This window comes from Plecotus auritus, assembly GCF_963455305.1.
Source record: "Plecotus auritus genome assembly, chromosome: 1".
In the NCBI taxonomy this organism is placed as follows: domain Eukaryota; kingdom Metazoa; phylum Chordata; class Mammalia; order Chiroptera; family Vespertilionidae; genus Plecotus; species Plecotus auritus.
Window position 1 is genome coordinate 37,845,458 of NC_137770.1, and position 72,089 is coordinate 37,917,546.

The window sequence follows — 72,089 nt, forward strand, 5'->3', positions numbered from 1 at the left end:
AATTAATCTACAAACAGACTTTTTAACTGGAACAGAAATTTCATGAAAATTTCAGTATGAGCTATTAAGCAGTAACAAGGGAAAAAGAGAAAGATGGGTACCCCAGTATTAGTTTCTCAGTGCAGTAAGTAATCAAGTAGGGGGAAAAAAACAGAAATGTTTTACTAAAAACAAACAAACCTAGCTTCAACTTTCAAATGAAAACTAAAACAAAAGGATACACCTTGGCAAGTGAACAGATATTAGCTACATATAGCCAAGTAAATACGTATTTGCCTCCATCTTACTTACTTTTAAAGACTTTGGTTAGGAGGCCTCATTATTGTGCTTTCATTAAAAATTTTACAACAAACAAAATAAGTTCTTGCAGTCACCGAAGTTCACTTACATCACCAATTCAACTTACTCTAAAGTCCCTCTAATTTAATTGTATAAGCCTCTAAGTCACACTTTTAGACAAAAAACACAGGTAATACAACCACTTAAACATAATCAGCAGAGGAAGCAAGCATTCTAAAACACACACACACACACACACACACACACACACACACACACACGCGCGCGCGCGCGCACCCACACACACATTACATGTCTACTATGAAGCGGGCTGCAATCCAAGTCAGAGATTACACCAGGGATACTATATGGGGAAGTTCTACTCCTAATTCCCAATCTCAACTCTTCAAAGGAATAAGAAATATATATATCATCTATAAGAAGACAACGGGAATGATCTTGCCAAAGGAAGTACCTTTGGCTTCTTTATTTCTGGAATGTGTTCATTGAAAATAATCATCAATCCAAACTTACTGGCTTTCAGTATTCTTCCTTAAATCAAGAAGAAATAGGTGCAGTTCAAACAGTGACTATCAGATCCATTGTTTTATAGCAAATTAACCAATTTCAATTTTTTAAAAGTATTTATTTTATTGACTTTTTACAGAGAGGAAGGGAGAGGGATAGAGAGTTAGAAACATCGATGAGAGAGAAGCATCGATCAGCTGCCTCCTGCACACCCCCCACTGGGGATGTGCCTGCAACCAAGGTACATGCCCTTGACTGGAATCGAACCTCGGACCCTTCAGTCCCCAGGCCGATGCTCTATCCAGTGAGCCAAACCGGCTAAGGCACCAATTTCAATTTTAAAAAAATTTCTTAACGTCTCCTAATAACTAACTAAAAAATGTCCAGCCCTAGCCGGTTTGGCTCAGTAGATAAGAGTGTTGGCCTGCAGACTACAGGGTCCCAGGTTTGATTCTGGTCAAGGACACATGCCTGGGTTGCAGGCTCGTTCTCCAGTGGGGGACATGCAGGAAGCAGCCAATCAGTGATTCTCTCTCATCATTGATGTTTCCGTCTCTCTCTCCCTCTACCTTCCTCTCTGAAATCAATAAAAATATATATGTAAAGGAAGTCCAGGTTTCTTTTCTAGCCAGAACAAAAATGCTGCTTTCAATATCAATCATAAATACACACACATTGTGCAACTGCCTGTTTACTTAGTGGCACCAGTTTTGCAAACTAGAGATTATTTCTACTTTTCATCTCACATATAATTTGCAACCATTCAAAGGCTGAATGAAATTTATCCAACGGACTTAAAAACAAAAAGTATTTGAAAACAAAAAGTTACCCCTTACTTAGGGCTAACCAGCAAAGACCGTGGTTCTTAAAGTTAGAACTGAATTCACTTCTTTCCCTTGGAACAGGATATGGTACATAATACAAAATATACATTTATGGAATTTCATTAAAAGTTTGGATCACATAAACTGCAAAGAGTTGATGAGTTACTGTAGAGAATTTTGTTATACACTGTGTTTAGGAAAAATATTTCTGCAGTTGTATTAGTTTTTTTACATACAGATTTTAAAAATCTATATATTATACAACATGCTTTTAATATGTATATGGTCTCTCCACTCATAACATTTATACAAATTAAGAGAAATCATTTCAAGAGTGAAACTAAGCAGAAAAGGACATATTACTACAAACAAGTTATTTTCCTTCCGGTATGCTGCTGACTTAGTTAGGGCTAACTGGCTAAGACCGTAGTCGGCAAACTGCGGCTCTTTGGCCCCTTGATTGTGGCTCTTCCACAAAATGCCACGGCCTGGGAGAGTCTATTTTGAAGAAGTGGCGTTAGAATAAGTTTAAGTTTAAAAAATTTGTCTCTCAAAAGAAATTTCAATCATTGTACTGTTGATATTTGGCTCTGTTGACTAAGAGTTTGCCGACCACTGAGCTAAGACAATGAGTAGTTTTTGTTTCAAAAGCCCCACAAATGGGAAGTAAATAAGCTGTAACTAAACATCCAATTTTGGCAACAAATGGAACAGCTAATGAATTTTTTCATGGTAGTTATATTTTAGTAGAAATCTCATTAATCCTGTATATTGGTGGCTGCATGTTAACATTCTGTACCAGTAAATATTTAATTCTTTGGAATCTGAAGTGAATTAAACATTTAATGAACTCTAACACCAGGAAGCTCAAAATCTGAGTGAGATCTGACTTAGTTAAATATGTTTGTGAAAATATTGCATCTGCACCATGAAGGTCAGAAACATCCCAGAAACACTCAATTTCTGTTTTAACGCTTTCCTGTTGACTTTCAAAAGTGGCAAAATCAGAGAATGTTATCCTCTGAAATTATCCTCATACTAGTTTTTCACCTTTAATAAATCTCCATTTCCTCAAAACACAACCTTTAAAAAGCATGTTTTAATTCCAGCCTAGGCCCACATCTACCTCCTCTATTTTTCAAAAAGTGAAACAATTCCTCAAGAGTCAAATTATTTTGATGCCCTTGAAATATTTCTTATGGCTTTGTAGGAAAAGAGCTGATGCCCTATTGTGCTATTGTATGGGATCTTAAGCAGGGGTCCCTAAACCACGCAATATTGTATACTTTGTGGAGTTATGTAAGGAAGTCCCTAGGATTCACCAGTCTCAAAGGGCCTATAACCCTTAAGAACAATTGTTATAGTGAATTTATGCTTATACCTAAACATAATCATTACCCAATCTCCTACAAAAATCTAACTTTAGATAGTACCATACAAATGCAAATGTTATTAAATGTCTTTTACTGGGTCAGGAGTACTCTGTAAAAAGAAAGGAAGAACTTTTCTAAACGTTTAGTTCAATGGCAAAGCTATTAGTAAAAAACTGGGTTTGGAGCAATGAAAAGAACTTAAGGTTGGGTTTTGTGGTGAAGAAACATTGCATTCATTTTTTCTCAGTAGTTTTTAATGTTGAAGGAGCAGTTTTTATTATTTCCCTTGGTGGAAAAATCATATTATCTGAAGAAGCAAAGTTGGTTCTTGCAGGTTTACTTAATGCAACAGTTTTTAATATATAGCTGGGTCCAAGGAAGACCTTCCTATGACTTTAAAAATAATTGAGTAACCCTCCTCTTTTATCCTCACTGGCATATCCCCACTCCTCCATCTCCCAAGTTTTCTTATTTTTGGCCATTTTACATACTATTAGTTGGCCTTGGTGAGGTAATACATTAAGTTTTCTTGCTCAAAAAAAGGAATTGGCCAGTTTCTATCTGAAAAAAGAGAGAAAACACCAAGAGGCTAGTACAGGAAATGAAGCAATATTTCATGCAGAATAAGTGAAAAAAAAAAAAAAAAAGTCACTTTGTTATTATATCAATTTAAACACCACCCCCCCACCACCATCTATTAAAAGTATAAGTTTCCAACTACAACTTCAATACAGTTGAGTTTTTCTAATTGGCACACTCCTACCTGCTGGTAATATAATTAGAAAAAGATGAGATCAGAAGCCACGAGTTTAATATATAAAGCAGATAAAAGAGAAATAATCTGTGTTGTGGTGAATAAAAGTGGAAATGTTCATTTGACAATGAAGTGGAGCCTAATGCTTCTCATCATTTCTGCATACAGCATTCTATCAGTAATAACTAACACTTAACTGACACATTATTCTGATTAACAAAACAATAAAGTATTAAAATCATAACATTTAGAAAATGTATTCTTAAAAATTTCAAGCATATTCTGAAGTAATGTTTAATTTAAAACAAATACAATCCAAAACTCATGGCACATTATTGAAAGAAATAAAGTAAAATTAGGCTTCTAAAATTTTAAGCTATAAAGAAGTCTTCCTAAATCCTAAAAACAAATAAACCCACAAGAAAACCCTTACTAATGAAAAGACTAGATAACTCTATTAAAAAATGGTCACCTCACCAGCAGGATCTGCAAGCAAAAGTATATGAAACTCTTTAAAGTTCCTTAAACCTCAAATGAGTGACATTTATATCCTGAAATATTTACATAATATTTTCTAATACCAAATCCTAACATAAAACTGTACAAATAGCAACCAAAACATTAAAAGGCTTAAACCTATCACTCAAATTTTATGAATTAAAAGCATATACATCATGAAATTCAAAATTAAAACAACAAAAGAGAAAACCCTTAACCAATTTAATCATTTCAGAAGTCACAAACTGAATTCCCATATGAATTTGTCCAATAAAAATAGGCAGTGAAATTATTTTTAAAAATTAAAACACATAGTAATCATTTAGCTAAAATTAGATATTAGCACTGGCAGTATGTTTTCAAGTAAAGAACAGTTTTACATAAATAAGATATATTTAGCTAAATATATATATTTTAGCTAAAATTTCAAAATCAACCAAAATTTCCAGGGTTGCAGAATGCTATGAAATCCATTACCCTTTTCCCTGACTTGCTGCTCTCAGCAGGAGAGTAAAGGCTATCTGTTCAAGGCAGTCAAGCATACTGAATAGACTTGAGCTTCATCAGTCCAACCTTATTCCTATGCTTAGCAAAAATTTCTTTTGAATGAGATTTTTAACTTTGTGGAGAAAATAAACAGATTTTTAAGTGATAAAGGAAGTACAAATCAGCTGTTTAGGGTAGAGACCTGTGTGTTCAGGAAATTATCTGGCCGACAGTAGGAGGACAATAACTATTTTTTTGGATGAGTGACCCAGTTTTATTAACATATCTAGTCAAATGTAAACTCCTTGAGGGCAAGGACCTATTTATTCATTTCTTTATAGTACAAGATGTTTTGCCTAGCACAGTATTTTGCAGATAACTACTCAAAACATTTTGTGGAAAAGCTGAGTTATTAATTGGTCAATGGATGATCACTAAAAGTACTGCTATAATTCAGAACATCTGAATTACATAATTTATTCTTTGACCCAAATTGGTTATTAAGTTAGTTTTTTAAAAAAACTAAGTGGCGGAAGCAGTACACTGATTGCATAGTACTCTAGAAGCAAGTTAATGCTTTATAAAAAAAATTTGTTTCAAATAGTTCTAAAGCTGAGTAAGAAAAATACCTCTAGGATTTTCAAAAGTTAACACTAATATTAAGAACTGCTTTTGTTATCTGTAAAAGTATAGTCCCTAAGAAAGTAGAAATTAACAGTTTTCCTTGCTAAAACATAAGAGATCAGTGAAATTCTTTAATGTTAGGGTAACAAGAGTCTGCTATACAAAATGGATCTCCCACAAAAAGCAGCAAAGTGGGTTCATAAACATTTAAGCAAAAGCACATGTTGAATAGTATATTATCATCACACATGAACTTTTTCCCTCCAAAGAAAATAACATACAGCACATCAAACAAATTTTGAGGCATTGCCCTGAGATGCTAATTAGCACACAAAAGGGGGTGGGAGGTCAAGAATTTAAGTGGTACAAAAATGAAGTGCACAACAGAGGTGCAAAAGTGCCTTTTAAAAGTGTGGTTGGTTCCCTACCACCACCATTACCCCCAGGAATGAAGAACACAGTTTGCTGTTATAATGTATATTTTCTTCCTGTATTTTTATAATGAAAAACTATACCTAATATGGCAATGCTGACTCATGTAGAAAAGATTTAGTTTTCTCAGATCACACTTCATACAGTTTTCTCTCACTTCCAAGCCTAATTTCAGTACTAATAACTTTAACAGAGGAATATTTAACTTTTTTATTTAAAGATCTTCAAATTTAAAAAGGCTCTACATATGCTGTTATGGTTTAAAATATAGCTTTCTATCATATATCTTACTTGTGATTTAAGATTTTTCATTTCAAAAACTAACTGAAGTTTCCAGAACTAAAAACTGAGTCTACTTAAAAAAATTAAGGACCTGGCTTCTTGCAATAGGGATTTAGTTTTCAGTACCAGTATGTCTGGTAATCAATCTATACTACAAGCACTGCTATTCATAAAATGCACATTTAGATGCTTGCAAAGCCATAACTTAAAACATTATCATACTTCGCACTTTACCACAGATTTTAGACATTAAGCATTTATTGTAAGTTAAGTATGAAATTGGTTCTGTAATTCCAACTGTTATGAATTTCTAAATATAAATAGTACTTGTTTTTCTTCATTCATGCTAGATTAAAATATAAATTAAATACAATTAAGTTACATTTAATCACCTCATGAATAGGAGGGATAATGAAAAGATTTTGTTGGTATGTAACGACTTAAATCTGAGACATTTCACATCACTTTTCCCACTATTCCCCTACCTTTAGATTAGTTTTAAGGCTATATATACAAATATGTATATTTTCAAATTATGGAAAAAACAAAAGAAAACTGGTTATATTACCTTTTATACACAAAGTTTTGATCTTGTATTCAAATGTATTTTAATATTTTTATAGTGGGGAATCTGCCTACTGAATGATTAAATTACATGGCGATAAATACAATATTCAACCTAAAGAGACAAAAAATACAGAAGGGCACAAAACAGTAGTCTTTTCAGTGTGACAGATTTAAAAACTTACTTTCACATGCTTAATCAGAGGAATTTAAGCCTAGATTAAATTAGTTATTTTTATATCTACAGTTCTTTAAACTTTGAGTTATTTTTAAAGGCCAACAGCTAAATATTATCAACATGCTATATTTCAAATCACAAATACATCTTAACTACTTGGATTCTAAAGACATGGGCCAATTAAAAATCATAGGCAAACACACTCACAAACACACACACCTACCACAGAAAGTTAAGATTGTCAAGCTCTGACAATTATTTTAATTAAACAGTAGGCAAATTCGAGCTGATACATATCTTAATGAAAAATAAGCAGCCAGAAAGAAACCCATTTAAAAAATAGATTAAGGGACAACAGAGACTAAAATCTTTTAGTCTTGCCAATGGAAAAGAAACAGTTCCATCTATGCCTTGAGTAACAGGATGTTCCAATTAAGAGACTAACATCTTTCCCCCTGAAAAACTTCTCATTTACAATGGCATGGTGTTTTAAAAGGGCAAGGTAAAGGAGGAATTACACATACATGATTAAATTTCTTGTTTGTTAAATCAAGCTTTATTGATAAAATGGAATTCAGAATATCTTACTAGGAACAGCAGCAGGCCCAGCCAATCATGATAGCAAAATGTGGCAGTCTCCTACTATCTGTAGGAAGCTGCTGCTTATCAATTAATAATTAAAGGTAAGGACTTGTAAAAGAGGTGCAAAGAATCAAGGCATTTTAGCCCCAAGACTGATATTCTTATGAATATACTGTATAATCTGCAATACTCATGACAACAAGTAGAGAACAACCTAAAAGACAATTATGTGAAGGGACCAGCTTTATCAACAATGCCAATCCCACTGCCAAGAACATTAAGATAGTTTCCAATTAACTCCCTGGATGCTCGGCTTTATAAGATTTTGGAATTTTTCTCCATAATCATGTGCACAGTTGAGCGTCTAGCTGACATGGCTGCTGCTCTCTTTGTCCCAACCCCAAGTCCAAACACAACATGACTTGAAAGGTCTATATATCTGTTGCGTCACACAACAAGCCAAACATTTCTTATAACTTTGATAATGATTTAAAGCAGTTCATAATTAAATATGAGCATTTTGTACAAGGACAGTTACACTTTACAAAAAACAAAATCATACAACAAAAATTGCTGGAGTCTGATTTACAACATGAATTATGGTTTAAAATCACGTTTACATAAGTCTCAAATTTACAAAAAAAAAAAAAAAATCAGTTCTGGGCTAGCTGTTGTACTGCTGAAGTTCTCTGGTGTGTAATCACTCTCACCCATGTCATATGCTCTTCTTTAAAGTTGAGGATGAATGTTAAAAGGTTTAATGAAGTTGAGCTGTACTCTCCTTTGGAGGTGAAGATAAACTCCATGGCTAGATGAGCAGTTTTACCACATATCATCAGTCGATGTAGAGTCCTTTAAAAAAGAAACAAAACAAGGAACTAAATTAAAGCACAGAGGTGCCATAATACATTACTTTCTGGATAATGAAGAAGTTAGGTTTTGTAAAGTTGACTTTCAGAATATGTTTCTTAAAGCTTATGTGTATATGTGTATATGAAATATCAATATTTAATCTTTAAAAAAATTGTTAACCCTTTGTTTTGTTTTGGAATACAATACTACTTGAAATATGATTTTACCATGAGTTTGACCAAAAGTATTTCTAAGCCAATAAAACCACTAAAATTTTTTTCTTCAATAAAACTCAATTTTTTAGAACATTACTTTTATAAACTTTTTTATTGCATAAAGATTAAGACCTCAAGTAATATGAGATTTGAGGAGGCTTCATATGCAATATGTAAAATATTTCAGAACTTGCCCAAATGATTTGAAGTTACCACTCTTCTACACTAACCATACTATAACACAACTGTAATAGGAAACTTAATTGAAGAATGGCATTCCAATGTCTATTTACATAAACAGAATTCTTTACTTTAATATTTAAATGAAGTATTAGTACTTCAGATTTTTGGCAAAAGTATTCCCAACCATAAAAAAACTACTTAGTGGAGATGGGCATTCTGAAGTTCTGTTGTAGCTGCTTACAAACTCAGAATAATTCAAGATTCTGAGTAGATATATTATTCCCAACTTCAAAAAAATGTTTAGTGGAGGCAAACCTGCTGAAATTGACTGCTTGTAGAGGCTTTTAAAACCCACAATAATTCAAAGGGACTTTCTTCTTTTTTGAGAGAGGTGGCCACTCACCATGATTATGTCCTCAATCACTAGAACTGTGATGCAGGCAGAGTTCAGAGCAATCAATCAGGGGTGTGTGTAAAAGAATGGGTGCAGTGAACAACTCTGCAAAAACAGGTAGGAAGGATATGCATTTAGAGTGGAGGGGAAGGAAAAGCAGAGGGAACTAAAATGCTACTTACAGTGTCATCATTTTTGTAAGGATTCAGTCTATTGTAAACGGCTTCAATTATATTCCGCCTAAATTTTAAAAAATGCAGAAAGTTAATTTTTCTTCAGAGCGTAAAGTTGTTTAATAACTCACAGCCAGGTGTTCATTAAAATGTCAAAGATAATTTTATACTTGTAAATTATTTTAGTTCTATTTCTAGCTGTCAATAAGTGAGCCTCACTTTAAGATACATGAGGCCCAAAGTTACAGTAGAGGTAAATTTACTCTAAAATGTAATATTCCACCAACCTAATTAACAGAAGACTAAAAGTAATGAAAAAAAAAAATCAGCCACTATGGTCCATTCCTATTTGAATTGTTTAAGTGATTGTAAGTTGGCAATGATGGTGCAGTTCTTATGACATACTAATATATTCGGGTTAAAAGTTGAATGTTTTGAACTGGAAGTTAATTTCAACCTCTGTGATAGTAAAATAATTTACATATATTTTACATTTCAGTTTGTGCTTTTTGTAATGCCCCTTTTAAAACAGCTTTATTAAAACTTAATTGTTCCTGGCCGGTGTGGCTCAGTGGTTGAGTGACAACTCATGAACCACAGTTTGATTCCCTACCAGGGCACATGCCCGGACTATGGGCTCGATCCCCAGTGGGGGGGACATGCATGAGGCAGCTGATTGAGGATTCTCTCTAACATCAATGTTTGTATCTCTCTTAAAAAAAAAAAAATCAATAAATACATATCTTTGGGTGAGGATTAAAAAAAACAAACTGAAATGTAAAATATGGCATTTCCCTGACAAGTCTAGGATTTCGTTTTTGAATAATATTTCGTAAAAAAAAAATCTGTAGTGGTATTTATAAGTTATAGCTTCCCTACTTCCAAAATCAATTTGAAAATTTTATAGACATTCATTTCACAGGTCATATTGGAAAAAAGTGTTTCATAAAAACAAAAACTTCAAACATGAAGTTTTATAATGACTAAATGTGAAAAGATGATAAAAAAAAAATATGGTTACACTTATGGAATACAGTGGAGAATCAATGAAATTAGTCAATATATCCTTATAGGTCAATTATATAGATATCTGAGGTAATAATGTTTTAAGCCTTAAATTATAAAATGCCTTAAAATCTTCACTTTAGTTTCTAAAGATGTAAGCTTAATACTTAACATAGTAAGTCCATCTCTGTGAGATAAAGTGCAAAGAGAAAAAGGCAAGAAATGAAACCTTACACCAAAACCCAACCTACCAGCAATCAACAATTAAAAACACTGGGAAAAGTCAGATGTAAAAAAATGGATCCAATGGAGGAGAAAAAAGATGCTAATCTCTGGGGTAAATTATCCAGGGCTTGACATGATCAAATATAATAGTAGAAATAATAATGACACTTAGAATTTGGCAGTGCTATGGAATTTAATTTAAAAAATTCTTTCACTATATTATCTCACTTATACTATATAAGGAAATCCAAACCTCCACTAAGGACAGCTTTCAGTGTAATTAGTTAAAAACAGTAACATTCTAATACCTATTCTAAACAAGCATCATATATCGTTAATACTGGAAAACACTGAACCACAAATAAAATGTTCTGAAGATACAGATAATTTCATCACTTTAGAAATTATGTACTAGTAAATATACATTTAATCAGCAAACACCTAACATTTTCATGTACTAAGATAAATCATAAGAGTATGCAGAATGTAACTTACTTGCTTGCCAATTCACCTCCTGGTGGGAGGCTGGGGATGTTCTCACTTGCTAATGTGCGCATCACATGGACTAAGTCAGGGACGCCTTCCCCCTGCTTCTTTATGATTTCTGGGAATCAGAAGTACTTTTTTTGTAAGTGTTATCCAAATTTAATTAAAAAAAACTGAAACAAAGATAACTTAGGTTTTTAAAGATGGCATTTACCATATCTGAGATTTTCTAAACTGGTGTAGGGGAAAAAAATCAAGTTGACCTTAGAACATTTGTGACAAAGGGATGTACAAAATGACACAAAAGGTATTTTCAATAATTAATTGCAAAGTGAAAATAAACAAGACAAAGATGTGAAAACACAATTTCATGTTAAAATTAATGTGTTATATAATCAGATATACATGTGTACAAATGAGATTATTCTTCTTAAGATGCCAACTAGTTACTTCTGAAATCAACTCCTCTCTTTAGACTAGAAATATATTCCTTGAACTTTGCCCTGAAAATACACTACACAGATTTAAAAAAAAAAAACACAATTTCAAGATTTGAAAAAAAAATTAACGTTTAAGTACAGAGGAATTTATTGATTATATATTAATGCAAATTATTTTTACATATAATTTTATATTCCCCAAAATGACTCCTAAGTAGCATGTGCAGATTAGGTTATGTACTAACATATCATTCTGTTTAATTTTTGTCTAAAGTACCTTTAAGCAATACAGAGATACATAATACCTTTTCCTTAGTTGATTATTTGAACAAAGCCTATAGAATGTAAAAGCCTAATTTCATGACCAAATTTTTAAAAAGAAAAAAATTGATAAATCATACAACTGTATTTGAAATCAATAATTCAGTTATTAAATGAGTATGGTGATATGATCTGCAGTGTTGCCATGCAGATGCATTCATACCACAGAATACCAACAATTATGTACAAGCAATTTAAAGAACTCTCAAACTATTCACTTTAAGTGTAAGTCTTTACTTGAAGTTTTAGCATATTTAATTCTAAATGCAAGATCATGCCAAAGGTATTTGTGTAAGTTATGTGTTCAAGTTTGTTCAATTTTTTGTTTTGTAATGTTTGTTATACTAAGATATTTTCTTTGTCACCATTGGGGCAAGAAAATTATCATTCTAGTTCTCAATTTGTAAATACCTTTGAAAATAACAATGTATATAAAGATCTTTCATTCTTTGATTGAATCTCAAAATATTAATTCATCTTTAAAGCCACCTATTAAAAGACAGACAATACTACCCATGTTTCTTTATATGGCTCAAACTATCCTTTTAGAATTAAGGCCAAATTTTACCATCTATTATATTTTGCCTTTAAAAATGAACAGTCTTAAATCTGAACAAAAAGCAAGGATCTCAGATTTGGTTTGCCAAGTTCCTTTATTGTGTAATCTTTAACATCTAGTATATTTATTCTACATGGTTCTAATGCTGCAAATCTGCTATACAAAAATAAAGGGATTTGATGTTTACCTAAACTGCACAATTTCACAATCTAAAGCTTTTATTACACTTAACATACAGTCTCTGCTAAGCCAATACAATTATTGGGTAGATAACTAGACATAATAGAAATGAACACTGATGATAAATTCAATCAATGATGGTTTCAGGTCTAAAAAAATCATTACCTTGAGTCATCTATGCTTGATGTATCTTACATCTCCTTTGTTAAAATATAAATTAGGATATTTTAATTGTGAAGAAAATTACAGGAAGACAAATTCTTAAAAAAATAATGTAAGACTTTAAAAACTGTTAATATCTCCTATTCCACAGGGGATAATACATGTAAATTATCTGACCATTAATACTACACTAGCCTTGTTTCTTTCTGCTTTTAAAAAAATGAAAAGAAAGAACTTTAATAAATATTCCTTAATTGTTCTTGGACTATACATTTTAATTAGAATTGTAAAAAGACTAAATGCCTTTTATTGAACAACATTTATATATAGAAGATCGATGTTTCACGTACTCACATAAAAACACATTCTGCTCTTCCATCCACTAAGTCTGAGAGATTCTAGCAGTTATCTCCAAATTAGCAACTTTAAAGCTTGGGCACCCAGTAGCAAAGATTTAAAAAATATGTACATACAAGTATAATCTTAAACTGGCTTAGTAGAACCACAATCTTAGGTGATATGGTTTAAATTATGAGCTCAATCTTTTCACACCCCAAGAGAGTCAAGTTTTAGATGGGCACAGATAACAGCAGGAGAGTTGAAAAGTCTCTGTTCTTTTCTGTGATGTGGACAGAGAAGTCAAAAGTATTCAAAACAAATAAAACGAAGTTTAGTAAGTCACAGCAATTTACTGAAGGCATGTATTTAAAGAAATAAAGAAAAAGGTATTCGATGTCTGTTTTAGAAGCTAAATGCAGTATTTTTCACTTTTTAAGATATAATTTTTATAATAGTTATATCCTTTCTGTTTTTTAAATATAGTAGTTTTAATTAATGTAATATTTATTCTCTAGTTGCAGTCTCATCAAATCTCAGTAAAGAATATCGTATTTAGTTTATGACATAATAATCTCCAACTGAATGGCATAAGTGTAATAACACTACAACATATCAAAAACATTGAGTATTAATGTAAACTGTTCAGGTGGCAATTCTTGTTCAATAATAAGCATTATAAAACTCAATAGTGTACCACAAAATTATATATCTAAAGCAATTATTTAGAATAGCATCAAAATTAAGAGTGCACATTAAAAAATAGCAGTTTATTTCTAAAATTTGATCCCATTTCATAGTAAATGAAACTTACTGTTTCTTTAAATAGATAAGAAAACATCTATGCCCAAATTACTTTAAAGTGCCAATAAATTAAATATCAACTTATCCCAATACACATTTTTCTTATGGCTTCATACTTTTTCACTAACCAGCAGTTTAAACCAATGTGATATGATTTGATATCACTCTAAATATTTTATTTTACTGTATTGTACTAAATATATCACTATCAAGTGGAGAACTATATAAACAGCAGCTATAGATAGTACTGCAAATCAAAACCAATCATGATTCTAATATCAGACAGATTATAACTGATATCAAACAGTAAAAGGGAGAAAACAAATTAAAGTGCAGAATAATTTTAATAATGCAGGCACAGCAGGATATAATAGTGTGTAGGTCAATGCTTACATGCTATTAGAGGTCTTTAACGTGCAAATTAATGACATTAGGAGCCCAAAATGCATTTTAATGCTATTATAAGCATGCCAAGTTTTTCTGCTTAAAGAAACTGCATAATTTACATGCTTATGGCATATATGCAGTAAACTGGAATTCTCTGAGATTTAATATTTATATCAAATATTAACTGCATTAAAGATCATTTAAATTTTTTCAAGGATTTAAAGGCATTACATTTGAGAGTTACAAACATCTTTCTAATGATCTCAAAATAATTTGCAGAATTCTGACAAATACATTCCTAGAATTCCAAACTTATTTCTTGGTTTTATTCAGCATTTATATTTCTGCCAGGTAGAGACCTAGTGTGTTCTCTCTTCAGGTCTATGTTGTCCAGGTGTGGCAGTTTATGACTTTGGCAAGGAAGTCTTAAAGGAGTTTAAAACAAAAATTTTAAAGTGGTGGCACATGGAAGTTGTTAACAACCATGCTGTGCTCTTCAAGTTATTAAAAAACAAAAATAAAAAACAAAACCCCTAAAGATCTAAACTTCATATACACAGCTTTACAAAGATGGTAATCAAATTATCACCATCATCAATAATCTGTTTATAAATAAATGAACCACAAATTACTTTCCTGGCATCAAATCACTCATACCAGTGAATTCATCAAGAATTTTAAAGCATACAAACACTTGAGCCTTTTAAAACAAAAGTATCCTGAACAGAATGTATAGGACCACACTGGTTGTTATTTCTGGTGATAACTGTGATAAAAACAATCACAAACATCTAAACAGCTACTACAGAAATGCTCTTTCCCTCTTTTGTACACTAAACACTAGATGTCAAAGGCATGTAAAGATATAAAAGCTAAAATGTTAAAGTTTGATTGTGTTGAGGTTTTCTTTAATAAAGAAACTTATTTTTTGTTAAATGATCCACCTTCTACTCTGCTTTCCAGGTACTTGTCCAACTCTGCCTCCTTCTTCACTGCTTCTGGCAATACTTTGGGTGCATTTGGGAAACAGATCAATATCACACTCATGTTGTCTCGACTTCCCTGGGAAGAAAAAAGTTTGAGAAAATATTTTGGTTTTCTTTTTGCTCTTGGAAGCCTTGAGAACCTTTACAGCCATGCCAATTATAAATATACTTGTTTTAGTGAAAATATATATTGTTTTTAAGGAGGAAAAAAATTTATGAATATGTGGAAGGTACACCCATCCTAATACATATTGTATATATATAGTATACAATATAACCAACACTATAAAAGCAGGACTGAAACACTACAAGTTAAATTCCACTGCAATAATAATTTTTTAAAATTCTATAAAACAAAAATATTTCTGAACATTTGTTGGTGGCCTACTTAACTTGAAGTAATATGATACCTAAAGACAAGTACACATATACACATTCATTTAATTCAAGAAAATAGAAAATTCCAGTGGTGTTTTTAACTATATGACCTGTAGTTACATATATACTTGACAAACTTACATTTAGGAAATTATAATAAATTGTGGGGCTAATTTACTTAAGTAGATATACATCAAGTTTATAAACCAGCTTTTAACTTTCAAAATTCAAAAAAATTGACTTTTTGAAAGCACATTCATTTTTAAAGACACCTAGATATTCAAAATACTGTAATTAAAATACTTGAATCAATGTGGAGTGCCCATACTTTCCCTTCCTATTAGTAATTGGAGTTAACTTTTTACATTTTATTTAATCTCACTGTATGGGAAAACCAACTTATATCATTAGTTTAAGCAAACAATAAATACTAAGATTTAATAATAAAAAATCTTGGGGAATTGTATAAAATGTGGCAAATGATAAGGTATTGAATAATTTTTTATGAGAATAGCTTATTTTTAGAGAGAGAGGAAGGGTGAAGAGAGAAACATCAACGTGAGAGCACAACATCAATCAGCTGCTCCTGTATGCCCCCTATCGGGGATTAAGCCCACAACCTGAGCATGTGCTCTGACCAGGAATCAAACCAGCAACCCCGGTGCATGAGATGATGCCCACGCAACTGAGCTACAACGGCCAGGGCTGAATAATTTTTAAAACAGAGTAGCATGCAGAAGAGAAAAAGTGGAATCTGAACCATATTTACTAATATCGGAATCTGACAATTCTCTTAAGAAAACAGCTTTTAATTTAGCTATCAAGCATTTAATTCTCAAGTGCAATAGAAAAAAAACCCCAACAAATAGATGCTATTTTTATGCATACTAAAAGGGACAAAGAACATATGCATCACTGTTTGATTCTCCTCAAATTCAAAAATTAATAGTGTACACTATTAAGTTGTGGCTCTATTGAATTTTTAACTTAAGTGCTGAATGTTACATAAACTTGATTCGTGTTAGATGATACAAAAAAACTGATCTCTAAGTACGATCAGATTTTAATTAAGTTTAAGTAGAGCTGGCAGTGTGCATATAAAACTAGAGTACTGTCCTGGCACATGTGTTCCGTGGTTAGAGTGGTGGCTTGCATACCAAAGGGTCATGGGTTTGATTCCTAGTCAAGGGCATGTACCTCAGCTTTGGATTCAATCCCCATCCCTGACCAGGGTGCATGCAGGAGGCAACCAGTCAACGTGCCTCTCTCACATTGATGTTTCTCTGTCTATCCGCCCCCTACTTTGAAAAGCAATGGAAAAAATATCCTCAGGTGAGAATAAACAAAAAATTAAAATTAAAAAAATTTTAAACTATAAAGAGTATTATGTCGACTTTCTATTTCTGTATGTTAAAAGAAAATCAAATACATATAGCCTCAGAAGAGTTGTACATAATCAATATTTGCTTAAAACAATCAAAAAATTAGTCAAGGAGCATTTCTGACAAGAGAGAACAGTGTGGTAGAAAGAACACTAAACCTAAGTCAAGGCTTAGATTCTAGCCTTAGTGCTACCAGAGAAATAAATTGTATAACCCTCTAGAAGTCATTTTTAACTTCTCTAGGATAGGGAACAGCATGTACTCAGTACACACTATTTGCTAAACTCAGCACTTCGTATCTATACATTAGCTCATTAATTTAGTTCCTTAATAATCCCGTTAGATATTATTATCTTCATTCAATAGCTGAGAGAAATTGACAATTTGTTCAATACTCTAGAGTACAAAAGTAATAGAAGTCTTGATTCTAGGTGTGTATGACTAAGTCACAGAGCCTTCTCTGGCTTCAGCTTCCTCTGTAAAATAAAGGTGTTGAGCTGGCTCATGTTGACTCTATGTTCAAGACTATTACATCACACCAACTGATCACTCAGTTCTTTGTTGGTGCTATAGATTCATTAGACGACAGTCTCAAAGCAATAAATATACTGAGTTATCACATGGTAAAAATAAAACATGAAAATTCTAAAATACTTTTCATTTACAGGTACTGAGACCTAACCTTTTACTATCCTTTTTAAAACATGCACTTCTATATAATCGTTTTAACTTTGACAATATTATACAATATTAAAAATCTCAAGTAGTCATGGTTACTAAAAGACTAAACATTCAGATTATAACTTGCATATTCAGTAACGGGGTTATTTATTTATAAAAAGTGTTCCTATAGTTTTATAGTGAAGAGTATCCTGCAATTATGGCAAAATCTTATTTCTGGGAACTACCAGGTTCTAAGATGATTAAATATTATAGTAGTAAATAAGATGGCATAAAATCATTTTATCTTTAAAACAAAAAAGTCTAGCTACCTTATACAAACAGGTGTCGACTACTTCATTGCAAACTTTCTCAAGGTCATCAGTGACTTCAAGTCTGGATCTTACAAAATCACAGAGCTCTTCATTTCCCATAACATCCCAAATACCATCACATGCAAGGATAATGAACTGATCATCTTCTTCAGATCTTTCAATATCATGGACTTCAGGCTCTGGTGAGACAAGCTGCTCTGTAGGACCTTTTCCATGGACACATTTGTAATCAAAGTCCCCAAGTGCCCTGGATACAGCCAGAGAGCCATTCACACGCTGAATCATTACAGAACCACCAGCATTCTGAATCCGTTCTTTTTCCAGTGGATTACTTGGTTTGTGATCTTGTGTGAAGAAATGAACTTTTCTGTTCCTACAAAGTAAACCTCTCGAGTCTCCACAGTTAATGAAATAAGTATGGTGAGGAGAAATTAAGACACCCACAGCTGTTGACCCACTTCTATCTGCACCATGTTTCTTCTCTGACATAACTCTCATGTGTTCATCAATCTCCAGAAAACCTGTTCTGATTCCATTCTTTACATTTTCAACAGAAGGTGCTCCTGCAGACCCTTTAAAATCCTGGTTATTGGTGATGTGATCTAACAAATGCTCACAGCAGTATTTGGCAACCTGAGAACCAGCATGCCCATCGTACACAGCAAAGAATGACCATGTTTCAAGTCCACTTGGCAAACCAATCACAGCTGTATGTGCATCCTCCATTTCAACTCGCCAGCCTTGCATGCTGCTTAGCCCATATCGCAACCCATTACCCTGCCCCTGGGCATTATGTTTTTCCATCTTTGGCTTGTCTAAAAATGCTCCCATTATGTCTTGATCCTTTAGGTCTGCAAAGGAAGAGAAACAAGAAAACTAGTAACTATTTTGTAAACAAAATACATATCCAACAACCTTTTAAAAGTGAAGGAGATAAAAAGAAAACTTTCAATAAGAATTTACAACTCTTGATAAGCAGACACTCACTGTATTGCTTACTTGGAACCTGGGTATTAAGAAGGAAGAATTGGAGGAAAGACTGACCAGGAACAGCTAAGAATGGACAGCAGGCAGAAAGAACTAAAGCATCAGGATAAAAATGGCAGATCCAACACTCTTCAAAGCATAACCACTCGAGGCAGAAAGACTTGGCAGTAGCCATCAACTTATATAAACTAGGCTTCACGTTTGGGGATGCATTAAACATGTGAATCTTTTAGGGAATCTCAGAATTAAGTTGTATGTGTATATATTTAAAAAAAGCCAAGTTAATACACAGGACATACGAAAGGCTTACTAAATCAAAAATCTTAATGAAACATTAAAACTTTCCAAAGTTTAATTCCAAATTACCTAGTTTTATTCCTACTCCATCAACCCTCTGAAAAAGTAAAAAGTGATCTACTCACAAAGGTCCAAATCTGCACCCTTTCCTTTAAGTCTTTGCTCATGTCAGTCCCTTCCCTTTCCTCCCTACTTATTAAAAAAAGCATACCCCTCCTTTAAAGTTTACTTAAATTCTACCTTTTCTATTCTATAGGTTTTTCAGTCTTTGATAGCCAGTAAGTTATTCAACTACCATAAGTGGTCCAGCTTCAAATTTCAAGTTGCAAAATAATTATACATACATATAACAAAGCTTACATATTAGTTAATCTACTGTAATGTACTAGTATTCTATTAATCTAGTGTTAATAACATGTATCACTATTATTATGCTCTACTAGAGGCCCGGTGCATGGATTTGTGTACCAGTGGGGTCTCTCGGCCTGGCCTGTGCCCTCTCACAATCCAGGACCCCTCGGGGGATGTCGGATAGCTGGTTTCAGCCCAATCCCCACAGACCCGATCCAGACAGAAGGGAGCCCGATCCTCGCAGGCCCAATCCAGACAGGAGGGAGCCCGATCCTGTGCATTGAGTGTCTGTCCCCTGGTGGTCAGTGTGCATCATAGCGACCAGTCAACTGGTTGTTTGGTCACTTAGGCTTTTATACATATAGATGGTCATTAGGTATAAATTGTAAAGAAGATGAAAGGGACTACGGACAGCACTGTGGACAAGCCTGAAAGTTTACCTAATCTAATGCTTAGCAATAATCAAAAACTAAAATCCCTGGTGTGAAAGGAGCCACACAAGGCAGGGAGACAGTTGGTCAGGATTTAGGTTGGCCTTTACTTGAGTAATAGTCTAGGAATGTAGAGACTTGGGGTCCAAGTCATCAAATGAGTCACAACTGAACACAAAGCAATCTGAAAAAAAGACAGAATGAGATTTGATGGAGGTGAAGGGGAGATGGGTAGTAGGGAGTAGGAATGGGAAAAATTACCTACGTAAATCAGGGTACAGTTATGAGACTAGGGGACTCATGAAGTTGGTGATGCTAAGCTCTGAGAAGAAGGTAGGAGAGAAAGGGAAAGAAGAAAAACGAAAGAAATAGTTTACCAGCAACCTCTCCCTGTTCCTTTTCCTACTAGGGTCAAACAAATACACTGGCAGAGAAGTCTGGTTGACTGGTACTATAAAATAATCTCCTGCCTACTCCTCTACCCCCTGTTGTAATTCCACTAATGGAAGGTAAATAATGAAAACTAATCACCATTCATTTCTTATGTTGGTATTCATCAGAGTGCTGTTCTGACACAAAGTTGATAGACATTACTTTGGTAAATGCAGGGTGAGTGTTTTGACTGAACAAAAATTAACATGATGACACCTTAAGAATTCTAGAACTTCTCAGTGTTTTATAAGCATTATCTCAATCGTTCTCCTCAAAAACCCTATAAAGTACATAATAATAATATCTCCAATATACAGGTGAAGGATCTTTGTGAGACTAAAAAACTTGGCCAAAGTCATTCAATTGATCAATTTAGAGGAATAAGAACTCTAATTCAAACCTGCCTGACTCTAAAGCACCACTTACTACTAACGTAATGGTCCACACAAAAATAATCTGTGGACCTTCTGAAAACTTAAGATGAACAAATCAGAATTTCCAGGGTAGGGCTGGAACCTAGGTATCTGTGGAAAAGATTAGATATAATGCCTAGACAGGTAGAGAAGTCTGGTAGGTAGATGATTGAGCCAGGTGAAGGTAAGCCATCTGCTGAAGGTAAAGCAAGTTGCCTCATCTCGATACCTTTAGCTAGGCCAGTGGTCGGCAAACTCATTAGTCAACAGAGCCAAATATCAACAGTACAATGATTGAAATTTCTTTTGAGAGCCAAACTTTTTAAACTTAAACTTTTTCTAATGCCACTTCTTCAAAATAGACTTGACCAGGCCATGGTATTTTGTGGAAGAGCCACACTCAAGGGGCCAAAGAGCCGCATGTGGCTCACAAGTCGCAGTTTGCCAACCATGGAGCTAGGCTAAAGAGAAAGAAGGAGGTATTATATTTAAGAGGCTTGATGACCACTAATCTAGCATTCCTTATCTGTGCAATGGGCTCTGAATATTGCTGCAAGACTTTAATGAGGTTATGAGTGCAAAGTAGCCATATATAATCTGACAAAAATGGTGCACTCAGCAAATGGAAACTAATTATTATGACACTAGAGGCCCGGTGCACAGATTTGTGCACGGGTGGGGTCCCTCCGCGTGGCCTGCAGAGATTGGGCCGAAACCGGCAGTCCGGCAGTCCAACACTGCCTGCCACCACTCAGTAGGCTTGCTGCCGCTCTGTTGCAGTCTCTGGGCTGTAGTGGCCAATCATGAGCCCTGTGTCTGGCACATGTCTGTCAGCTGAGTGGCACTCCCGCTGTGGGAGCACACTGACCACCAGGAGGCAGCTCCTGTGTTAAGTGTCTGCTCCCTGGTGGTCAGTGCGCATCATAGTGACCAGTCAACCAGTCACTTGGTCACTTAGGCTTTTATATATATAGAAGATAGATTCCTACATACATAGCCATATCTAGATTCTGATTATCACCTAAAAGGAGCCTGTCTCCTTTATAGAAAAGTCCAGAAATTACTTTTCAGATAGACATATGAAACTACCAAATAAACAATTCTTTGAAGATAAATAGGGTATACTTCCTAAAACCAAAACCCAAACTTTTGAAATACAAATATTAGAAATGTAAAATTTTAGGTCTAGCTCAATAGAAAATGTACAATATAGTCATGGCAAATTAATTTTGTGGTTGAACTTTAATATACTGAAAATAGGCAATTCATAAATCTTACCTCCTGGGATTCTGAATAATTTATAGAATCCTGGTGAAGGAGCCAACTATAGCTAATACATACAGCAGATGGTTATGTAAATATAATTCTTACCAGAAATTATTTACTTACAAATACTATGTTTACATAGTCATCTTCCATAAGTGAACTACTAAAGAATATTTTGTCAAATTATTAAATTGGCATATATTTATAAGTAATAGATGCCCAAGGGGGATTCAATTTGCCCATGAAAGTTTAAGTAAGTTTCTGAGAGAAATTTTAGTTCTTAACAAGTCTTAAATCTACTCTAAGCACATACTGGGTCTCATCACACACTACCATTATCAGTTGATCTGGACTTTTTAAAACAAACTACTATGACAAGTATAAGACTGAATTCATCAATGATATAACCAGAAAATTTAGTGAACATTTTGGTCTTTTAAAACCAAACTAATTCCCAAATTGAAAAATTGTAAGGCTGTGCCAGAGAATCACTCATTGCCCTGGCCTCTGTGGCTCAGTTGGAGTGGCGTCCCTTGCACCGGAAGGTCACAGGTTTGATTCCCAGTCAGGGCACATACCTAGGGTGCAGGGAATATACAGGAGACAAAGGATCAATGTTTCTCTCTCACATCTATGTTTCTCTCTCTCTTGCTCTTCCTTCCTCTCTCTCTAAAAAATCAATAAATATCCTTGGGTGAGGATAAAAAAATAAAGTGAAAATTGGTAGATTAAATATTCAACTCAAGTAGTGAAGAGTACAATCAATCACACACAAAACTTAAGGAAAGCTGAAGGAGTGTATTATAAAAAATTAAGGTAAACATGATAAGTTATGAGAGACAAATGAGTAAAATAGGTAAACCACCTGTTAGCCTAATTGAGAAAATTATTAAAATCTGCAACTAGCCCTAGCTGGTTTGGCTCATGGATAGAGCATCAGCCTGCAGACTAAAGGGTCCCAGGTTCGATTCCGGCCAAGGGCACATGCCCAGGTTGTGGGCTCGATCCCCAGTGGGGGGTGTGCAGGAGGCAGCTGATTGATGATTCTCTCTCATCATTGACTTTTCTATCTGACTCTCCCTCTCTGAAATCAATAAATTAAAAAAAAATTTTTTAAATAAAATCTAAAAAAAAAAATCTGAAACAGGCTATACTTACCTCACAGATAGAAAGGTGTTTTATTTCTTTGTTTTACATTTTATAAAACACACTGTATAATTCTTTGCTAATAAATTTGAAAATATGAAGGACACTGACAAGGTTCTTGGAAAAATAATTACCAAACTTTTTCAAGCTTATAAAGACCTGTAACTCTCAAATGAAATTAGAAAGTTATCAAAGAACTATCCCTCAAAAAAAATTCCAGAACAAAAAGACTGAAGAACCATCCCAGGTTAAAGAAAACCAAAGGATATTACATCAAAGTGTAATGTGTGATCGTGCACTGGCTTATATATATTTGTGTGTGTGTATATATGTTTGTGTAAAGAGAATTTGCATGTGCATACACAGAGAGGGGAAAAATTTATAAAACAAATGCGGCTAATGCTAACAGTGGTTGGTCATTTACATAAATCTGGAAGTTCATTGTACTCTTCTCAAATTTTCTGTAAGTTTACAAAGAAGAAAACTTCCTATTTTTCACAAACCTACCATAATCTACACTAATAAAAGAGAAACATGCAAAATAACCATCACTCTGCTACACCCACCAGCCACGCCCACCAGCCAATCAGGAGTGGGCATGCAAATTAACTCAACCAAGATGGCAGCCAGCCATGGAGCTGGAGCAAGCAGGAGGCTTGGGTTGCCCTGGCAATGGAGGAAGTCAAGCTTCCCGCCCGCCCTGGCCTCCGCTCAAAGCTACAAAGTTTCAATTATAGAAGATAGATAAATCCTAGATATTTGCTTCCAGCCGGCCCTGGCCTCCACTCAAGGAGGTGCTGAAAAAAAAGAAAAAAGAAAGAAAAAGAAAAAAAGGAGGGGCTGGGACCTTGGGTAGCCGGGGGATGATTAGGCCAGGATGGGACGGCAGGGGCCGTTGGGATAAGCAGACCAGCAGGGGGGCCAGTTGGGGGTGAGCAGGCCGTCAGTGGAGGTGATCAGGACAGCGGGGGGGGGGGGGGGCAGTTTGGAGTGAGCAGGCCAGCAGGGGGGCAGTTGGGGGTGAGCAGGCCAGTGGGGAGGGAAGATGGGGGCGAGCAGACCAGCAGGGGGGGCGGTTGGGGGTGAGCAGGCTGGCACGGGGGGCAGTTGGGGTGATCTGGCTAGCGGGGGGGGCATTTTGGGGCGAGCAGGCTGGTGGCAGGGGGCAGTTGGGGGGTGAGCAGGCCAGCAGGCAGAGTGGTTAGGGGCAATCAGGCAGGCAGGCAGGCAGGCAGGAGCCAGCAGTCCCGGATTGTGAGAGGTATGTCTGACTGCTGGTTTAGGCCTAATTCCTGTAAACTGGCAGTAGGACATCCTTCGAGGGGTCCCAGATTAAAGAGGGTGCAGGCCTGGCTGAGGAACACCACCCCCCCCACTAATTTTGTGCACCAGGCCACTAGTACTGATACAAAAACTGACAAAGATAGCACTAAAAAAAACCCTATAATCCAAATACACTCATTAATACAGATGCAAATAATCCTAAGTAAAACATAAGATTTTTTACAAATCACCAAGGAGGATACATTTTAGGAATTTAAACCCGAGCCAACCTATTAATATGTCATTTTTTTAAAAGTTCAAAGTAGAAAAACATCATATCATCGCTTTATATGCTAAAAGGGATCTGATAAAATTCATTCCATAATATGATAATATATATTTCAAGCCAAACAGGGAGCACAGTGATTAGAACAATTTCCAGAAAACAAGGATACATGCTCTTATCCCTATTATTTATCAATGTCTAGAAATAGTGATCAATGAAGTGAAGATTTTTTTTAAAGGGGCAAAAATTATGAGACAAGATCCAAGTATTATCTGCAGATAATGACTATATGATGGCAAACTCAAAATCTAAAACATTATTAGGAATAAAGAAAATTCAATAAGATTAGAAATAATAATTGCTTGGAAAAAAAACAAATATATCTAATTTAAAAATTAACAAGAAATGATTCAAGATCTTTAAGAGAGCCTCAGGATAAAGACACTACTTTTTCTTAGATAGTAAAAGTCAATATTGTAAAGATGTTTATTTTCCTTTTATTAATCAGAAATTTAGTATAACCACAACTGGGCCTTTAAAATTTTTCTTTTAAAAATGTATTTTTATTGATTTCAGAGACGAAGGGAGAGGGAGAGATTGAAACATCAATGATCAGAGAGAATCACTGATCGGCTGCCTCCTGCACGTCCCCCAACTGGGGATCCAGCCCGCAACCTGGGCATGCGCCCTTGACTGGAATTGAACCTGGGACCCTTCAGTCCGCAGGCTGAGGCTCTATCCAGAGCCAAACCAGCTATGGCACAACTGGGTCTTTTTGTTGTTCCCAGAACTTGATTCCAAAATTCATATGAAAGAATAAATGTTTGAGAATAGCCAAAAGAGTCTTAAAAACATGAGAATTTACCATATCTAATACTGAAACAATTTAAGAGAGAACTGATCAGTGGAGTAGAATTTACAGTCCAGAAAGAGAGCTGTAAGAACAAAAATTCAATAAATAGTATTAGAACAGCTGCCTTATACTCTTGTCCTCCTGTGGAGAGTAGCTGAATCCCTATTACACATCTTAAAATAAATACCAGGTAATTAAAGATTTAAGTTGGAAACACTAATAATAAAATGATGCAAGTACATGTAGGCAAATGTTTCTATAATCTTATGATAGAAAAGGATTTTATTTAAAAATAAGTATGACATCAATAACAAAACAGGAAAGACTGACTGCAAAGGAATAAAATGTGACTCCAGAGAATAAAACCTCTACACTATAAAGCTCAGAAACTTGAATGGCAAATATTTTTAAATAAGTATTTGCAGTATATGTAACCAAATTAATATTCCTAATAAACAAAAGGCTCCTATAAGACAACAAAATGAACAATTTAAAGGAAAAGAAATGGACAAAGAACATGAACAAACAATTCAAATGGCCAATAAATATATGGACCACCAATCTCATTAACCATTAAACACAAATTTGTTTTTACATATTACTTCATCAAAGAGTAAAAATTTACAATGCCCACTATTGGCAAAGAAGTAAAAATATATCCTTTTCTTACGCAGGAGAGCAAACTGGTACTTTTCTGAAGGATATGTATGATATACATTAATTTTAAATGTTGACTTTCATATAAATATTATATATTTACATTTTGAAGTGCTTCTCTGTTTCAAATGTATTTTTAAAGTAGATACAGAACATCAAGAGACCAAGCTACCTTTGCTAATGACACACTCTTAAGATACAAAGAACTTTGTGAAGCTGAAACTGTGAAAGTTGGGCTCAAGTAAAAGCGACAGAGAGAAGTCCACATCCTACAGGGACTAACAATGTCCCTGTACAAGGCTGGAATAGACCCCAGGCTCACTGAAGTTACTAGTATGTGCTTAGTGAACGGAAGTATAGAGAGATATAAGCCTAACCATTTTTTAAAAATTGAATTTATTGGGGTAACATTGGTTGGCAAAACCATACAGGTTTCAAGTGTACAACTCAGCAAAACATCTGCACACTGCATCGTGCACCCATCACCCCAAGCAAAGTCTCTTTTCATCCCCATTCTCCAGCCCCCTTGCCCTCCTCCACCTATCCCCCTACATTCCCACTTTCCCTCTGGCTTATCACCATGTTGTTTGTCTGAGTCTATGTGTTATGTACATGTTTTTTGGCTAATCCCTTCACCGTCTTTCATCCAGACCCCTCCTCCTCCCTGATAGCTGTCAGTCTGTTCCATAGATCATGACTCTGTTTCTATTTCGTTCGTCAGTTTATTTTGTTCATTAGATTCCACATATAAGTGAGATCATATGATATTTGTCTTTCTCTGACCATCTGAGATAAGCCTAATCTTGATGTTATCAAGAATGAGGGGAACCAAGCGTTTAACCTAAGACATGGTTCAGACTGGGCACCCCAGGGACAAAATGCAGGCACATGCAAAAACATTAAATAAGAAGGGTGAAAAGAAAAAAAAATAGCCCAGTTGTATGGCCAGTTGTTTGAACATTGTTCCATGCACCAGGAGCCTGCCAGTTTGATTGTTGGTCAGGGCACATGCTGAATTTGTGTGCTTGGTCCCTGGGATGGGGTGTGTGGGAGGCAGCTGATCAATATTTCTCTTTCCCTTCCTCTCTCTAAAACCAATAAAAGATTTTTTTTAAAAGCAAGAAAACAAAACTAATAACTTCTATTTAACATGAAATTGCAAAACCGAACTCCAACATACCAGTATATAAGGAAAATTAAGATGGACAGCCAAAAAAAAAAAAAAAAAAATTGTAGGAATTCAATCTAGAAGAAAAAATAGCACTGGCCAGGTGACTCAGTTTGTTGGGAGTATCATTCCATAAACCAAAAAGTTGCAGGTTCCATTCCCCATCAGGGCAAATACCTAAGGTTTCTGGTTTGGTCCCTAGTCGGGGCATGTACAAGAGGCAGCCAATTGGTGTTTCTCTCTCACATTGATGCTAAAGAAACATATCCAAGGGTAAGAATTAAAAAAAAAAAATAATAGAAATAATAATAATTTGTAAGTAATTTAAAATACATATGTTTAGGACCCTCCCAAAGTTAACAAGAACAGTAGACATGAAGGAAAATTTTTTTAAATTCAGAAATCAAACCAGAATAGTTAGCTGTTAAAAGAGAGAAACAGAGACAGAAAGAGAGAGAATGTGAACAGGAGAAACACAGTCAGAGAAACAAAAACAACTGAGGCCACATAAACTGAAGGTGTAAATTAGTAAATTGGAAAATAATGCTTAGGAATTGCCTAGAACACAACACAGAGATTAAGAAGAAATACTGGAAAAGCAATATTCAAAGATATGAAAGCTAAGGAACTTTCTAGAAATGAAGGGAAGTTTTCAGATCAACAATGTATTTCAAAGAGTACCCACAGATAATACAGCATACACACACCGAGGCATATCATGGGAACATCAAGAATGCTAAAACAAACAACAAATACTAACATTTATATCACACTTAAAATATGTAGGACTCTGTCCTAAGTGCTTTACATATATTAATGTAATCATCACTACAAACCGCCCTCCATGATACAGATATTATTTCATTATCTCTGTTTAGACTTGCCCAAGATTTCACAATAAGCAGTGGTGACAAGATACAGAAAAAACTACCAGAGAGAAAAATTATATATAAAGGTATAACAATTATATAGAGACCAGCCTTCTCAGAGATCAACTCTGCCAATTTTCATAATACGTACAATGAAATAATATCCTGAGGGTGCTAATGGGGGGGAAAACCTATTAACCAAGAATTCTTTATTTGCTTTAAAAAATATCTTGTGCAAAATACACTTCCAGATAAAAACTAGCCATACTCTGTTATTATGATTACTAAAGGATACACTTTAGCAAGAAGAAAAGTAAACCCAGGAGTGTGATACAATGAACAGTAAATACCTCAGAAACTGGTATTAACTATTTTTTTAAGAAAATCACTTTTATGCTACAAAAAGGGGAAATATGGCAATTCCAAAATGGCTGCAGAGTGTTAGTAAGTGGAAGTTAACATTGGCACTCTCCTAGGACCAAACTGGAAATACAACTAAAATACAGAAAAACTGCCCTGAAATATCAACGTAAAACTAGCTGGAGAGAACCCTAATAACCAAGTATGGAAAGTGGAAACCATATAGAGATTGGTAGGAAGTGTGGAGGCACAAAAGGGCTGGCCTGGCTCCCACAGACAGCATCTGAAGCTCTGGAGAGCTTTCTCAGCTGTGGAGGGTTCCCACTGAAAACTCCGGGGTCTAAACCCCAAGCTGGGCTCCCCAGCCCAGAACACAAGAACTGAGAAAGGTGCTTAACATCTGGCTGTGAAAAGCATCAGTGTTGCTTTCTGCCAGTGAGAGACAGCTGCAAATGCAGGCACCCTCTTAAAGGGCCAACACACAAAACTTTGTGTGCAGCCACTCACCTTGGGCTCCAACGGAGGGAGGACAGAGTGGACTGGAGCAGTATGAAGAAGAGTCCAGGGTTAAGAGCACTGGGGTTGGAGCTTGGAGGGCAGACACCCTGGTTTCCTGTGCTGAGTCATTCCCTCATGCTGCAGAAGACATCTTTCTCCAGCAGAACTTTGCTACGTAAGTGGATTTTGACAGGAGCAAAGGCAGTTGCTCCACCCTGTTGGAAGACCTCTTGCCCCACTGTGTGGTTGACAGCCTGAAGCTAATCAAGTCTGAGTGTCAAGTGGACTGCAGGCAAAGGCAGGTCTATGGAGGATTTGAGTCTTTGCCTGATCTCTTTCTGGGCCTGGGGCTAAGAAAAGCAGATCCTGCTGCACATCTTGGTCTTTTCCAAAGGCACCCAGTCCCAGCAGATGGAGCTACAACCTATGGATTGCTGATAGCTCCAAACAGGGTACTCAGTCACAAACAGCATCTGGCAGAGTTCTGCACTAGAGATTGGGAGTTGTAGCAGAACTACCTAATGCATAGACACAAACCAAACAAGGCAGCCAAATAGGGGAGACAAAAAAAAAACAAGCCCAAAATGAATGAACAAGAAAATTCTCCAGAAAAAAAGATAAATAAAATGGAGAAAAGAAAGAAAGTTATCAGCTATGGAGTTCAAATAATGATGGCAAAGATATTCAACAGCACGAGTAAAGATATAGTAACTATATAAAAAGACCAGTCGTGAATAAATAATGACAAAGCACTAATAAAGAACACAGTGGAAGGAATACACAACAAATTAGGGGAAGCCGAAGAGCAGATCAGTGAATTAGAAGACAGGGCAGAAAAAAAATCACTCAGAGAATCAAAAAAACAAGAGGACAGCTTAAGGGAACTGTGGGAAAACATGAAATGGAACAACATTTACATAATAGGAGTACCAGAAGGGGAAGAAAGTGAGCAAAGGATAGAGAACGTATTTAAAGATATCATGACAGAAAGTTCCCCTAAACTGGTGAAGGAAAAAGTCACACAAGTTCAGGAGGCACAGAGGGTCCCAAGCAAGAAGAACCCAAACAGGCCCACACTCAGACACATCATAATTAAAATGCCAAAAATTAAAGACAAAAAGAAAATCTTAAAGGCAGTGAGAGAAAAGCAATTTGTTACTTACAAAGGAGAACCCATAAGGCTGTCAGCTGATTTATCATCAGAAACTCTACAGGCCAGAAGGGAATGGCATGAAGTATTCAAGGTAATGAAAAGCAAGGACCTGAAACCAAGATTACTATATCCAGCAAAGTTATCATTCAAAAGAGATGGTGAAATAAAGAGCTTCCCAGACCAAAAAAAGAGGCTAAATGAGTTTATGAACACCAAATAAGCACTGCAAGAAATGCTAAAGAGACTGCTGTAATGAGAAGAAACAGAAACACAGGCATAAAGAAATAAAATGACAATAAATAAGTACCTATCAAAAATAACCTTAAATATAAATGGATTAAATGCTCCAATCAAAAGACATAGTGTAGCTGAATGGATCCAAACCATGACCCAATTATATACTGTCTACAAGAGACCCACTTCAGAACAAAAGACGCACAAAGGATGAGAGAGAAGGGATGGAAAAATTTTTTCCACGAAAATAGAAACAAAACAAAACAAAAAGCTGGGGTAGCAATACCCATATCTGACAAAATAGACTGACAAGACACAATAAAGATACTATCTAATAAAAGAGTAATATGCAAATTGACCATCACTCCAACACACAAGACAGCTGCCCCCATGTGGACACAAGATGGCCGCCACAAGATGGCCAGCAGGGGAGGGCAGTTGGGAGGGAACAGGCTGCAAGGGAGGGCAGTTGGGGGCGACCCGGCCTGCAGGGAAGAGCAGTTGGGGGGGACCCAGGCCTGCAGGGGAGAGCAGTTGGGGGAAACCAGGCCTGCAGGGGAGGGCAGTTAGGGGTGACCAGGACTGCAGGGGAGGGCAGTTACGGGTGACCAGGCCTGCAGGGGAGGGCAGTCAGGGGCAAACAGGCTGGCAGGGGAGCAGTTAGGCATCAATCAGCCTGGCAGGGGAGTGGTTAGGGGGTGATCAGGCTGGCAGGCAGAAGCGGTTAGGGGCAATCAGGTTGAGCAGTTGGGAGCCAGCAGTCCTGGATTGTGAGAGGGATGTCCCACTGCCCGTTTAGGCCCAATCTTACCGGGATCAGGCCTAAACGGGCAGTCTGACATCCCTGGAGGGGTCCCAGATTGGAGAGGGTGCAGGCTGGGCTGAGGGACACACCACCCCCCCATGAACGAATTTCATGCACCGGACCTCTAGTCACTATATAATACTAAGGAGATCCATCTAACAAGAGAATTATAACTTTGGTAAACATATATGAACCCAATATAGGAGCACCAAATATAGGAACTAAATATATGAAAAAAACTTCTAGAGGACTTAAGGGAGAGATAGCAAGACTGTCATAGTAGGGGACTGTAACAACCCGCTGACTTTCACTGGATAGATATTCCAGACAAAAAATTAATAAGGAAACTCGGACTCTAAAGGACACACTGGATCAGATGGACTTAATTGACATTTATAGGACATTTCACTCCGAAGCTGCAGAATATACATTCTTCTTAAGTGCACCTGGGTCATTCACAAAGACAGATCATATGTTAGTACACAAAACAAGTTTCTTACAAGTTCAAGAAGACTGAAATCAGCCCTGACCGATTTGGCTCAGTGGATAGAGCGTCGGCCTGCGGACTGAAGGGTCCGGGTTCGATTCCGGTCAAGGGCATGTACCTTGGTTGCGGGCACGTCCCCGGTGGAGGGTGTGCAGGAGGCAGCTGATCAATGTTTCTCTCTCATCAATGTTTCTAACTCTATCCTTCTCCCTTCCTCTCTGTAAAAAATCAATAATATATATATATATATATATACATATATATATGATTGAAATCAAATCAAGCATCTTCTTAGATCACAGTGGAATGGAATCAGAACTATAGTAAAATCACTCAAAAAACATTCAAACACATGGAGGCTAAATAGCATGTTATTAAACAATAAATGGGCTACCAATGAAATCAAGAAAGAAATAAAAAACTTCCTGGAAACAAATGAAAATGAACACACCACCACCCAAAATCTCTGGGTCACAGCAATAGCAATCCTGAGAGGGAAGTTCATAGCACTACAGGCCTACCTCAAAAAAAACAAAAACTATTAACAATGAACTATTTAATCCTACAATTTAAAGAATTAAAGAGAGAACAACAAGAAAAGCCCAGAATAAGTAGAAGGAAGGAAATAATAAAGATTAGAGCAGAAATGGCATACAGACTTAAAAAAAAAAAATCAATGAAACCAAGAGCTGGTTCTTTGAAAAGATAAACAAGATTGATGAACCATTAGTCAGACTCCTCAAGAAACAAAAAGAAAGGACCCAAATAAAGAAAATCTGAAATGAAAGTGGAGAAGTGTCAACTGAAACACAGAAATACAAAGGATTACAAGAAAATACTATCAACAATTATCCTATCTCAGTGGTCGGCAAACTGCGGCTCATGAGCGAGCCACGGTTTGCTGCTCTGTTGACTGATTAGTTTGACGACCATTGTCCTATCTAATAAAGAGGGAATATGCAAATTGACCATCACACCACAACAAAATGGCTGCACCCACAGCAGAGGCAGGGATTCCGTACACAAGATGGCTGAGCCCACAGCAGAGGCAGGGATCCTGTAACACAAGATGGCTGTGCCCACAGAGGAGGCCGAGTTCCCGTAACAAGGCTAAACAAGCAATCAGCAGGGACCTGAGGCTGAGTGGCGCTGGGCCGGGACAGAGGACCTCAGGCTGTGCCCACAGCCCGGCGTTGGGCCGTGGGACCTGAGGCTGCACCCCCTGCCTGTTGGGGCTTAATAGGGGACCTCAGGCTGCGCCCCCCGCCCCGATGCTGGGCTGGGGGACCTGAGGCCACGCCCCCAACCATGCAGGGCTTGACGGGGGACCTGAGGCTGAGCCCCCCGACTGGCAGAGCTTGACGGTGGACCTTAGGCCACGGCCCCTGGCCTGGGCCAGGGGACCTCAAGGCACGCCGCCCAGGCCGGGGGAACTGAGGCCGCGCCCCCCGCCCGGGCCAGGTGAACTGAGGCCATGCCTCCCACCCAGTGGGGCTTGACAGGAGTGGGTCCAGCCAGGTCTGGATCTAGCCCAATGGGGGTGGGGCTGGCTGGGTCTGGGTCTCACACGATTTCGAGGTGTACGTGGGTAGGCAGGGACTTGATTCTGGTTCCTGTGGCACGTCCCAGACTCTGACAGGAGGAAGATTTTCATATACATTTTACTAATTTCCTTTCATCTCTGACACTTCTATTATAGAGAAAGGGCAAATAGCAATATTAAAATATTTCCTGTAATTAACTCCCTTTTAATGTGTATGAATTTCATGCACCGGGTCACTAGTATGCCATAAACTGGACAATGTGGATGAAACGGACAAATTTCTATAAAAATACAACCTCCCAAACTGAATCAGAAAGAATCAGAAAACCTGAATAGGCCAATAACAAGAGATGAAATAGAAGCAGTAATAAAAAAAACTCCCAGCAAACAAAAGCCCTAGTCCAGATGGCTTCACAGGAGTTTTACCAAACATTCAAAGAAGAGCTAACACATATACTCCTCAAACTATTCCAAAAAATCCAAGAGGAAGGAACACTTCCAAGTTCCAAGCTCTTTTTATCAGGCCAGCATTATCCTAATTTCAAAACCAGATAAAGACACTACAAAGAAAGAGAATTACAGGCCAATATCCCTGATAAACATAGAAGCTAAAATCCTCAACAAAATATTAGCAAATCAAATACAGCAATACATTAAAAAGATCATAAACCATGACCACATGAGATTTATTCCAAGGATACAAGGCTGGTACTATATTTTCAAATCAATAAATGTGATACAAAACATAAGCAAATTGAAAGACAAAAATCAGATGATCGTATCAATAGATGCAGAAAAAGCATTCGACAAAATCCAACACCCATTTTTGATAAAAACTCTCAGCAAAGTGGAAAGAGGATCATACCCCAACATAACTAGAGGCCCGGTGCATGAATTAATGCAGGAGTGGGGTCCCTCAGCCTGGCCAGCGATCTGGACTAATGGGGGCCATTTCTCCCAGTCCCGATCGGGGCCAATCGAGGCCAGCCGGCAGCAGGGAAGAACCATGGAAGGTTGGCCGGCTGCAGGACGTTGGCTGTGAAAAAGCACTGACCACCAGGGGGCAGCTCCTGCATTGAACGTCTGCCCCCTGGTGGTCAGTGCACGTCAGAGCAACCAGTCAACAGGTCGTTTGAAGGGTTGTAATGGTCACTTGGGCTTTTATATATATAGATAGTAATGGAAGTGCTAGCCACAAACAAGTGATCAGACAAGAAGAAGAAATAAAAGGCATACAAACTGAGAAAAAGTAAAACTTTCATTTCCAGATTATGATATTGTACACAGAAACCCTAAAGACTGCACCCAAAACTACTAGATTTAATAAATGAATTCAACACTAGCAGGATACAAAATTAACACCCAGCCCTGACCAGTTTGGCTCAGTGGATAGAGCGTCGGCCTGCGGACTGAAGGGTCCCAGGTTCGATTCTGGTCAAGGGCATGTACCTTGGTTGTGGGCACATCCCAGTAGGAGGTGTGCAGGAGGCAGCTGATTGATGTTTCTCTCTCAGTGATGGTTCTGACTCTCTATCCCTCTATTTTTTAAAAATTAACAGCCAGAAATCTATGTCATTTTTATTATTTTTTTTAAAAAATTTTTTAGAGAGGGAGAGAGATAGAAACATCAATGATAAGAGAGAATCATTGATCGGCTTCCCCCTGCATGCCCCACCCTGGGGATCGAGCCCACAACCCAGGCATATGCCTTGACCAGGAATCGAACTATGACTTCCTGGTTCATAGGTTGATGCTCAACCACTGAGCCATGCCAGCTGGGCAAAATCTATGGCATTTTTAAATACCAACTAGTGGCCCAGTGCACGAAATTTGTGCACAGGGGGGGGGGGGGGTGTCCCTCAGCTCACTGGGATCGGACCTAAACGGGCGGTCAGACATCCCTCTCACAATCCAGGACTGCTGGCTCCCAATTGCCCTCCCCTGCAGGCCTGGTTCCCCCCAAGTGCCCTCCCCTGTAGGCCTGGTCCCCCCCAACTACCCTCCCCTGCAGGCCTGGATCCCGCCCAACTGCCCTCCCCTGCAGGCCTAGGTTCCCCCCCAACTGCCCTTCCCTGCAGGCCTAGGTTCCCCCCCAACTGCCCTCCTCTGCTGGCCTGATCATCCCTAACTTCCCACAACTGCCCTCCCCTGCAGGCCATCTTGTGGTGGCCATCTCTTGGCAGCCATCTTGTGTCTTGGTGTGATGGTCAATTTGCATATTACTCTTTTATTAGATAGGATAATGAATTCTCAGAAAGAGAAACTAAACAAACAATCCCATTTACCACTGCAACAGAAAGACTAAGATACTTAGGAATAAACTTAACCATGGAGGTAAAAGACTTGTACTCGGAAAACTACATTGAAAAAAGAGATAGAAAAAAATATAAACAAATGGAAGAATATACTGTGTTCCTGGATTGTAGAATTAACACCACTAAAATGTCCATACTACCCAAAGCAATCTACAGATTCAATGCAATCCCTATTAAATTACCGATGGCATATTTCACAGAGCTAGAACAAATATTCCAAAAATTTATATATAACCAAAAAAGACCCCGAACAGCCATAGCAATCTTGAGAAAGAAGAACAAAGTTGGAGTGATCACCAGATATCAAGTTACTAGTATACTACAAAGTCACTGTAATCAAAACAGCCTGGTACTGGCACAAGAATAGGTATATAGATCGATGGAACAGAACAGAGACCTCAGAAATCAACGCAAGCCATTACGCTTAATTAATATTTGACAAAGGAGGCAAGAACCTACAGTGGAGTCAAGATAGCCTCTTCAATAAATGGTGTTGGGAAAATTGGATAGGCACCTGAAAAAAAATGAAACTAGACCACCAATTTATACCACACATAAGAATAAACTCAATAAAAGACTTAAATGTAAGTTGGGAAACCATAAAAATCCTAGAAGAAGCCATAGGCAGCAAAATCTTAGACATCTCTTGTAGCAGTATGTTTATGGATACACTAGAGGCCCCGTGCATGAAATTTGTGCACAGGTAGGGTCCCTAGGCCTGGCCGGCTATCAGGGGTGATCTGTGGGGTGACCGGCGGGGCAATTGGGGGGCCCCCTGCTGGCATCGGCCTTGGCTGGCCTGAGGGCAGCTCCTGTGTTGAGTGTCTGCCTCCTGGTGGTCAGTGCACGTCCCAGCGACTGGTCATTCCACTGGTTGTTCCACCATTCATTCAATTTGCATATTAGGCTTTATTATATAGGATCTCCTAACGCAAAGGCAACTAAGGAGAAAATAAACAAATGGAACTACATCAAAATAAAAAGCTCTAGACAGCAAAAGGAACCATCAAGAAAATGAAAAGGGAGCCTACTGTATTTACTGCTGCATAGTGTTCCATGGTATAAATGTACCACAGCTTTATCTACTCATGTAGAATCTATGTATTTTTGGCAATGATACATCTGATAAAGGATTTTTCTCCAAAATATATAAGGAACTCATACAACTTAACAAAAGGAAGACAAACAATCCAATTTAAAAATGGGCAAAGGACCTAAATAGCTACTTTTCCAAAGGGGACATATAGATGGCCAAGATACATGAAAAAATGCTCAAAGTCACGGTTTATTATCTGAGAGACGCAAATTAAAATGACAATGAGGTATCACCTCACACCTGTCAGAATGGCTACCATCAACAAATCAACAAATGACAAGTGCTAGCAAGGATGTGAAGAAAAAGGAACCCTAGTACACTGCTGGTGGGAATGTAGACTGATGCAGCCATTATGGAAAACAGTATGACGTTTCCTCACAAAATTAAAAATGGAATTCCCATTTGACCCATGATCCCACTTCTAGGAATATATCCTAAGAAACCCAAAACACCAATCAGAAAGAATGTATGCACCCCTATGTTCATAGCGGTGCAATTTATAATTGGTAAGATTTGGAAACAGCCTAAGTGCCCATCTCTAGATGAGTAGATAAAAAAGCTGTGGTACACTTACACCATGGAACACTATGCAGCAGTAAAAAAGAAGGATCTCTTACCCTTTGAGACAGCATGGAGGGATCTGGAATATTATGTTCAGTGAAATAAGCCAGTCAGAGGAAGATAAGTATCACACTATCTCACTCTTATGTCGAATCTAATGAACAAAATAAATGATGAACAAAATAGATCCAGAGATATAGAAGCATGGAACAGACTGTGGAATCTCAGAGCATAGCTGGGGGAGGGTGGATGGCGGGAAGAGATCAATAAAAAACTTGTGCCCTGGCCGGTTTGGCTCAGTGGATAGAGCATCAGCCTGTGGACTGAAAGGTCCCAGGTTCGATTCCAGCCAAGGGCACATGCTGGGGTTGTGGGCTCGATCCCCAGTAGGGGGCGTGCAGGAGGCAGCCGATCAGTGATTCTCATCATTGATGTTTCTATCTCTCTCTCCCTCTCCCTTCCTCTCTGAAATCAATAAAGAAATAAATATTTAAAAATATATTTAAAAAAAACAAAAAATAAAAAAAAAACTTGTATGCATATATGTATAACCCTTGGACACATACAATAGTGTGAAGGCTTGGGGCGGGGGATGGAGGAGGTCTAGAAGAGGTCAATAGGCAAAAAAAGGGGACATATGTAATACTTTCAAAAATAAAGATTTTTTAAAAAATTAAAAAAAGGGGGAAATACAATTGCAGGTAATTATACAGATGGTGGAGGAAAGTTTATTAGTGTTTAATCAAGTATGAGCTTATAAAAAAAATCACCAAATATAGAAGGAAACAAGCTGCTATGAGTAGGGGTTAACATATAATAAATATATATCCCTTAAAACTTCAGATAATTGAAATCAGAGAATATAAGATATAAAATAAATATGTATGAAATGTTTAACAAGATTTAAAAAAAGAAACAGAAAAATTAGTATTTTAAAAATTACCAGGCAAATTGGGAAAGAATTAAATAACACTTTAGAAATTAAATAAAAAATTGAGCTACTAAAAACTCAAAGGATGACTTAAACAATGGATTAGAAACAAATGCAGTAAATTAGCTCATTGAGTTAAAAAATTTAAAAACACGTTTGCTTTAAAAAAAAAAAAAAAAAAAAAAAAAAAAAACTTCAACCAAGAATGACAGAAAGGGAAAGAAAAATAAAATTCTCCAATGATTGTAAAATAGCATAAATACTCTACAGATGCAGGAACTAAGAAATTTAAGACTAGGACATTAACACCTCTGGAAGTCCAGCAACTATTAAGTAATCTCTATGTTAAATTCCTGGAATTGGCGATGTATTATAATAGTAGAGTTCTGTAGACTCTTAATATCAACACATCCTACTGAAAGAATCAGAAAACACCAGCCAAATAATGTTACCTTAATCCCATATAGTAAAGCTTAATATCAATGAACAAATGCTTCTCTGGTATTTAATTTTTGTTCTAAATATACTTAGAGCAATCTTTAAGTTCTCACATCTTTCTTTAGTTAACGGTAGAAATTTCTTAGAAGACCTATTAGTTTGCAGTTCTCAGGATCATGGTCTCTATGTTCCTCCAATTTCCCTCAGGACTAAATTTTCACAGGTTTTTCTGATTATTCTTTTAACTAGAGGCCCGGTGCACGAAATTCGTGAACGGGGTTTGGGGGATGTCCTTCAACCCAGCCTGCACCCTCTCCAATCTGGAACCCCTCGAGGGATGTCCGACTGCCCGATCCCAGTGGGATCGGGCCTAAACGGGCAGTCGGACATCCCTCTCACAATCCAGGACTGCTGGCTCCCAACTGCTTGCCTGCCTGCCTTCCTGATTGCCCCTAACCGCTTCTGCCTGCCAGCCTGATCACCCCCTAACCACTTTCCTGACAGCCTGATTGATGCCTAACTGCTCCCCTGCCACCTTGTTTTCCCCTAACTGCCCTCCCCTGAAGGCCTGGTCATCTCTAACTGCTCTCCCCTGCAGGCCTGGGTCCCCCTCAAGTGCCCTCCCCTGCAGGCCTGGTCACCCCTAACTGGTCTCCCCTTGCTGGCCATCTTGTGTTCACATGGGGGCAGGATCTTTGACCACATGGGGGCAGCCATCTTGTGTGTTGGAGTGATGGTCAATCTGCATATTACTCTTTTATTAGATAGGATAGAGGCCTGCTGCACAGGTGGGGGCCAGCTGGTTTGCCCTGAAGGGTGTCCCGGATCAGGGTGGGGGTTCCCTTGGGGCGTGGGGCGGCCTGGGTGAGGGGCCTGTGGTGGTTTGCAGGCTGGCCACGCCTCCTGGCAACCCAAGCGGAGGCCCTGGTATCTGGGGTTTATTTATCTTCTACAATTGAAACTTTGTAGCCTGGAGCAGAGCCAAGCCTTCTGCTTGCTCCATGGCGGCAGCCATTTTTATTGGGATTTATGTATCTTCTATAATTGAAACTTTGTATCCTTAAGCAGAGGCCTGGGCCGGCCAGGGTGTGCGGGAAAGCTTGGCTTCCTCCAATGCTGGGGCAACCCTAGCCTCCTGATCTTTCCAGTTCCGTGGCTGCCGCCATTTCTGTTTGGGTTTATGTATCTTCTATCATTGAAACTTTGTAGCCTTGAGTGGAGGCCTAGCCCGGCAAGGGCAGACGGAAAGCTTGGCTTCCTCCATTGCCGGGGAAACCCAAGCCTCCCTCTTGCTTTCTGTGGCCCTAGCCATCTTGGTTGGGTTTATGTGCATATTCGCTCCTGATTGGCTTGTGGGTGTAGCAGAGTGATGGATAATTTGCATATTATTCTTTTATTAGGAGGATAAAGGGAACTATTACTGATTAGTCAGTTAAATCAACAACTATTCTTAAGCCTCTCCTTCTACAATTTAACTAGCATACAAAATAGTTATGAAAATTTATAGCTGACTTTTGAACTACACGGGAGTTAGGACCACTGCCCTCCCCCATGTGGTTGAAAATCTGAGTATAACTTGACTCCCCCAAAACTTGATTACTAATAGCCTACTGTTGACCAGAAACCTTACCAATAGATAACATAAAAAGTCAATAAAACTTATTTTGTACTAGTGGCACAGTGCAAGAAATTCATGCACGGGGGTGGAGGGGGTCCCTCAGCCTGTCCTGCACCCTCTCCAATCTGGGATTCCTCTTGCAATCCAGAACCACTGGCTCCTAAGTGCTCACCTGCCTGCCTGATGCCCTTAACTGCTCTCCCCTCCTTGTTTGATCTCCCTAACTGCCTATCTGCACTCCCCTCCTGGCCTAAACACTCTAACTGCCTATGTGCTCTCCCTTCCTCTTCATGCCTTCAGACCCCGGAGCAGGAGTGATGAGAGCACTCCGCCAAGGCCCCACCCCCGTCCTGATGCCCCTTCCGGGCCGGGCAGCACTACAGGCCTGTGTGCGCTTCTGCCGGGGGAGGGGGCTGCCGCAGCCCGTCCTGACGCGCCCCCCCCCCCCCGCCCCATCCAGCCATCCAGCCTCATGTCCCGGTGGTGCAAGTCTCCGCCCACCAGCTCCTGTGTGCACGCACCTTTGACTGGTCATGATTGGGACACCATTAGGGCCAATTGGCATATTACCTCTTTATATATAGATGCTTTATTATATACTGGATTCTTTTTTTTATCCTAACCCCTGGATATGTTTTTATTGATTTCAGAGAACAAGAGAGAGAAACATCGATTGGTTGCCTCCCATACATGCCCTGAGCAGGAATTAAACCCACAACCTTTTGGTGCAGGACAACACTCCAACCAGCTGAACCACCCGGCCAAGGCATCTACTACATTCTTGCAATAAAGTAAGCTACAGAAAAGAAAATAATCCATTTATAGTATTTACTAAAAAAATAAATAAAAAAATTCTGTGTATAAATGGACCCATGCAGTTCAAAGCCATGTTGTTCAAGGGTCAAATGTACAGGTTGGGCAAAAGTAGGTTTACTGCTGTGAGTACACGAAACAGTTTATCTTGTACTATTCTCTATTAATTACTGTATTATTTTCCATACTCACAACTGTAAACCTACTTTTGCCCACCCCTGTATATAGAGCTCTTTAAGAAAGGAATACTTGCTATTAAAACAAATTATATACACAAATATTTGGTTAAACTTTGTTTCCAATACTAAAAACATTCATTTAAATTATATAATACATTTTACCTGTTAAATAACAAATCTCAGTTATTCTAAAAAAAAAAAAGTGACTTATCTACATCACCAGGTCCTTGAAAAAGGTATATACAAAATATTATAGGCAATATTTCTGATCAAGAAATTGAATACAGGGATTGAAACATTTAATCCAAGTGGTCACATACAGGCACTAACAATTCTTATTGGTTTGCACTTCCCTCTTCCCAAATTTCCAGTTTGCTTATTATATGACTTTACTTACTTTAAAACTACATGTGGGATTCTGCTCTTTTGAGGCACTTTTACTGACTGTCCTTAAAATCTCACTAACAATTCTAATCCAACCAAAACATTCCTGATTTATCAAATCAAGTAAGATTTTCTTTGGCAATGGCAACTTCTCAATTAGTAGCCACACTCAGGCTAAGTGTTTATCTCTGAAGCAGCCCACTGAACATGAGGCACCCAGAAGAGGATTTCTGCCCTTCCAATTAGAAAACCTCAGGGGACAGTGCCTTTAATTCTCTGTGAGACTTCTTTGAAGGATAATCCCAAGGTGAAATGGGTATCCGACTCTGCACTGGTTCAAACCTGAAGATCTTCAAACAAGCCAAAAGACATGACTATGGTTCAGCTTCAAAAGGCCTACACAAAGTTCTGGAAAGAAACAATGTCAAGGGTACTAATCCTCATCAGAAAATGCAATTATCATTTGTGCTTTACTTATATATAACTAATATTCAAAATTCAGAACTGAACATTTTAAAAATTTCACCTATCTTATCCTCCATTACATCATAACATCTTAGCCTTCTGTGTCTTTTTTTTTTTGCCTCTTGTCTTTCCCTCTAGGTCTTATTCTCGCCTAAGCAGCAGCCAAGTTTTATTCTTCTTCCCACAAATTTGATTGTACAATCCTATGAATATAATAAAAACTACTGAGCTATAAATTGTATTTCTTTTTTAGCTATAAAATTTAAATGGGTAAATTTATGCTGAGTTATATCTCAACTAGAGGCCTGGTGCATGGGTTCATGCACCGGTGGGGTCCCTCGGCCTGGGCTGTGGGGATCAGGCCGAAACCATCAGTCTGACATTCCCTGAGGAGTCCCGGATTGCTTTGAAATGTCCAACTGGAAAAAGGACCCCAAAGTATTTGTCTTGAAGAGATAAGACTTCTGTCCATACAAGCTAACACTCTTAAAACAAAATTATTCACTAAGTTCGTCCATGAGATGCTTTGTGTATATGGAAAAGGGTGCTGGAGAAATAACAAAGTTTTTTTCAGTGAAAATTTCATCTTTCTAAACACACATACACCCTCCTATACTTTATTAGCCTCACGTCAAATGACATGGCCCAAAATGGCATTTCTCAATTCCCTACCACTTCTCCTACCCAGTTCCGTGTCTCAGGAAATAAATCTACCATTAGTCATGAGCTTACAGAATCCTGTATTTCCCTTATCAAAGCGCATAAAACCCTGTGAAAGAATTACCTCATTTTAGATTTTAAGATCCATGAGGGAAGGGATCATGCCTTTTTATTCATAGTGCTTACCGTATCATGACACTTGATTAATATGTAAGACAAATGAATGACAGCCATCATTGTGCCTTCTTCCTTCTCAATAGAGTTAGGAATTCTTTTCTACCCAGGTATTCCCATAGAAATTGACCTGCAAACAAACTCTATCTTGCCATTTCCATTTTGTTATTCTTTAGAATATAGATCACACTAGGTGGCTCAGTAGTTGTTGAAGTATTCGCTTGTTTCAGGAGGCATGTATGCAGATGGAGAAAATGAAGACAACAGATATGGAGTAACACAGGATTAAGCTGTGGGTTGACTACAAAACAAAAGCTGCCAATTCTAATATCAGCCTCTTGACATCCAAAACAGCCTTACAGACTCTCAGCAAAGATAATATTCTACTGCTTTATAAAAAGTGAAAATTTTATTTATTGCCTGTTTACATTCTGAAGCATGATGACATACTTCAAAGATGTTTTTCTAAAGCCTGGTTAAGTTTTATGATTGTTTGCAAAACAAAACCAAAAATTATACACAGCCTTTCTTCCCTTATCCTTACCATTAACATTTTCATTTCTGAATTTTGGCAACAAAGGTAGTAAGCAAGCAAGTTGCATCTCCTATAGATGAAAGTCATAAAATTGTGTTTGGCTTGTGGTACTAGTTGTATTATATGCTTTTTTAATATTAAAAATTGAATAGTTCTTCTTGGTGAAAAGTTTTAAAAAGAAGCTGACATGACACATAATACTGTAACCTCAAATTTAGCATACACTTCCACTTCAGAACCCAACTCAATCACAAGATTCACTTTTTGGGTACAATGAAACCAGTCATACCCTCCCCATACAAATTTTCTAATCCATCACAACTGCCAACATATTTTCTTTTAGCAATAGCAACAAAACTGCAGTAACCCACAAATATAATTGTTTTGAAGAGTCCAATGACTTGTGTTTGGTTTCTGTTACTAGCTGTCAAACTTAACCTCCATCTCAATTTCTTCATCTATTAACAGATAGTAATAACAGTATGTATCCCATATAGATATGAATATTTAAAGAAATAATACTTGAAATTTTCTATAATAATACTTGGCATATAAGTGCTCAATTATGCTCTATAATTGTTATTAGCTAATGTCAAGGCTAGAAAAAATGAAGAGGCACACAAAGAATCAAATTCATGATTCTGGTCTCTTTAGTATCATACACCAATAAATGAATCTAAGCTGCCTATATAAAATTTCCATTTAAACATTTAATAAAGGAAATTTTATATGTATTTTCTAAATACTGGAAATAGTTTTAACAGTTTGATAAGGTTTAAAGTTTAGCTTAGAGGTTTTAATGAACAGGCTATTCATATATTAAACATTGGTTTGGTTCACATTAAATCAGTTGATAGTTGCTAATACACTGTGTAATTGCTCTGATACCACAATTCCTCTGTTTAAAAGAATGTATAGTCAGTTCATAATATCTGCAAATGTAACTGGAAACAGAGATGCATGTTATGAATGTCCTGTGAAGCTTCAAAGCCTAAATACAGAAAATTAAAATGAAACCTTTAAGGTCCAGAATCAGTCAAGTTAATTTTCTATACTGACATAAACTCTGCCACATTTCAGATTTGCGTAATATTCATTCTTAAATATCCAGGTTCAGCCAAAATAATATATAAATAGTGTAATAAGTATCTGCTTCTAGAAACTTCTTCCACCACTGCCTACAGCAATCACTCCCACTCTCAGGTAGATTTTGCCTAACCCTAACAAAATATCTGAAAGGCACTGTGCTAGGCTTTGGGTATAATAAAAAGTTATTGTATTGTCCTAGCCAGTTTGGCTCAGTGGATAGAGCGTTGGCCTGCAAGTCCCGGGTTTGCTTCCAGCCAAGGACATGTACGGTGGTTGCAGGCTCCCCCCCTGGTTGGGGCTCATGCAGGAGGCGAACAATCGATGTGTTTCTCTCACACTGATATTTCTCTCTGTCTTTCCCTCTCTCTTCCACTCTCAAAAATCAATGGAAGAATATCCTTGGTTGAGGATTAAAAAAAAAAGGTTATTGTATTTTGCCCTTCAGAATTTTATAATTAAAATGAACACACAATTATAATTAAAACACAAATACAGAGTAAATTATATTATTAAAGCAATAGATATAATACATATAATACATATAATACAATAGATACATAGAAGTACAGAGAAAAGAAGAAATACTCTGGTGATCAGGGAAGGTTTTGTGGAAGAGAAAATATTAGAAATGAGCTTTCATAAAGGAGAAAACAAAAGCTGAAGAAGGGCAAGAATTTCAAACTACCAATTAGCATCAACAAGGATCCACTGAAAGTACAGGGTATATTCCAGAGATGGCAAGTATACCAATTTGGTTGAAATTAGATCAGTGCTGAGGTCCAATCATGGAAAGTGTCAAAAGCCATACCAAGATTTCCAAACTTTATTCTAGAGGCAAAAGAAGTCATTGAGTATATTGAACAGATAAATAATATGATGAAAATAGCATTTTAGAAAGAATTTTGTGGTTTATAGAATGGGGGAGAGAGATACAGTACAGGATGCTAGTGGTAAAGACCAGTTAAGCGTTCTAAAACCATGGTCTGGGTATGAGGTAAGAAGACTAGTATTGTTCCAATGCAATTCTTCAACTTTGAATAACCCAGGATCCACATATAAAGCTTTAATACCTTTTATGAAAACTCTCTTATTTCTTTTTTACAGGAAGAACTAAGTTAATTAGAATAAGTTTATTTTCTTACTCTTTCATCTTTTCCTGTAGCAGTATCTTCTTGCCCATTTCTAATCATGAACTGTTAACTCCTCTTCAAAATACCAACCCTTGTATTTCCCTCACTTACTGAACATTCACCTTTGCTTTATTACTTAATTTTTTTATCCTCTATTTAATCATCTACTCCAAACCCATGACTCTTCTCCAGCTTCATAGTCAAATATATATCTACTCATATGTAACTTTCCCATTATCTCTCAACTTTTCGTCTATTCATATGTAAGTTCTATAACCCCAATCTCTTCTAAAGTCTCTACTCACTCTCTTATAGTTCTTATAGCTTCCAGATTAGTGGCTAAAATTATACTCAGCCCAGCTGGCATGGCTCAGTGGTTCAGTGTCAACCTATGAACCAGGAGGTCACGGTTCGATTCCCAGTCAGGGCACATGCCCAGGTTGTCGGCCCGATCCCCAATGTGGAGGCATGCAGGAGGCAGCTGATCAATGATTCTCTCTTATCATTGACTAGGGCCCGTTGCATGAATTCGTGCACCAGAGGGGTCCCGCAGCCTGGCCTGTGGGATCGGGCCAAAACCAGCTCTCCAACATCCTCTGAGGGGTCCCAGATTGCAAGCAGGTGTAGGCCAGGCCGAGGGACTCCACCAGTGCATGATTGGGACTGGGGAGGGCTCTAGGGCATGTCCGGCCTGTCTCACTCAGTCCCGATCAGCCCAACCCCAGCAGCAAGCTAACCCACCCCTCAGAGCATCTGCCCCCTGGTGGTCAATGCACATCACAGTGAGTGGTTGAACAGCATTAGCATATCATTAGCATATTACGCTTTGATTGGTTGAACGGATGACATGACACTTAGCATATTAGGCTTTTATTATATAGGATGTTTCTATCTCTCCCTTCCTTTCTGAAATCAATAAAAGTATACTTTAAAATAAATAAAATTATACTCAAAGACAATCCTCTCATACCCACTAAGTCTCTATTCCCCTAGGTATCTGAAGATTTCATATACTCAATAATAGCATATACTCAATAATAACAGCTACCATATTTCTTTGGTACTTCATGGTAGAAAATATATCAATTGCTTTACATAATTATTTCATTTAATCTTCAAGATTACCTTATGAGAATGGTTTTTCCATTTGACAGATAAAGAAAACTGAGGCTTAGAGAAATCAAGAAGCTTGTCCAAGATCACCCCACTAGGAAGTGTTACCTTCTTCTCTTTGTAGCCTTCAATGTGGCTCTACACATTGAGAGTACTCAAAAACATTTCCCTTAGTATCAATCATTTCAGTACATTGATTCATTCCTCAATTTGAGCAGTGCTGGTTAAAGACATAAAATTAGCTCTGCTGACTTCTGAAACTTTGGGAATGAGGAAATGAACTTAGCTTCTTAAATCTTTTCTGAATGTTTTAGAAGGGACCCTTGCGTTGAAAGATTTAAGTAAATGTATAAATACTCTTAACTCTAGGAATCTGGATCAAAAGTATGAATATTCAGCTTTTCCAATTTTAATTCCTAAGAACAAGAAGGATCATCTAATTGGGAAAAATCCACTCAAATATTTTGAAAATAATTTTATATCTATACAGATTTGATCTTGGCATGTAACTTCAATTCTGAGCCAATATTTCATTTTTGAAACAGAGATAGCAACATCAGATAACTTAGAGGGCTGTGGTGAAAATTACAGTCTGACATAAATAAATAGTAACAAATTATGGCTTTTCTTATTCACTTTCTTCTGATCTAAAAGTAGTTTGGTCTCATAGGATTTTAATTCAAATCTTTTCAGCCACAAAAACTCCAATGACTTTCAAACTGAATCCTAAATATGAATGCTACATAAAACTGGTCAATGGATTCCAAATAAACATATTAATAATTATAAAAACTCAAGCTCCCTCATTTATTGCACATTTAACTCAAGAAATGTTTAAAACACTTTTAATTTTATAAACACAGTATCAAGTTTACTTTATTAATATACACTAATATCCAGTATCTTTCCCTCAGTTTCTCACAAAAACTCTAAAGTGTGTATTACATTTTAGATAAAGGTTACTGAAGCTCACCTCTCATAACTGTTTATTTTCTCTAGCTCCTCCTACCTGCCTCAGCAAAACAAGCTATGTAAAGAGATTATCTAGGTAATGCAGAGACAACTAGGACATGCAAAGGTCAAAATCATCACGGAATATATCCTGAAGACTCAAAATAAACATTTTTTACTTGAGTAATATGGAGCACATTAGATATTAGAAAGAGGCAAAAAAGAATATAATCAATCTTTTGATTTTGATATAATTTAACCCAAGCTTCTTTCATATAAGTACCCAGGTGGGAATAATCCCAGGTGGAAATTCACAGAATTTATACATAGAGGCTAATAGTAAAGTAATAAATGAAACAACCCAATTTAAAAAATTTTGGTCACCAATGTGATTTGAGATGGAAAGTAACATATTCTGGAATAAAAATACTACTCAAGGAATAGAAGACACAAACTTTTCCTAGTTGCCTCATAACACCTTCCTCCCCTCTCCCCCACCCAAGGTCCATATATTTTACAGGGCCACACCTTGTTTTACCTTCTTGTTTAACCCTGATAGGACTCCACATGAGCGGATTTTCTTACGTGGCTGCCTCCTTCCTGATTGGATTAAGGATGGAAAGTAGTCAAGAGTAACATTCATTATCAAGTCATGTTTATGCCCTAATTTTATACACTTGTATCTTATCAATAAACATTGTGATACTTGGGGGGAGAGAGGTAACATCCAGGGTCAGGTGCCTATGCCAAGAGTTAGATAATCATTTGGGGTGATCAAACTACCAAGGGCCATGTGATTGTTCAAACCTACAGTCTTAACCACCCTTTGTCTCTTGTGTAATTTCAATCGCCCTTCCTCCCAAGAGTTTTTCTAGACTTCCCAATCCTGATAGAAATGTCAATAAAGGCTACCTACTGGATATCTCTCCTAAAGAACAATCACCAACTTAAAATTCTTCTAAATAAGACAAAACCCCAGGCAGAAAATTAGCTTTAGAATGCTGAAACATTGAAGTACATACCAAGCATTTGGTCAAGGCACATTGAACAAGATAATAAATTTAACAACTTGACAGTACATCTGATAACATAATCTACTCTTTTGGCTTTACCAATTTGTAAGCTGAGATTCAAAAGGTTAAAGGACTTGTCCATGGACACAGATATGTTGGAGCACAGCCATGACTAAACAATTCTCGTCTCCTACTGCAATGTTCCCTTCAACAGTTTATACTGTAATTATGGTCATCACTCAGCCCTTCAAACTAAAATATAAACAGATATAAACCATGTTAAAAATAATAAATATATATACACATGTGTATATATATATTTATACCTATGCCATGTACAAAATTTTGATGCAGGCTTCAACCATGTTTTCTCAAATATATGAGGTACCTAGCCAAACCTTACAGCTCCCAAAATGATTTCACTGATGTGAAAAAAATGTTTAGATATCAAAACATGTCTTAAAAACTTCCATGTGTAGTTCATTAAGTTAAAAGCAATCATCCCTACATGATTGAATGTTTAATCAGAAATGTGAGTTACACATAAGAAGAGGACTGTAAAATCAGACAAGGAATGTTTGTGCTTCAAATTATTTACTGGAAAAGGAAATACTAAGTTAACAAGGTAAGATGTATGATTAGGAAATAGGCAGTGGGGTGGGTCACTGTCTTCCTAGTCCGTTTTCTAATCTGTAAAGAGTTACAGAAATACCATCTTTGGCATAGGCCCAAGATATAAATAAATAAAAGTATAAAAATGAGGTTGTTCCAATTAAGGAGTTGGAGAGCAAGCCCTGCTGGACATCTGAGGACTCTGGAACCCCTAACGCTCAGCAGAGTACTGTTTAAATAAATAAATCCTCTTGACTCTTCAGAGCTGTTTGCATCTAAAAAATGGTTGTATTTAAAATCCCAATGTGCAAATTTGAAAAGATTAAGCCTTATTCCTCAAAACAATTTTTAAAATGCCTAATTTCTTTCAATGTCAAAATCATTCACTGTGAGTAAGTAACTATCTCCCGTATTTTTACACCTCTGATACTCTTCCAATCACTTATTAGAATGCATTAGGCTCATTATTTCAATTAGCAGAAAATTTAATGGGGGTGGTGGCGCATAGATTTCTTGGCTTGGACAACTGATGACCTCTGTGGATTTTTAAGTACCACGTGCTTGAGGAAAAGGAAAAATAACTCAGGTGATGAAATTTTCAAAACGTTTGGTAGAAGGCTCTCCACAGCCAGAAAATATTTCAAATCTACAAGCAGAAAAGAACTATACCTCAACCAAACGTTAACATCAAGAACTTTTACCCACACAATTAACACGGCTAAAAAGACGAGAAGAAATCAGTGTGATTTACTTCAATGGATCTGTTCGATGCCTTAATAATGAATGAATCGGAGGCATCACTGACTTGAGTTCTGAATTAGCCTCACTCTCAGCTCTGCGCCCTATAAAACCTGAAGCAAATTCTACAGAATTTGGTGTATCGAGGCCAAATTCGGTCCAAAGGAAGGCCCCCCCCGCCTTCTCTCTGCGGGCCTCCCTCCCACTGGTGGGAGTCCAGGGCGGCCAAGCGGTTGGGGGCGACGGGAGGCCCCTCGCCGCTCGGGAAAAGTTCCGCCGGCCGCTCTCGGGCCGGGCAGGCCCAAGGCCCTCGCCCGCGTCGCCGCCACCAACACCCAACCCGGCCGAGGGTCGCGCCCCCTCCCCTCGCCGCCGCCACCAACACCCCGCCCCCGCCTCCTTGCCGACGCCCTCGCGGAGCGTTAACCCCTCGCCGCCCGCCGCCGGACTCCAAGGAGGAGGCCGGGCCAGGGGGAGGAGTTGTCGCGTCTCCTCCCGGGAGCGCCCCGGCAGACGCCCGGCTTGTTTACAGGCCCGAGGCCCCAGGCCTGGTCGCCGCCGCGGCCGCGCAGGCCCGCGCCGCTCGCCCGCCCGCCCTCGGCCCGAGCTTCGCGCTTACCCGGAGCAGCCGCGGGCGGGCAGGTCCCTGGTCGGCCGAGGCGGCGGCGGCGACGGCGGCCGGGGAGGGGGCGGGATGGAGGTCACCAAGGCGGCTGCGGACCAGGTCAGACTGGGGAGGGGGCAGAGGAGGGGAGGAGCCGGGCTGCGTCCGGGCCCCCGGCTCTCGGCGCCCTCGCGGCTCAGATCATCCGGGCGTTGGAGCGGCAAGCGGAGAGCGGGTCCCTGAGGAGGAGGAGGAGGAGGAAGAGCCGAAGATTCATCGCTTTCGCGACCCACCTGCCTGGAGTGCCCCCCCACCCCCCCTCCCCAACCACCGGTTCCTGAGCTGCAGCCGCCCGAGCACCCGAAGCTGCGGGCCGGGCCGGCCCGAGACCACTGCTCCTTCGCTCCTGCGCGCGCTCCCGCCCCTAGAGCCGCCGCCGCCGCCGCCTTGAGCGCGTACTCGCGCAGGCGCGCTCACGACGGAGCCCTGATGCCCCTCCCCCACCGCTCCGCCCGCCCCGCCCCACCTCGCCCGGCCGGCTCAGCCGCCGCCACTGCCACCGCCGCGGCGCGGCAGAGCAGCCGGAGAGACCCGGATGTCGTTGGGCAGGAACTGCGGCGAGGGCCGGCCGGCGGGCTGGCGTGGGAGGGGCGGCCGTAAATGACGCCACTCCCTACCCAGCTTTTCTCGCTGTGAAGGCCAGTACAGCAGGCCGAAGTCAAGGAAGTATTCGAATCCCGTATCGGAACTGGGCACCGGCGCTGGGCAGTGTCGCGACTGTTAGGAGCAGTGTGGGGGGAAGAGGGGAAATCGAGGACCTCTCCAACCCAGCAGTTTGCTGTGTCGGACTCGGAAGTCCTCCCTCGGGCGTCCGCGCCTCCCGGCCCGCGCTCCCACCTGTCTGCAAATCCACATCCCGCTCCACGCCAAGATGCCGTCCACGGAGCCCCGAAGACGGACCTGCCCTTGCCACCTCTCTCCAGCGCGGTCCCGGCCTGTTCGCCGCCTGGCGGCTGTGTGTGACTCGAATGCGCTCTGGGTTCTAGGCCGCCGCCAGACCCTCCTCCCCTAGGCTCCCCCTCTGTGGAACCATTCTCCCCCAGTGACCCCGGGAGATCCCTGCAGGTACCCCAACCACAAACCTCGCGACCGAAGGGCGAAGACACACACACACAAAAACACACACACACTACCACCGCCCACCCATATGCACGCACAGGGCACATGCTCTGAGATCTGGCATGTTTTCTGTCTAGCTCGTGGGATCCCACATTGTATTTATTTGCACATGTTAGTCACATGATTCTGTCACTGGGAACCGCCAACGACCTCCAGTGAAATTAAAGGAAATGAGATTTTTCAAAAGCTAGAGTATAATCTGCTGCTGTGAGGAGTCAGAGATCTACTAAACCTAATTGAAACTGTGCGTGCAGGAGGCCAAAATCCAGTTTAGCTAGCTGGACTGCGGAAAACCCAACCCACGCTGTTTGCAGACGCCGGGGATAGAATGACAAACTCTAGCCGGCCAATGAATGAGAACTTGGGAGCAGTACATCACCAGCATGGGTTCCCATTGGCTGGGGTGCCTTTCCCTCTCTTGTCAGAAGCTTAACCTGTTCGTGGATTTGGCCTACACCACATTTGCAGGAATAGAAGTTTAAAAGAAATATTCGTTTGTTTGTTTTTAAATGCTCCAATATATACAAAGAGAAAAACAAACATATACATACTTCACTGTAGTAGATAGGTACTTTAAAAAGAACACTGAATAATATTAGTCAAATTGGGTTCTGGCCAATAAAATGGTAAATTTGTTATGAGGCCTCTCCATTTTATCTCAGGAACTTACTCTAGAGAGCAAGTTGTATCTCCTAAAACCACTTTGTTGCCCCAACTCTTATTTTGTCTTTCTGTCATCAGCAACCATTTAGCTGCTTTTAGAGCTATAAAAGTCATCTTCAATTTCTTCAACATAACTTTTTGGGGAAGATTCTGTTTGTTTCACTTTTAGGGCTGGTACCTAACAACAGGATCAAATATCACCAAATGGTCACTGGCAGGCCAAATCTTTAAGGAACCCCCAAATCACTCTACCCAATATGTTTGAGGTTAGAATTTCTTAGAGTAAGATGAAGATGGATCGTTTCCATGTATACAAAGTAAAATAAAATTCACTTCTGCACTTAGTCCCAGTATCATGTGAGGACACATTTCCTAATTACCTCTTGCCAAAAGAAAAAAAAAAAAAAAGAAAAATTAGATCAAAGATCTTTGAAACTGCCTTATTGGAATCTCTAATACTTCAGACAAGTAAAAGCATGATTAGCTCATGTGGCAACCAGTTTTTGGAGTGTCTTAGAAAACATTTTCTTATTCATAAGGCAGAACCAGGGTTGCCAATGGCAATAGTGGCATTGAACTTGAAGGTCTTGTCTGTCTTTCTACTTCCTTCCTTTAGGCATCCATATCTTTCTTCTCTCTGCTCTATATTTGTAGGAGAATCTGGGTCAATTATAGCAGAAGAGGAAAAAGAAATTCTGAGCATAAAGAGATTTTTAAGGAGTTTGTACAGTGTATCAAAAACTGCCAATAAAACTGCATTTTCCTCTATTATTTTTTGATACAGCTTGCAGGGACATTTTGGAAAACATGGGAAACTAAGAAACTCATGGGTTATAAGATTAACATTTAAAAATTTGGAGTAAAGGTATGTTAATACTGCCTGAATATATATGCTTGATATTATAATATTCCCTTCCTTATAATAACTATTATTTCCTTAAGTATTATACTAAATATTTCTTAAATATTATACTATCTAGAAAGGGGCAAAAGGACATTGAAAAAATGTTAAAAGTTTTGTTTTCTTTTGAACTATAAGGATTTTCTTGGGCCTACACGTTAGGGATGTTCATAGTTTTTGTGAAATAGTTTGAATAGACTGCATTAGCTGTAGTTTAGTAATTTTTATAGGTATATTTTTAAAACTATCCTACTCTGCTTTGGAAATCTGTTTATATTTCAGTTACCAAAGAAGAAGAAGATTTTCTGACAGATTGGCTTTCAAGTCCTGAATTTAAGTACTATATGCTATTAGTCTAGTATTCAGGAGGCTTGGGTGGGACAGGGGCTACAGTGAGGAGTCTAAAGCGCCAGGGGTGGGCAAACTTTTTGACTCGAGGGCCACAATGGGTTCTTAAACTGGACCGGAGGGCCGGAACAAAAGCATGGATGGAGTGTTTGTGTGAACTAATATAAATTCAAAGTAAAGGAGCGGAGGGGAGAGCAAGAGAACCGGATAGAACAACCGGATCCGACCCGCGGGCCATAGCTTGCCCACGGCTGGCTTAGACTGATGAGTAATACTCTCTCTTCTTCCACAATAATGATTTTTTTGAAAAAAATTAACATTCCTGGTTCAAAAATTACTATTGTGAATCCACCCAGGAGAGTCACCCCTGAGACAGCCTTGCTTGGGCCTCTCAAAATAAATCCCTGCAATTTAAGTGACTCCTCAAGGGAATCCCTGAGGATCCCCCTCACCTGAACCGTTCATCCTTTTACACTGAAACCAGTCACTAACCAAGTTACAAAGCCCAGCAGAACATAGGTTCAGCTCTTCCATCCTCCTCCTCCTTTACTACCTGTTACATGTTTTTTTCTCACGAACATCCTCTTCATTTGTCCTCTTCTCTCTTTTCTTTTTATTACGCTTTTCTTCTGTTTTCTTTTTTTCTCCCTTACCCTTTTCCCCATTCTTCTTTGCTCTCTTTTCTTTAGCTTAGTCCAAATTATAGCTTCTGCTAACCACTTTCTACTGAGGCAATGCATATTAGCGAATAGTGCCCCTACCCTAATTTTGTTGGGGGGTGCACCCTCACTCCAGTCCTCCTTCCTCTACCCCCTTTCACCCCAACATATCAAGTTATGAAAAACGTAGCTGTTTAAAGGACTGTTACAGAATGAAAAGGATTAGAGAATTCTATCCTGTGTGACATCACTGAGGCCCATTAGGGTGGAGCAGAGGGAAGTCAGCAGTTTTCTGCTGCCACTTGGGCTCCTCCTGGTCCCTGAGAGCAATGGGCACTGTGAACACCACAGGCCAAGCCTTGGTTAGCCTTTAGAATAGGCTCTTGCCTCAAGAGAACTGTATATTGCTATGCCTTACAACATTGGTGTGGTTCTTGTCAGACAAGTTCAACAGATAGTTATTGTGTGCTGGGTGCTGGGGGTAGGGAATGACACCACTGGGCAAATGCCCAGCTCCCAAGGAGCTGATATTATAATGAGGATTATAGACAAAGAAGTAAATAAATAAACAGATTGTGATCAGTGCTGTAAAGGAAATAAGGAGCAATATCAGGGAGATGACTTGAAACAAGGAGTCCCTTTTAAGAAGGTTGCATTTGAACTGAAGGATGAGAGTAAACTTTGCAAAGAATCACAGCGAGCTCTCCAGGCAGAGGGATCAGCATAGGCAAAGGGCTTGACGTAGGAAAGACCTTTGGCAGAGAAAGAGTTGTCTATAGACCCAAGAGAAGTTCTGCAAATGCAAGGCAAATATTTTATAAAGCCACTCAACTTTAGAATTTCAACTTGGGATACTTGGGGTACTTAAGCCAGTTTACAATTAGGAAACTGCCTGGAGCAGAGGAACACAATGAATACAAACTAACTTAGTGAACTGGTCTGGGCCAAAAAAGCAAAGCAGCTTGAAAAATCAAAATTAAAAATCAAAGGACCTTTATGTAACTGTTGAAATTAAGAAACATTCCACAAACCCAGGGAGAGTTCCCTTCAGACAATCCAACAGCAGCTAAAAACGCGTAAACTGTAAACTTTGAAAACATTGTTTTTCTCCCAATAAAGATAGCTGTTCTCAGTGAGTAAAGACTAGCAAAAATTTGGACTTCTTGAGAGCATTTTTTTTTTCTGGGTGTTTACTGTCTAATGCGGGCAACACAGAAGATCTCAAACTAAACCATACCTTTAAAAGCTGCAATACATTTTGCATCCTTAACAATGGTGGCCTGTTTGAAAACCAGTGATGAAATGACTGTCAACATAAAGGTCTTTTTCTATATCTGGCTCTAAATTGCCACTTAAACCAATCAATGTAATCCTCACAACAACTCTTGTGGGCAGGCAGGGCAAGGACTGTTGTCCTCTTCCTTAACAGAAGAGAAAACTGAGTGTGGGAGGGATAGCAAATACCCAGAGTCACCAAAAGTAATTATGGGTACCCAGGTTTTCCCAGTAGCCTTTGGACCAAGCCTAGCTTTTATATGCCAGTAACAAAGGCAGCAAGGAGAGTCAAGGAGTAGAAAGAGCATGTCATGGTGTGTGGAGCTGGCTTGTACTAGCTCAAGAGGGTTGGTTGTTAAATTTTTAGCAATTTTGCCAGCTGTAAACTTCTAATTAAGTGAATTTTAAACAAAGGTAATGTATACTTAAAACTCATCACTCTCAAGTTATTTTAATATATTTTTATTATCTATAGTGAGATTACTTACACGTATTGTATGTGTATGATAAAAATTCTCTATAACATGTTACTTCACATCTCTTCTCAGCATCGCATTCAGTGACTTCACTTTGGTAGCTTGAAATTGGCTGTGGAGGGAGTATTTACACCATGGAAGTCAGCAAATGCCACAAATCAGGCCTGACTTATAGCTTTGTTGATTGTCTAGACCTAAGAAAGTGATGGAGAAAATGTTAATAATGCAGATTAAACTTAAAAAGCACGTTTGTGTGTATATAGCTGTTACATGGTGAATAGCATAAAAGCATCTGATTCAGCAAAGAAGTCACTCACATCATAGACAAGTGTATTCCCATATAGTACCAAAAAACATTTTTTTTTTGTTTCACTTTTATCTTAAATGAAAATATTAGCCTACAGGCAAATGAACTACATTTGAAGAGCTGATTGTTAAACATTTACTAGTACACCACTGGATCTACATCCACTGTGCCAGCTGGCCACTTACTGGTTCCATGACTTTAAGCAATAAGTCACTTAACTTCAATAAGTCACTTAACTTTCAACAAGTCACTTAAACTATAAGCCCAGTTTTATTCTCCACAAAATACTCCATCTCATTATGTATTAATGATTATTAGAATAGATGAGACACCCTTGACCACCATGTCCTTCTTCCTTCTCACTGGTAGACCCCTCCTCTCACTAAAGTTTATATATGGATACATGTTCTCTCGATCTCCCATGTAGCAGAGAGCAGAGTGTTCTATATCTATGTGCCAGCATACACTGGTATGTCTTGAATAGGTTATAGACATGATGAGATATTGATACCTTAAACCTCAGAATATTCAAGTGAAGTTCAGCTTCTGAAGTTCTGAGATGATCCCATCTGGCCACAGGCAACCTCATTCAGGTACCACTTTGTGTCAAAAACATTCTATTTGAAACATGAAAAAAGTTGGGGAGCACTGGCTTAAGGCATGGGTAATGTGATGCAATTCTGACAATGGAACCTCAGGGAAAGACCTGGGGAGATGGATATGGGAAACATTTTTCTCCCTAACAAAAAGAGTCACAAGAGAGATAATGCCTTCTTTGGCCATATGTTGTTATATCTATACTAGAGGCCTAGTGCACGAAAATTCATGCACTCAGTGGTGGGGGTGGGGGGTGTCCCTCAGCCCAGCCTGTGCCATCTTGCAGTCCGGGATGCCTGGGGGGATGTCTGACTGACAGCTTGGGCCCACTTTCTGGGGGAGCGGCCTAAGCCATTAGTCAGACATCCTTAATGCTGCTGCGGAGGCGGGAGAGGCTCCCGCCACTGCTGCTGCGCTGGCCAGCCATGAGCTGGCATCTGGCTGAGTGGCGCTGCTCCCACTGTGGAAGCGCACTGACCACCAGGGAGCAGCTCCTGTGTTGAGTGTCTGCCCCCTGGTGGTCAGTGCACATCATAGTGACAGGTTGTTCCAATTGTTCTGCTGTTAGGGTCAATTTGCATATTACCCTTTTATTATATAAGACTAGTGGCCTGGTGCATGAAATTCGTGCATGGGGGGGGGGCTGTCCCTCAGCCTGGCCTGCACCCTCTCCAATCTGGGACCCCTTGAAGGATGTCCTACTGTTGGTTTACAGGGATCAGGCCTAAACTGGCAGTCGGACACCCCTCTCGCAATCCGGGACTGCTGGCTCCTAACCACTCACCTGCCTGCCTGCCTGCCTGATTGCCCCTAACCACTCTGCCTGCCAACCTGCTCGCCCCCAAACTGCCCCCGCTGCTGGCCTGCTCGCCCCCAAATGCCCCCCCCAGCCTGATCACCCCCAACTGCCCCCCCATGCCAGTGTACTTGCCCCCAACTGCCCCCCCCCTGCTGGCCTGCTTGCCCCTACCTTCCCTCCCCACTGGCCTGCTCGGCCCCAACTGCCCCCTTGCTGGCTTGCTCACTCCAAACTCCCCCCCCCCCACTGTCCTAATCACCTCCAACTGACCTCCACTGACATCCTGCTCGTCCCCAACTGCCCCCCCTGCTGGTCTGCTTACCCCCAACAGCCCCGCACCCCACCAGCCTGATCACCCACAACTGGCCACCCTCTTGGCCTCTAACCACCTCTACCTCAGCCCCACCACCATGGCTTTGTCCAGAAGAATGTCCAGAAGGTCTCCCAGTCTAATTAGCATTTTATTAGTATAGATAGAGGCCTGGTGCATGGGTGGGATCCAACTAGTTTGCCCTGAAGGGTATCCCGGATCAGGGTGGGAGTTCCCTTAGGGCATGGGGAGGCCTGGGCGAGGGGCCTGCGATGGTTTCCAGGCCAGCCACACCCCTATGGGGTGAGGGACCCCGCTGGGGGGACATGGCCAGCCTGGGTGAGGGGCTGATGGCTGTTTGCAGGCTGGCCAAGCCCCCCAGCAGGGACCCTCACCCCATGGGAGTGTGGCCAGCCTGGGTGAGGGGCTGAGGGCTGTTTTCAGGCTGGCTACATCCCCTTCAGGGTGGGGGTCCATGCTGGGGTGCCTGGCCAGCCTGGGTGAGGAGCTGAGGGCTGTTTTCAGGCCAGCCACACCCCTGGCAATCCAGGCTCCCAGGCCCTCCTTTTTTTCTTTTTCTTTTTTTTTTTTTCAGCGCCTCCTTGAGCAGAGGCCAGGGCCGGGTGGAAGCAGGTATCTGGGATTTATTTATCTTCTATAATTGAAATTTTGTAGCCTTGGGCAGAAGCCAGGGCCTGCCAGAGTGGGCAGGAAGCTTGGCTTCCTCCATTGCCGGGGGCAACCCAAGCCTCCTGCTCGCTCCAGCTCCATGGTGGTTGCCATCTTTGCTGGGTTAATTTGCATACTTGCTCCTGATTGGCTGGTGGGCATGGCTGGTGGGTATAGCGGAGGTATGGTCAATTTGCATGTTTCTCTTTTATTAGTGTAGATGTGAGCCTGGAACTCCTGGGTCATCTTGCAAAGAACCAATGTACTGTGAAGAAGGGGAATGATGGGAAGAGTTTGGGTTTTTCACATTGTTGAGCCATTAAACCTTCCCTGGAATTGTCTACCTTGGGAACTTATTTTTTGGGAGGAGGGGGGAATAATAAATGTTCCTTATTGTTTAAACCACTTTTGTTTTTGGTCATTTGTAGCTAAAAGCACCCAAACACAGTATATCACTGACTCCTAGTGCGTACTCAAAAGGTTAATCACCAAAATAGACCCTTTGCCTTTATTTTTATTTATTTTTTAATTGATTTTTAGAGAGAGTGGAAAGGAGAGGGAGAAAGAGAAATACTGATAAGCCACCTGCCTCATACTCTCTCCCCCACATTCTCCCCACTGGGGATCGAACCCAGCAGTAAACCCAGGCATGTGTCCTGACCTGGAATCAAACTAGCAACACTTCAGTACAGGGGATGATGCCCAACTGAGCCACACTGGCCTCGGGAATCCTTTTCCTTTAGAAAAGTTGCCAAGGTCAGATGTATATTGATCTTACCCTTTAAATAGTTAAGAATTTTTTTCCCAGTACTTAGATTCCTTTTCATCTTTATCTTTATTGTTACTTTTAGGAAATAATAGTAAAAGCGTTAAATGAAAAATGAAGTCCTTTTAAGCTTGAGAACAATTAAATACAGTTATATTAAAATGCATTTTCTTTTCTTGCAGGATCTAGACAAACTAGAGCTCCATTACAGAAAAAGGTAAAAATCCCTTTGTGTTCAGTAGAGTAGAACTAGAACCAAATTCGTGGGAATTACAGAGAAGATAATTTTAGTTCACTATAAGGGGATGAGAATGACCTTGTACTAGATAGAATGTGCCAAGCTCCATACCAAGCCTCTTATGGGTATCATTTAATTCTCATAACAACTTGCAAATAAGATACTATTTTTCCATTTTACAGAAGAGAAAACTAAGGTTGAAAAAAAAAGCTCTTTTGCAGACCTAGTATCATCTGATTTCAAAGTCACTGCTTTTTCTGTTGCAGAAGGTAACTGGGCCTTCTTGATAACTTGCTCTCTGCTTGAGACCTTTTCCAATGCATTTTTCCATCCAAGAAAAAAGAACAGTTTCAACAATGGTATCTTTACTGAAGATATCTTGGTGAGATGGAAAAGGAGTTATACTGCACATTACACAGAAAAAAATATTTCACAAGCTTCATGTAAAGTCATCACTTTTCCTATAGTTTCGCTTCCAGCTGTCACCTTCTCCATTCTTCTGCTCTCTCCACTCAAGGAAAACTTCTCTCTTCCCTTTTAACACACCCTCCTTTCCTTTTGACACACTCCTTAAAAATCCCACTTGCAAGACAAATGCTAACACAATACCCTTGACCCCCATTCCACAAGTCACTGTAGAACCTATCATCCTGCCATCAGTACAAACATGGCAGAGGCCCCTTTGTAGAAAAGCATCATGTAGTGGGGGAAATTCAGGTTAGCATCAGACTGCAAACTTAATAGCCTATGATAGGGACCAGGCACGTCGCTATAAATGTGAGATGAGGCTGGGTACGGGGGAAGAGTGGAAAGTAAGAGCAAAGGCTCTGGGGTGGAAGTAAGAATGGCATATCAAGAAACAAACAGAACTCTGGGATGTCTGGGGCATAATGAAGGAGGGAGAGAGTGTTATGCAGGCAGAGTGCCTGTGGGCCATAGTAAGGACTTGGATTTTAAGTACTATGGAGAATCACTGGAGGTTCTCATGCAGGGGAGTGACATGATCTGATTTATGTTTTGCTCTTGCTGCAGTATAGAGAAGAGATTTTAGGAAAGCAAAGGTGTAGGTAGGAAAATCATTTCATGTCAGTTTCATAAATTCTTACAGAGAACGAAAAAGTAGTTTTCAGCTTTAAGTGGCACAGAGTGATTACATTTTCATGGTACGAATGTGGTCTTCTAGAGATATTTTGTTACCGGGGCTCATGTTTTCATTATTTGCAGAAATATACTTAGATATTTTTGCCAATGACTCATCAAGTAACCTTTCTTGGTAAGTTTAGTAAAATGTAGCAAGGAGTACCTTATTGGAAAGGCCAAGATTCATTGGTATTCATTTAAGTCAGTGGTTCTCAACCTTTCTAATGCCGTGACTGTAATTTTGCTACTGTTAATGAATTGCAATGTAAATATCTGTGTTTTCCGATGGTCTTAGGCTCTATAGCAGCAGTTCTCAACCTGTGGGTCGCGACCCACAGGTTGAGAACCGCTAGCATGGTTGCCTAAGACCATCAGAAAACACAGATATTTACATTACGATTTATAACAGTAGCAAAATTACAGTTATGAAGTAGCAACGAAAATAATTATATGGTTGGGGGTCACCACAACATGAGGAACTGTATTAAAGGGCCGTGGCATTAGAAAGGTTGAGAACCACTGATTTAAGTAGTTCAATATAGGTGAACACTTATTGCTATAAAAAATACTCTGTGAAGACTTTATTGCTCTCTCCTTTGCTGCTCTCCCAAGATACATCTGAAGGCTGAAAATTAAAATTTTACTAATTTATATCTTGTGTGTCGAGTGAGGATGGTAGTTTAGGTGTTCTCACCTAAGGCAGACATTTATATATTAATAGGAAAGTCTTTAGATTTTTTAGACTCAAGTTTTATTTCTTGGTAAGCAAGTTGCCTTGACATGCATTAGTGAAATAGGGTAAAATAAATTTAAGAAGGAATTTAGTAAAGACTAAGCACAACCATACTTAGGTCCAGTCTTGCTCATGAATCTTTGAAATAAATACATATACTTCATATATTTAGTCTTCTTATTTGCTACTGGATTTTTTTTATATTTATTTATTTATTTATTTATTTTTAAATAAATCTTTATTCAGATTATTACAATTGTTTCTCCTTTTTCTCCCCATAGCTCCCCTCCACCCGGTTCCCACCCCACCTTCTGCCCTTAACTCCCCCCCCCCCGCCACTGTCCTCATCCATAGGTGTATGATTTTTGTCCAGTCTCTTCCTGAACCCCCCATACCCCTTTCCCCCTGAGAATTATCAGTCCACTCCCTTTCTATGCCCCTGATTCTATTATATTCAACAGATTATTCTGTTCCTCAGGTTTTTAATTCCCTTGATTTTTAGGTTCACTTGTTGATAGATATGTATTTGTTGTTCATAATTTTTATCTTTACTTTTTTCTTCTTCCTCTTCTTTAAGAATGCCTTTCAGCATCTCATATAATACTGGTTTGGTGGTGATGAACTCCTTTAGCTTTTTCTTATCTGTGAAGCTCTTTATCTGCCCTTCAATTCTGAATGATAGCTTTGCTGGGTAGAGTAATCTTGGTTGTAGGTTCTTGCTATTCATCACTTTGAAAATTTCTTGCCACTCCCGTCTGGCCTGCATAGTTTCTGTTGAGAAATCAGCTGACAGTCGTAAGGGTGCTCCCTTGTAGGTAATTAAGTGTTTTTCTCTTGCTGCTTTTAATATTCTCTCTTTGACTTTTGCTCTTGGCATTTTAATTATGATGTGTCTTGGTGTGGTCCTCTTTGGATTCCTTTTGTTTGGGGTTCTGTGGGCTTCCTGGACTTGTAAGTCTATTTCTTTCACCAGGTGGGGGAAGTTTTCGGTCATTATTTCTTCAAATAGGTTTTCAGTATCTTGCTCTCTCTCTTCTTCTGGCACCCCCATAATTCTGATGTTGGTACGCTTGAAGTTGTCCCAGAGTCTTCTTACACTATCTTCAACTTTTTGGATTTGTTTTTTTCTTTTTGCTTTTTCAGTTGAGTGTTTTTTGCTTCTTTGTATTTCAATTCTTTGACTTGATTCTTGTGTTCCTCTAGTCTGTTGTTGGGTCTCTGTATAATATTTTTTATTTCAGTCAGTGTATGTTTAATTTCTAGTTGGTCCTTTTTCATATCTTCGAGGGTCTCGTTATATTTATCGGCCTTTTCTAGGATATTCTTGAAAAGCCTTATAACCGTGGTTTTGAATTCTATATCCAGTCGTTTGTTTTCCTCCATTTCTTTCGTTTGTGATCTGTTTCTTTGATGCCACATTTTCACTGCTTCCCTGAGTTGGTAGGGTAAATTTGTCTGCTAGGTTTCCTATATGGCCCAGTGGGTCGGCCTCCCCAGTTAACCTGAGGTGGACACTCTTGGTGCACCCCTTTGTGGACTGTGTGTACAGCTTTGTTGTAATGAAGTCTTGATTGTTGTTGGTATCACTGGGAGGAATTGACCTCCAGGCCAGTTGGCTGTAAGGATCAGCTGTGTCTACGCTGGGAGAAGTTCGGTGCTAGAGACAGTCTTATAGGATTAGACTTGCCAAATTGCAATAGTCTCTGTGCTCAGCTTGGATGGGGTGGAGTCTTAGGGCGGAGCAGACAGTCTTGGCTTCCCGTCAGCCTTGCCCTTGCGTGCACTCGTAGACCTCTGTCTTCCCCAGCTCCCGAGTCTCCGCCCGAGAGTCCAGACTCCCCCCACAAGTGCGTGGGTCCCCAGGGGCTCGCCTGGAACCGGGGTTCAGAGCAGTCAGAACTGGGGCCCAGTGCAGTCAGGAGCCTCCGACTCCCTTCCACTGGGGAAAGCCTGTGGCAACCTCCGCTGCCTTTGTGCGCACTGGCACGCGTGCGTCTTCAGACCTCTGCCTTCCCCGGCTCCTGAGTCTCCACCCGAGAATCCAGACTCCCCCCGTAAGAGCGTGGGTCCCCAGAGGCTCGCCCGGAACTGGGGTTCAGTGCAGTCAGAACTGAGGTTCAGTGCGGTCGGGGGCTTCCTTCCCCCTTCCGCCATAGAAAGTCAGCCAGGCTCTCAGCCGCCCTTCCTCTCTGCGCGCACAAAGACCCTTTGCCGTACCTCCAATTCTCTGTGAGCTTTTCTCTTTCCTTCTAGTTGTAGAATTTTCACTCAGCCAGCTTTCCTGTGGTTCTGGATGGTGTCCGTTCTGTCTTTTAGTTGTAGTTTTGAAATTGTTGTGCGAGGCAGCAGTTTAGGTGCTTACCTATGCCGCCATCTTGGTTTCTCCTCTCTACTGGATTTTTTTCATTTAATTTAATAGTTATATATTGGTGTTCTCCAAAGTAAACCTAGAATAGGCCTTTAGCAAAAGACCATGACCAATTCTATGTTTAATCTTATAATAAGTACATCACAGATAACCTGTGAAATATTTTTATAATAAAAATTATATGGCTATTATATGACATCTATAGAATCGATAGTTTCTATATTGATGAGTCAAACAATAATTTCTGCCAAATTGAGCCTATGCACTAAATGGTGTAAATCATAAGCACCTACCATTGGAAAGAATAATTCATCATTCAGAACCAAGTATTCATTTAGGACCTACCATGTGTCAAATATGGAGAGGGATGCAAATAATAGCTGCTGAAATATATTTCAAACCTCCTATTTACCAGACTCTTGTCCCATCAATTCTGTGTAAAATATCTGTTAGAAATAATTTGTTGTTCTAATTACATTTATGGCAATTATAAGTTCTTGAAAGAAATATTTAATAAAATATATGCATCTGTACTCTTAAAGAACCATATGTACTAGTACATCTCTTGGGGGTAAGTAAAAGTACTGACCTTTATCCAAGTAGCCAAGACATACAAAACTCCTTTGTGTTGTCAATCACAACAAAAACAGATTAAAGGGAACATTGTGAGTGCTTTAAACATGCAATGCCAACAGAAAAATTTTGACTTGATATAAAATACCAGTGATTTGTATGGCCTGGTGAGTCATGTGTATCATATCTGGGTTATGTACCCATAAACACTGGCTTAAAGGCAGAGTCAGACTATTTAAACTGTCATCACTAAACTCATCCACACATGTCAGTCCTTCCTGAATATGAAAGCAAAAATTAAAGTACAGAAACACATGGAATTGATGACATATAAAATTTCTGCCATCCTACACTTGGATTTCCAAAGGCAATGTTGCAAAAGGGTGTTCAGAAACCCATAAAATGCTCCTTGTAATTCTATCTAACTTATATTAGCTAGATACTTCTTTTTAAAAAATATTTGTCTAATGTCTATTAAGAGCAATAACTTTCACTGACGTATCAATTAAATGCTCTAGATGAGGTAAATCTTATCCCCCACGTATGAAAGAATTAAGTTAGTTAACCACTAAGTATGGAATATATGTCAAACCCTATTAAACGTGGCAAGAGATGGAAATAATAGCTACAATTTATTGAGCATTTCCTGTTTGCTAGAATCTTTATTTCTACAGTATTTAATGTAATCCTGGTAACATCCCTTCAAGGTAGCTGTTATTACTATATTTTGCATATGTGAAATGGAGGCTGAGAGAGGATAAGTCACTTGTCAAATTAGTAGGGCAAATGAGTGGATAGAATTTGAAGCCCATGTGATTTTAATTTTTGCTGTTCTTTTTTTGAGTGTTTTGTTTTTGTTTTGTTTGTTAATCCTCACCTGAGGATATTTTTTCCATTGATTTATTATTATTTTTTTAGAGACTGTCATATATATAAATATATATATTTAATTGATTTCAGAGAGGAAGGAAGAGGGAGAGAGAGATACAAACATCAATGATGAGAATCATTGATCTGCTGCCTTCTGCACATCCCACTGGGGATGGAGCCCGCCATGACTAAGAATCTAACCACAACCTCCTGGTTCATAGGTTAATGCTCAACCACTGAGCCATGCTGGCCGGGCTCCATTGATTTGCAGAGAGAATGGAAAGGAGGGGGAGAGACAGAAAGAAACATCGATGTGAGAGAGACACATCGATTGGTTGCATCTTGCATGTGCCCTGACTCGGCTGGGGATTGAGCCTGCAACTGAGGTACATGCTCTTGATTGGAATCGAACCAGGGACCCTTCAGTCCACAGACCAAACCACTGAGCCAAACCAGTGAGGGCATAATTTTTGTTGTTTTTTAATAACACAAAACTGATGTTTAAAATATATAATCTTGGTGTCTATTAAAACATTACGCTATACAAAGAGGGAGTCAGAATATGGGGTTTTAGTCTTGGCTCTGATGATGTGCCACTGTGTGCAACTTGGGAAAGTCATTTCATCTTTCTGAATTTCAAGTTTCTGCATATGTAATTGTTTGGGATTCATTAGAAGAAAGACACCCTGTTCTTTGTATATGATGGCTGGCAGTAAGAATAATGAATCAAATCCATGCCTAAAGTCAAATCCTCCTCTGGAGTGTTCAGTTTGTTGAGGCAATACATTCTCTGTTCTGTTAAGCCGGTTTAACTAAGTATTTCTGTCTATTGGTTCATAGATGTCATAATAGGGATATCCTTGAAAAAAATGGGCTGGATTTACATTAAGAGAAGACAGTGGAGGAAAAGTTATGTTCAGAATCTCTGAGATGGGAATGACTCCCAAAGTGTCAAGAGGCAATTAGATATTAGGAAAGAAAAGTTATATGAGACCTAATTGTCAAAGATTGTGAAAGCCTTCGGGTGGACTTGAGACTTGACGGTTTTGTAAGATTTATTTTTCAACAAATGCCTTTACGATATTTTCTTTTCCACTTCTCCTTTTCCAAACCTTGACTTCTTGGATCTTCTTCATTGATTTTGGGTGAGTCTTTGGAACTTCCTCAACAAATAGAATATGATTAAAGTTACATCGCATTACTTCCAAGCTAGGTCAATAAAAAGCATTATAGTTTCTACCCAGTCCTTTCTCTTTCAGGACATTTACTCTTGGACCCACAGATAACATGGGATGGCCATGTGTAGGAGTTCTAGTTGCCAGCCTGTGTAATAAAAAAAATTAGTCTTTGTCCTTACCTCCTGGGAAGTAACCTCTATAACCTTGGAATTTCCTAAATGACAGGAGTGTTTTTGTTAATTGTTATGTTCCCTGATAAGTGACTAATGGTGGGTCATTAGATAGTTTTAACAAAGAAGATGACTCAGGACAAAAGCTGACCACTCCAGAAAGACCAACCATGTGATTAGAGGGTTGTACCTTTGAATAGAGTGATATTAGATCAACCTACTAGGAGGATGGGGAAGTTGGAGATTGAGTCACATGGCCAATGATTTAATTAATCATGCCTCTGTAATGAAACCCTAATGAAAACTCTGGACACTGAAGTTTGGGTGAGTTCCCTCAGTTGGCAATGTGCTGCATATTGTCACACAATGATGTGCTGGGAGAGTAGGCCCAATGTAATCATGGTGTCCTTATAGCAGGGAGGTAGGAAGAGCAGCGCCAGAGAAGGTGATGTGATGATGGAAGAGGAGGTCAGAGTGGTATCAGGAAGGGCTCACAAGCTAAGGAGTACAGGTGGTCTCTAAAAGTTGGAAAAGGCAAGGAAATGGATTCCTTCCTAGAGCCTCCAGAAGGAACATGGTGCTACAAACAAATCTTGTTTCTGACATCCAGAACTATAAGACAATAAATTTGTGTATTTGAAACCACCAAGTTTATGGTAATTTTTTAACAGCCGTAAAAGGAAACTAATGCATATGCAGTAGTCCCTCCTTACATGCAGGGAATAAATTTCAAGATCCCCAGTGAATGCCTGTGACTGTTGTAGCAGTAAACTGTATATTTACTATATTTTTTCCTATATGCACATATATACTTTTTCACTTAAAGGAAGCACCTTAAGGCTTCTCTTTGGCATATCTGAACTGCCAGAATCAATACTGTTGCACTTTGGAGCCATTATTGAGTAAAATAAGGGTTACTTGAACACAAAGAGTGTGAGACTGGACAGTTGTTCTGATAACCCAGATGACTATTAAGTGACTAACGGGCAGGTAGCATATACAGTGTGGATATGCTGGACAAAGCAATGATTCACGTTGAAGGTGGAACCAAACCGGGTGGCATAAGATTTCAGCACACTACTCAGAACGGCATGCAATTTAAAACGATGACTTGTTTATTTCTGAAATTTTCCATTTAATATTTTCAGACTACTTTCCTAAGGTTATCATAACAAAGTTCCACAAACTGGCTGGCTTAAAAAACAGAAATTTATTATTTTACAGTTTGGTATCAGAAGGCCAAAATCAAGGTATCAGCAGGGGGCCATGCTCCCTGGGAAGGCAATGGGGAAGGATCTGCTCCAGGCCTTTCTATGAAGTCTGAAAGTTCCTTGGCATAACTAAAATCTTCACATGGCATTCTCCCTGTATATGTCTGCCTTCAAATATCCCCTCTTTATGAGGATACCAGTCACACTGGACTAGGGCCCCATCATACTTCAATATGACCTCCTCTTAACTCATTACATCTGCAAAGACCCTATTTTCAAATAAGATCACATTCTGAGGTACCGGGGTTAGGACTTCAACATATGAACTTTACAATGACACAATTCCAGCCATAACAGGGTTGTAGTCCCAGGAGACTAAAAATAAGGCTTGTCAAGAAGATGAGCGGGCTAATAACGGCTACCTTTTATTCTCACAGGGACTCTCCAAGGTAGGTGTCTTTACTTCCACCTCAAAAATGAGGAAACTGAGGCTGAGAGGGGGTAGGCAATTTCTCTATGTAGACACAGTTATACAGGGCCAGAGCTGGGTGCATTCCCAGATTTGTCTGGCTCCAAAGCCCAAGCTTTTAATCACTTTGCTCTGCCATCTCCAGGAATCATGAAAGGAGCAAATGACCTGGTTTGTAGGCCCAGTTCTGTCACATATGAAGCATAAGACATTTAATAAATCATTCACCTTCTCTAGAGCTTAATTTTCTCTTCAGCAAAATGAGCCTAATTATAATATGTGGCAAAGAACAAGTACTTCATAAACGGTACAGCGTCTTGCCACTGTAATAAGTGTTGTTAAGAGTGGCATCAGCATAAGGCAAAGACAATTAACATGTTCCCTCAGTGGAGAATGGTGATATGTTTGTGTTCCCCAGGTTTTCAGAGTTTGTGTTGCCTTTATGACCCTTTGCCCTCCTCACGTGAGTCTCTCCATCAGCCCATACACCTATCTTCTGATCTTTCCCCCAGTTTAGACCTGAATTTTGTTTTGTTAACTACCTGCTATAAATAAATGGACAAATAATTTTCAGGCTACCTTTTTTTTTTTAAAGCAAGTTTTCTAAGTTAAAACCATTGTTATATTGAGATGGTTCTTTGGGTAGTTGTGGGGGAAAAATAGTGTCCTAGTTCGGGCTGTTATAACAAAGTACCCCAGACTGGGTGGCTTTTGAACAATTGAAATTTACTTTTTAGCATTCTGGAGGCTGGGAATTGCAAGATCAAGGTGCCAGCAGATTACATGTCTGGTGAGGGCCTGCCTTCTGGTTTATAGATGCCCATCTTCTTGTTGTGACCCTACGTGGCAGAAATGAGAGAGCTCTCTGGGGTCTATTTTTATAAGGGCACTAATTCCATTTATAGGGCTCCACTTTCATGACCTAATTACCCCAAAGACCCAACTTCCAAAAATCATCACTTTGTGGCTTCAACCTATGATTTTGGGCTGGGGCGGCGGGGGGTCGGGGGAGGGCATGCAAGCATCAGTCTATAACACAGAAAATGGAGCATTAAGTCTATTCAGAAGACTGTTAAATCTTCTCTGTACTTTGCCATTTGATCTGTTAACAAACTGCAAAAAAAGCAAACACACACCAAACACAAGACCAATGAATTCACCTGACAACTTCACATAAATCTATTTTTTAAAACTTAGCTTTTGTTTACTTTTTTGAAATTGGCAAAAAATGCATGTTTATTATGAAGAATGGAACGATACACAATAAGTACAAAGGAAACAAACCTCACCAGTAATCCCATATCTCATATCTGTGTCCCAAGAAATTAAAACTTTTATGAACATTTTGCTTTCTAAATTCATTATTATATTATGAGAATTTTCATGTCTTTTAATATTTTTAAAAAAATCTTTATTGTTGAGAGTATTACAGATGTTCCCCTTTTTCTCCCCCATTGTCCCCTTCTATCTGGTTCCTGCCCTGCCTCAGGCTTTCGCCAACCTATTGTCTGTGTACATAGGAAATGTATATATGCATATAAGATCTTTGATTAATCTCTTTCCACCCTTCTCCCCTTCCCTCTGAGATTCATCAGTCTGTTTCATGTTTTCATGCTTCTATTTTATTCATCAGTTTATTTTGTTCATTAGATTCCTTGTTCATTTATTTTGATTTTTAGATTCAATTGGTGATAGGTATGTATTTATTGCCATTTCATTGTTCTTATTTTTGATCCCTTCTTCTTCCTCTTCTTCTTCCTCTTCTTAAAGAATGCCCTTTAACATTTCATGGTTTGGTGGTGGGGAACTCCTTTAGCTTTTTCTTGTCTGGAAAGCTCTTTATCTGACCTTCAATTCTAAATGATAGCTTTGCTGGGTAGACTAATCTTGGTTGTGGGTCCTTGCTGTTCATCACTTTGAATATTTCTTGCCACTCCCTTCTGACCTGCAAAGTTTCTGTTGAGAAATCAGCTGACAGTCATATGGGTGCTCCCTTATAGGTAACTAACTGCTTTTCTCTTGCTGTTTTTAAGATTCTCTCTTTGTCTTTCATCCTTGGAATTTTAATTCTGATGTGGCTTGGTGTGGGCCTCTTTGGGTTCCTCTTGTTTGGGACTCTGTGCTTCCTGGATTTGTAAGTCTATTTCTTTCACCAGGTAGGGGAAGTTTTCTGTCATTATTTCTTCAAATAGGTTTTCAATATTTTTTTCTCTCTCTTCTCCTTCTGGCACCTCCATAATATGAATGTTGGTATGCTTGAAGTTGTCCCAGAGGCTCCTTACACTATCTTCATATTTTTTGAGTCTTTTTTCTTTTTGATCTTCTGACTGGATGTTTTTTGCTTCCTCATATTCCAAATCATTGATTTGGGTCTCAGAATCCTCTACTCTGCTGTTGGATCTCTGTATATTATTCTTTATTTCAGTTAGTGTATGCTTCATTTCTGATTGCTCCTTTTTTATGTCTTTGACATTCTCTCTAACATTCTTGAAAGTCTCACTAAGTCCCATGAAGCTCTCATTAAGATCCTTGAGCAACCTTATAATCAGTGTTTTGAACTCTCTATCCAATAGTTTGCTTGCTTCCATTTCATTTATTTCTTTTTTTGGAGATTTCTTCTGTTCTTTCATTTGTGACATGTTTCTTTGTCTCTGCATTTTGGCTGCTTCCCTGTGTTTCTATGTTTCCTGTAATTGGCAGAGTGTCCTTGTATAATAGGTGTCCTGTAGGGCCTAGTGGCTCACCCTCCCCAGTCACCTGAGCTGGGCAATCTAAGTGCATCCCTGTGTGGTGAAGAGCCTTGATTGCTATTGGCATCATTGGGAGAAGTTGACTTACAGGCCAATTGGCTGTGAGGACCAGCTTCAACTATAGTGAAAGAGCTGCTGTGCAGGTGACACCCCTATGGAGTAGGACTTGCTTCAGTGGAACTTTGATGCTCACTGAGTCTGCCCCTTGAGTGTATTGCTCGTGGGGTGTGTGGAGTTGTAATCTGGTATGGTCTGGAGCTGACTACCAGGTGCACTGGCTCTGGGGCCTCCCCAGAGGTACAAAGGCAGCCATTGCCTGGGGCCACCCATCAGGAGTTACAGAGTGATCTGCTGATGGCTGCTACTTGTGTTGGGCTTGGAAGTGTCCAGGAGAGGCCAAGTTGTGGAGCAAGGCAGGCTGGTGCTAGTTTTGGGTCTTGGGTCTCTTATTGAGAGGTATGGGAGCACATTCACAACAGCTGCTGCTTGTTTGAGAGATTTTAGCAAAGTCTGGGGCCTGAGCCAGAACAGGCCATTTATGGAAAAGCCACTGCAAATAGCTTGGAAAGGGCTGCAAGTTGGGTGGGATAGAGTCCCAGGGAATCACCAGGGTGGAGTGAACAGTGTGAGCCATGCTGATAAAAATTCATATATG

At 39.1% G+C, this 72,089-nt stretch overlaps 1 protein-coding gene across 3 annotated transcripts; it reads right to left on the minus strand.

Moving 5' to 3' along the window:
* Positions 1-8,007: 8,007 nt before the first annotated feature.
* Positions 8,008-51,378, minus strand: PPM1A (protein phosphatase, Mg2+/Mn2+ dependent 1A). Of its 3 annotated transcripts, XM_080676364.1 has the most exons (7): positions 51,312-51,378; positions 50,801-51,024; positions 17,865-18,718; positions 15,071-15,188; positions 10,947-11,055; positions 9,231-9,288; positions 8,008-8,256 (listed from the first exon to the last, which is right to left on the minus strand). In XM_080676364.1, the coding sequence occupies exons 3-7, from the start codon at positions 18,696-18,698 to the stop codon at positions 8,227-8,229; spliced, it is 1,149 nt and encodes a 382-aa protein (XP_080532490.1). In that variant the 5' UTR covers positions 18,699-18,718; positions 50,801-51,024; positions 51,312-51,378; the 3' UTR covers positions 8,008-8,226. The 3 variants fall into 3 exon arrangements, with proteins under 3 accessions (XP_080532490.1, XP_080532489.1, XP_080532488.1); XM_080676363.1 differs by lacking the exon at positions 51,312-51,378 and having other exon boundaries at positions 50,801-51,256; XM_080676362.1 differs by lacking the exons at positions 8,008-8,256; positions 51,312-51,378 and having other exon boundaries at positions 9,168-9,288; positions 50,801-51,240.
* Between the last annotated feature and the right edge of the window lie 20,711 nt (positions 51,379-72,089).

Coding starts and splice junctions, on each gene's coding strand:
- PPM1A (XM_080676362.1), bottom strand. CDS start 18,698: ATGGGAGCATTTTTAGACAAGCCAAAGATGGAAAAACATAATGCCCAG. Junction 15,189..17,864: donor TCGACACCTGTTTGTATAAG/GTAGCTAGACTT, acceptor TTTTCTTCCCAG/GGAAGTCGAGACAACATGAG. Junction 11,056..15,070: donor CCTGGAAAGCAGAGTAGAAG/GTGGATCATTTA, acceptor TCTGATTCCCAG/AAATCATAAAGAAGCAGGGG.